Source organism: Photinus pyralis, unplaced genomic scaffold (genome assembly GCF_008802855.1).
Source record: "Photinus pyralis isolate 1611_PpyrPB1 unplaced genomic scaffold, Ppyr1.3 Ppyr1.4_LG9, whole genome shotgun sequence".
NCBI lineage: Eukaryota > Metazoa > Arthropoda > Insecta > Coleoptera > Lampyridae > Photinus > Photinus pyralis.
The window spans coordinates 13,228,497-13,299,116 of NW_022170878.1; the positions used below are offsets into that span (position 1 = coordinate 13,228,497).

General features: G+C 38.5%; 6 protein-coding genes across 7 annotated transcripts; 2 read left to right on the top strand and 4 right to left on the bottom strand.

Moving 5' to 3' along the window:
* Positions 1–17,014: 17,014 nt before the first annotated feature.
* Positions 17,015–19,509, top strand: LOC116179991. Its single transcript, XM_031499813.1, has 11 exons — positions 17,015–17,087; positions 18,245–18,364; positions 18,412–18,507; positions 18,556–18,642; positions 18,688–18,723; positions 18,772–18,837; positions 18,882–18,926; positions 18,975–19,016; positions 19,070–19,099; positions 19,149–19,184; positions 19,231–19,509. The coding sequence occupies exons 1-11, from the start codon at positions 17,015–17,017 to the stop codon at positions 19,401–19,403; spliced, it is 804 nt and encodes a 267-aa protein (XP_031355673.1). The 3' UTR covers positions 19,404–19,509.
* Positions 19,510–23,940: 4,431 nt separating this feature from the next.
* Positions 23,941–24,584, bottom strand: LOC116181036. Of its 2 annotated transcripts, none has more exons than XM_031501261.1 (5): positions 24,471–24,584; positions 24,360–24,422; positions 24,246–24,311; positions 24,123–24,194; positions 23,941–24,073 (listed from the first exon to the last, which is right to left on the bottom strand). In XM_031501261.1, exons 1-5 carry the CDS (start codon positions 24,523–24,525, stop codon positions 24,009–24,011), a joined length of 321 nt encoding a protein of 106 aa, XP_031357121.1. In that variant the 5' UTR covers positions 24,526–24,584; the 3' UTR covers positions 23,941–24,008. The 2 variants fall into 2 exon arrangements, with proteins under 2 accessions (XP_031357121.1, XP_031357122.1); XM_031501262.1 differs by having other exon boundaries at positions 24,360–24,419; positions 24,471–24,579.
* A 6,942-nt stretch (positions 24,585–31,526) lies between these two features.
* LOC116181402 (retinol-binding protein pinta-like) lies at positions 31,527–32,958 on the top strand. Its single transcript, XM_031501763.1, has 4 exons — positions 31,527–31,711; positions 31,767–31,926; positions 31,979–32,442; positions 32,497–32,958. The coding sequence occupies exons 1-4, from the start codon at positions 31,567–31,569 to the stop codon at positions 32,628–32,630; spliced, it is 903 nt and encodes a 300-aa protein (XP_031357623.1). The 5' UTR covers positions 31,527–31,566; the 3' UTR covers positions 32,631–32,958.
* Positions 32,959–34,526: 1,568 nt separating this feature from the next.
* Positions 34,527–35,606, bottom strand: LOC116180939. Its single transcript, XM_031501127.1, has one exon. The coding sequence runs from the start codon at positions 35,571–35,573 to the stop codon at positions 34,533–34,535; it is 1,041 nt and encodes a 346-aa protein (XP_031356987.1). The 5' UTR covers positions 35,574–35,606; the 3' UTR covers positions 34,527–34,532.
* LOC116180940 (m7GpppX diphosphatase) lies at positions 35,520–36,722 on the bottom strand. Its single transcript, XM_031501128.1, has 4 exons — positions 36,353–36,722; positions 36,162–36,307; positions 35,895–36,116; positions 35,520–35,848 (listed from the first exon to the last, which is right to left on the bottom strand). The coding sequence occupies exons 1-4, from the start codon at positions 36,699–36,701 to the stop codon at positions 35,552–35,554; spliced, it is 1,014 nt and encodes a 337-aa protein (XP_031356988.1). The 5' UTR covers positions 36,702–36,722; the 3' UTR covers positions 35,520–35,551.
* A 396-nt stretch (positions 36,723–37,118) lies between these two features.
* On the bottom strand, positions 37,119–40,176 carry LOC116181128 (peroxisomal biogenesis factor 3). The gene is made up of 4 exons (XM_031501405.1): positions 39,634–40,176; positions 39,381–39,587; positions 39,153–39,329; positions 37,119–37,463 (listed from the first exon to the last, which is right to left on the bottom strand). Exons 1-4 carry the CDS (start codon positions 39,964–39,966, stop codon positions 37,152–37,154), a joined length of 1,029 nt encoding a protein of 342 aa, XP_031357265.1. The 5' UTR covers positions 39,967–40,176; the 3' UTR covers positions 37,119–37,151.
* Between the last annotated feature and the right edge of the window lie 30,444 nt (positions 40,177–70,620).

Here is a 70,620-nt window from a genome sequence, read left to right on the forward strand (position 1 = left end):
TCAAATTTCTATTTCTCAATTACAGGTTTAAAAACTTCTAACGAACGGGGTACTACTCGGTTTACGGGGGCGTGTGTAATGTTCAAAAAAATTTATTGCTCCATATTTAATGGGCTTTATAGAGACAGATATTTTACAGTAGTTTTTGAATTGTCTTAAATTTGGATCCCCAAGTACAGTAGAAAAAGGTTGCATAATTTAAAATCTTTGATTTGTTTTCGTTTTGGTGATAGTTTCAGTTGAATTTTTGTGCCAATTTCCAAAAAATTGGCGCTTTTGGAGACGTAGTTCTCAAATGATACATGTTTGTCCTGGTCTTCCCTACCACACGTCGCTCATGAAAAGGCTTCATTCCAAAAACCCAAAGTATTTTTGACTGGCAAGCTCTAATTCTTCTCATCCAGAAAAAACCCGCAATTCTTTAGCGCATTTTCCATAAGTTGATCAGTACTACTAGTGACCTAGTTACAAGCGACAAAAGACGTACTGGGGGGGGCTTCGTTCACTTAGCCCCCCCCCCCATGTTTTTTTTCGAATTTCTAAAAAACGATAATGGCGCAAGAGTTATTATCGGTGGCGCATATGAGCGCATAACGAGCGCATTCATTTCAAAATAATACGACTATGAAATCTGGGGGGGGGGGGGGGCAAGTTAACGGACCCAGAAAACCAAAGAATTCCAATTACTTCCGAAGATAGGCCAGAAAAACCGTTTTCGTTTGTATTTTTGTCTGATATTATTTAAACAGATACAAAAAAATAAATAACACTTCCTCATTGCAACTTTTTGAGCTCCACAAGACCGCGTTAAGAGATATTCAATACAACGTTTCGTTTCGGAGAAATCATCATCAACTTTCGTTTTTTATATGGCCCGCAAAAAAATTACATACTGTATTAAGTAGCATTTTTTTATTACGAACAACGATGTCCCACAAAAAAACAAAAGTTTGCAACCCTGTTGCTTTCAACGGGATATTTTCCAAATCTTACTCCATGCTTCTCTAGAATTCCTTGTTCCCTTCGATTCCATTGTTTTCTATTTCCCTAAGATTCCCTCCCTATATTGCCAGAAGTTCCTCCGAAAGTAAAGTTTCCGCATATATGCTGAGAATTCTTTAATTCCGGCTGCATATCTTATTGCCCCTTTCTTGCTTTAAGTTTTCCTATATTTTACAAGATAATTAATTGTATTTCATTAGAACTTGTTTCTTAAATTACTATTTTTCTAAAATTTCCCCTATTTCTTAGAAATTTTGTGTTAGCTCCACAACATTCCTCGTTCTCCAAAGTTTCATCCCCCAAAATGTCTCCGATATCTTCGTACGGGAAATTGCTCTCTAATTTCTGCAGTATTACAGGGTGTTCGATGAATTTTGCCGAGAAGTCCGCTCACAAACAGTTGCTTAAAATTAAACGGGATAGTTTAAGACAATAAAATTTAATTAAGATACAAGAAATTACAATGATATGTCAATTTTGATTAATAACATAAACGGTGGGCACAGCGACAGTCGATGGAACGGTACTAAAGCCCCACCTGCAGATTCGGAACGGGCGGTCGCGATTTCCCAAAGCGGGAACGGAAGCACAAATTAATTATCGGTATCTAGCGGGAAACAAAACAAAGACTTTTATAATTATCGGGATGAAAACCTTGAAATTAACGGGAATACGCAAAACGGAAAAAGATCCCAAAGTACGGAAAGGGAACAACGGAATTTCCAGTCCGCCGGCGTACTCGCGTGATAACGTCCAAAAATTAAAAATCTGGGACCAGCCTTGAAATTCATGCCAATTAAGCGCGCATCATTTGACACTAGCACATAATCAGACGAGGTTTTCCGCAACATAATTTATTAACGACGGTTAATTATACTTGACCAAATGCCCTGGCTGACATTCCGAAATTCGGTATGTCAATTAACCCGGACTCCTGAGATCAAGCGACAGGTCACAGGGACCTTGCCGGTTGCTATCCTAGTTTTAAACTAACACACGAAACTACGAAGGGAAGATCATAATATAATCTAATTAAAATTTCCATGCATTCCTCAAAAACGTTTTTGTCCTGCAAGGTTGATTTCAATTTCCCTAAAGCTTTTTACTTTATCTTAAAATTTGAAAATACCACCCCCTTAAAAGTTGAGTATCTTGTTTGTAAAATTTCCGCCCTATTTTGTAAAAATTTCCTCGTGTATAGAGTTTTCTAAAAAAAGGTTTGAGCACGACCTAACATATCATGCTTATGTCTGGTTTAGATTTATGAATATGTCCAATAAAACGGGGGAAACTGACATGTAAATTCAAGAATCTTTGTCGCAAATTAAACCCTTAGACTTTCGGGTAACGGTTTTAATACATCACTCTATAGTGCGACAATAAAACTGTACTAGAATCTCGTACTTTCCTAAAATCACCTCAATTCAAACTAATGAGTAATAAAATTAACCACGCGCGTATATTTCCCCGTCTTGATGTAGGTCGTAAATGTTAAGATTGTAAAACGGGCGGCTTAAGGGATGTGCTGTGTCTAAATAACGGAAAATACAAATATTTTATTATTCGCATTCTTTCACCATCTTTGTCAAAATAAACACCGGCGGACATTACTTTGGCCCTCATCTCCTTTAAAATTCACCCCAGCATTTATCCCCTGTCAAGATCGAAAATCTTCAACTTGAGACGCGAATTTTACTTCCATTACGCGAACAAATAAAAGCGCAACGGAATACCTATTTAATTACACGCGAAATGAAGACAAATTAGATTTTGACAATGTTTTACGAAAAAGGGAAAGACGACACTACACACAACTTAATTAATTTAAATTTAATTTAAAGTTATCCTAGAAAATTTTATGAGAAATGAACATATTTAACTTGGGAGAAGAGGGATCCATTAGGGATTCTCTCAAGTTTCTGGTTATCTGGAACTCGGTACTCAGACTAAGGTTTGTAATTTGACCTGAATTCTTCCGCGCCATAAAACCGAAATACCATTTCAGTCGATACAGTACATTTCACAAATTGCGAAAACTGTTCCAATTCATTCTAACGCCCTCTGGTATCAAAACGCTCGTATTTATCGCTAAATAATACAGAGAGATAATTGAACTTGGAAAGTTTGAAAATAAAATAGATAAATCATCCCTAAACAGATGGGCGGACGTAAGTTAACGAATGCATAATTCGCCTGCAGGGAGGCGGTATATGGAACTAAGGCCTTCTTTTTGTTGTGAACATTTTCTGTTTCGAACCACTTATTAGTAGATAGCGTGTGGGAGGATCAATCCCATTGTTAATGGAGATGTCTACTTAATATTCATATATTTTATTTTTTTTCTCTACCAAACTTCGTTTAAAATGTAATTATGTTAATATTTTTTTACGTTGTCAAATGAAGCCGTTTAATTAATCACGTTTGAACGTTTCTTTGCCACGTATTTTACGCTCTGATGTAAACTAAAAAAAACACAAAAGAATCAATAATTTAACATTAATTAGTAACGCAGCAACGACTCTGCCTCAAAAAGCCACATTTTTAAGTCATACTAATAAAAAAGGGATATACAATTTGTAATTCATCGCTATTCCGAGTGTTGACGCTGGCGCCATAAGCGAGGTGACCAAGGAATAACTGTTTTTCAGTTTGATGTTTCAGAAAGAATGGAATTGTCAGAATTGTAAAATAAAAACGATTGTGTGCATGTGAAATATTTCATTGGTCCTTCGAAGCCGAATTTAAATTAATTTGTTAAAAAAAGGGGTCAACACGTAGTCGGAGAAATATTCATCCAAAGAGGCTTCCGCAAAAACAACGGGGCTATAATCGTTAAGTAAATCTGTAACAATTACAATTTGATGGTATCAAAAACTAATATGTGATCACCCGTTAAATAAATACCAAAATTTACCTTTGGAACTACAGGTCGCAACGGCCTTGTTGAGCTCAATAAGGGAGCGTATACTGCACATGTGTAAACAGACAAAAACCCAACAAACAAGAGGGGTAATGATCGCACTGCACAAAATATCGCGAATAGCAATGTAACGTCTGACATTGAGGCAAATCGTATACTGAGAACTGCAATTAATACTTGAAATGACTCAATAACTCGATGACTAACGTATCATAAGTACATACCGAAAAAATGGCCTTAAAACTAGTAAGATAAATCCGCAAATAGCGTCAGCGCCAGTATATCCCAAAAATGGTCGACGATTAATTAAATTGTCAAATGACGCCATTTTGTTTTCTTGTAACGAGGTACCCGTTTTGATGCCGAGATATGTAACAAATTTTAGTGACCACTCTGTAGAAGGCCACCGGGTATTGTGGCGGTTGAAATTATTTATTTTGTGTAGGATTTAAGGTAATTTAATTTAAGAGAATTTATAGAATGGTGTTTCAGCCAACAAAAGCAGTAATTAAGTCACCATTTGAAACTGGTCGCGGCAAGATATAACTTTATTCTATTCTTTACAGCATCCGAAAGCAGATGAAGGCGAATTGATATTTTGAGATTTCAGCGCCGTTAATTAATTATTTATTAGTCCAGGCGAATTAACCATTTTTTAGGCAAAAAAAGAAAATTGTTAATGGAGCTTTGTGAAGTGGATATGTTAAAATGGTCTATCACAAATACAAAAAAAATAATTACGGGAGCAGGGAAGTGGGAGTAAGTTTTTGGGGAGGGTGAAAAGGGGTCAAAACCGTATGACGGTAATTTCCGGCAAAAGTTGAGATCAAAGACAACAGTCTACAATGGAAAAGTTGTAGATCGTGAGAAACTCTACAACTTTCTTTCCAGTCACTTTCTCGCAAATAACCGAAAAAATCCCGGAAAACCGTGTTTTTTGTTTTTTATTGTTCAGTTCTGCAGAAACGATTTTTTTTAAAGAGACTTGGTTGAAATATACTTTTTTATAGTTCAGTAACTCCAAAATTTCAATATGAAAAATTAAGAGGTTTCCGAAATAATCGTTTTTTCGGAAAAAAACTTTTTTTTTAAATGAAAATTGTTTCAGAGATTTATCGTAGTTTCTATTGAATGTCATTTTCCTCGTGTTTATGTATACGTTTTGATGAAATAAAAAAATATGGTCCCTACTGAAAGAGAGGCTCAAAAAACGAAAAAATTCCAAAACGACTCCAGCATTCGATTCTTTGGGAAAAATTGCAAAGAACCTATTATTTCATTGTTTGAACACTTACTTTCTTTATAGTATTATTATAAATATTTAGGTCTCAAAATAGAGCTTCATATGACTGTGAAAAATAAGAATCTTTTCCAATTTTTTGTGCATTTTTGCAAATTTATTTGTAAAGAGGTAGCTTTTAATCTCACTTTGGCCGGCGGGCTGGCTGGCTGACAGTAAATGCGCGGCCGTAGAGAAACGCTTGTAGAAAGACGAGGAGTGTACGTGTATCTACGGGGGCCGGGTGGAGAATAAAACTGGCAAATAGAATGCTGATTTGTCACACAAAAATGCCCTTTGATCATAATTCATTTCATAATTGTTGGTAGATGTATGAACAATTTATATCAAATTAGGCAAGTACGTAAAACCCAATTTGTTTCTATTTTATGATCTATTATTTCATTTGAATATTTCTAGTAATTCTATCAAGGAACAAAGTCTCTGTTTAAACAATGAAATATAGTTCCTTTTGTATTTTTTCGGTAGAATCGAATGCTGAAATCAGTTTTTGACCCATTTCCAAAATTTAAACGAATTATCAACATGTACTAGAAAATTCAATGTTACTGAAGTCGTTTTTGAAGATTTTTCGTTTTTTGAGCTTCTTTAAATAGGAACCTCGACAGGAACTATAATTTTTTTAATTTCATGAGAAAGTATAGACAAAAACGAAGAAAATGACACCAAATAGAACTACTCACGATAAATCTCTGAAGGACAATTTTCATTTGAAGAAAAAAGTGTTTTTCACAAAAAAACGAATATTTCGGAAACCTCTTAATTTATTAAACTGTAAAATTTGTAGGTATTTGAACCATAAAAAAGTATATTTCAACTAAGTCTCGTTAAAAGAAAATGGTTTTTGCACAAATGAACAATAAAAAAAAACAAAAAGCACTGTTTTCCGCGATTTTTTCGGTTATTTTGAGGTTATGTGAGGAAGTGACTGAAAAGAAAGTTATAGAGTTTTTCAAGATCTACAACTTTTCCATTGTAGACTTTTGTCTCTGATCTCAACTTTTGCCAAAAATTGCCGTCATACCATTATCACCCCTTTTTACCCTCCCCAAAAACTTAGTCCCACTCCCCGGTTCCCGTATTTATTTTTTTGGTGTTTTTTTTTCCTAAAAAATGGTTAATTCGCCTGGATTAATAATTAATTAACGACGCTGAAATCTCAAAATATTAATTCGCCTTCATCGGCTTTCGGAGGCTGCAATAATAATGTTAATGTCTAAAAATTTCTACATGTTTCGGCATCAAAGCGGGTGCTTCGTTACAAGAAAACAAAATGGTTTAAGGATCATAAATCTATAGAAGTTGGTAATATTGTCGTCATCACGGAATCAAGTAAGCCAAGAAACGTGTGGCCGAAAAAACAAATTGTCACAATTGCAATTCATCCTGGGAAAGATGGAAAGGTCAGAGTCGTTGATGTGAAGACAGCTCAAGGAACTGTCAGACGTCCTGTGGTCAAGTGTTGTGTACTGGATGTGACCGGAAATTCATTGAAGGGAAGTAATGTTGGCAACGCCGCCATACCTGTACATTCGAGAACTAATATCAAGATTTTTCAAACTTTATATCTAAATTTGATTTTCTGATCCGAATTCTTTATAGAAAACTGTACAATTGTGATGACCCCCCCCCCCTCCAACATTTAAAATTTTAACTGCCTAAACATGCAGGTAGAGCCACACATCTTTGGGGCACACGTCATCGATTTATTTTTAAAAATTGGGAATATTTATGTGCAAAACTTCATCTAAAACCGTACTTATACACGGTGTCCATTTTTCGAGTGCCACTATGGGGATCTCACTTATCTTAAGAGATAGAAATTTGGTTAAATTGGGGCAAAGTTGCAAATTTCCGTGCTGAATAAAAATCTGAAAAGAAATTTGAAATATCTTCAATAGTTTAAAAGATATCGCAAAAAAACGAAAATTTCTGATTTCCGTTTTTAATTTTTTTTTGGTAAACTAATCGTAGTAGACATTTCTAATTGACACATTATTCGGACACTTTTTAATGGAGATTTCACATATGGCATCTTGTTTTTAATTACTTTCAAGATGACGGTGAAACACGTGGCAACTTTAGTTTTTCTTATGGGCGCCATATTGAATTTTTACATTTTGGGATTACGTCTTTTTTTCTCTTTACAACGATATATCACACGGTAGTACAGTATCACATTTTTTTTTTAAATACAATTTTTATTTTTTTGAGAAGAGTGCTTTGGAAAAACAAAACGTTCTTTTGTTGTAAACAAAGGTTTGACAGTTTGATCCATCTGTCTGGTTGCAGCATTGTCAGAGAAGCACTCTTCTCAAAAAATTAAAAATTGTATTTTTAGGAAAAATAGGATACTGAACCACCATGTGTGTGATATATCGTTGTAACGAGAAAAAAAAGACGTAATCTCATAATGTGAAAATTCAAAATGGCGCCCATAAGAAAAACTAACGTTGCCACGTGTTTCTCCGATATATTGAAAGTTATTAAAAATAGGATGCCATATTTGAAATCTCCATTAAAAAGTGTCTGTCTAATGTGTTAATTAGAAATGTCTACTACGATTAGTTTATCATAAAAAAATTAAAAACGAAAATCAGAAATTGTTTTTTTGCGATATCTTCAAAACTATTGAAGATATTTCAAATTTCTTTTCAGATTCTCATTCAGCACGAAAATTGGCAACTTTGCCCCCATTTAACCAACTTTCTATCTCTTAATATAAGTGAGATCCCCATAGTGGCGCTCGAAAAATGGACACCGTGTATACAGTTCTGCTGATTTGAACACCGAAAAACACAAATTTTAAATTTGAACCCCCTTCGTACTCTCTACCCACCCCAATCTTTTGAAATTCATTGAGACTTTCAGATCGAAATAATCGAATACAGGAAAAAAGGTCTGGGAATGTATTTTTTCTAAGGTTACCCTAAAATGCATTAAATTGCATTCTGTTTAAAGAGCGCAAACTTCTCGTCTCAGAAAATAGAAAAGAATTTCGTAAAACTGCCAATAAACTTCCATACGTATTAGGTTTGACAAGTTGCAGTAGTCAATAAACCCTCGACGATCGACACATTGCATAAAAGAAACATCTCGAGTTGTTTTCCAAATTATTTATTCAAATAAGTCCGTATTTTTCGAGTAGATTTCTCGCGCAATCGAGAAGAGCAGCGCCATATACGCGCTTAGAATTTAATTTGGAATTAATTTAATCGAGCAGTGAAAAGCACATAATTTGGAGATGTTCGTGCAAGAAGGCCTTATTAAATTAAAAGGAATCATAATAAAGTTGCTACGATACCCGGACAATAGCCGTTTTAATTATGGATATTTGAACTGGGAAAATGCACTTTGATTTTAGGAAGAAGAGACAAACTAGTCTGAACTAATTAAATTATTTCGCTCGAGTCAGGAGCGCGACGCGTTCAGTTTGTCTAAATTAGTCGTAATTATTTAAATTTTGCCTTAATTCGTTGAGAAATATAAGCGTAACGTGAAGGCGAAAAAGTAAGTGGCTCAATTCGAGTATATCTTCGAGGAGCTGCACGCCTTCAAAGAACAATACCGCAATGAAAACTTTCACAATTTGTCTGTTAAAAGTTTGAAGAAGAAAAATAAAAGTTTCCCTACACTACTTCTTGAATTTTGGATTTTTTTGCGGTTTGCTTTATGTTGGTTAAACTGGAACGACGGAGGGTTTAAAGATAAATTCCGCGGCGCAGTTTAAACAATGGCCGATAAAATTTCTCTTTGTGTCGCTAGTTTGAATAGTTAATGTGAATAAACCGAATAATTTTCTACAATACGTACGTTACGAATTTATAAATAGTTCGCAATTGAGAACAATAGAAATGTTCGAAAACATTTTTGAGATTTTGATGTAACCTGTCAATTCCGCATGTGTGCAGATGAAAACTCTCATATATAGACTGCCCTTTACAATAATAAAATTTCCATATTTCATTTTAATTAGTTTCGTTTCACGCATTTAGAATCGCACATTTTAATCTGAGGCACTCGAATATAATGGATATATCTGAGGGCCGATGTATTTTTGTGGGGGTTGAAAAAAAATGTCGATAACGCCGTGAAAAATGTTTGCGAAGTTTGTGCTACATTTCTTATACATGTTTTCGACGCATAAATTTTTCCAAACGTACGTGATTCGCAGATGTAACGTTATGTAATAAATAATTACCTACCACTTTTAGGTTTATTCCAGTACTCGTCCATTTCGCGTAATACTTCGTGCTACATATAGATATAAATTCTTAATCTTTCTTGTGTACGATCTACCTTATCCTTTATTTTTGGTATTGAATATGTCGAATCCATAAATTTACTCGTATGCTATATATAATGTGTCCGGCCGTCCGTCCGAATTTGGTAACAGACAGCTAAGGACTAGAGCTCGGACGAACTCAAACAAACAAATTCTTACAATCTTTTAAAAATGCAAAGATCTAATTCCTAATTAAGCTCAAAAATCATATCCCTGCTGGCCAGATAATTAAACCTATCTTAGGAAACCATATGATAAGTAATTCTACGCGAAATAGTAAATATCTTACAATCCAATGCCGATTACATTTATGTCTTATTTATTTAGGTTATTACCTTTAATGGTTTATCGTTACTTTAACACTGTACTACTTTTATGTAGGTACTGTTCACAATTCCGAATTCAAAATATGGTTGGACTCCTTTTGTACTTGTTTTACAACCGGTCTTCACGCATGAAACGTTTTCGCCCTGTATTGTACTGTTCCGATTTAAGTTTCATCTTATGTCACATTCTGAGATAAAAATAAATGTGGATACTTCGACCACATGGTAAATTACCACGTTAACGATACAATACGAATTTTTTTTCATATACACAAATTTTCCACCAAACCAGGAGTAAAAAGCAATTACTTTAATAAGAAAATTTTTTTTCCCGGTCGATCTGAGGCAATTTTTTTTTCGGGGCTCAAAATAAGGCAGTGTATAACCTTCCTTTTTTACCAAAAATCGACTACACCAAAATTTCTCGAGAAAACACTTTTTCTTTTCAATTTTGAGGCGTAGAATCCAAAACAATTCGTACTTTTTCGATTAGACTTCTCAATCAAAAGTTATAGACTAGAAACCAATTTCGAAAGAAAATTCAAAGGGCTGTAACTTTTGAACTAGTAGCCCAATCTTCGAACTGTTAGAAATTATGGATTCTACAGGGCACATTCTATAAGAAAATTTTTTTTCACGGTTGATCTGAGACAATTTTTTTTCGAGGCTTAAAAAAATGCCGTCCTTTTTTACCAAAAATCGACTACACCAAAATTTCTCGGGAAAACACTTTTTCTTTTTAATTTTGGGGCGTAGAATCCAAAACAATTCGTACTTTTTCGATTACACTTCTAACACCAGATTCCGCGAAAGCACAATTCCAGGTGTACAAGTGTACAAGGTGTAAAGTTAGAAATACCAAACAACCCTACTTTGGGTTTATTCCTTCCCACTATACGTTCTTTTAAAAAAACGGTGAAATTTGAAAATTGTTTCTAAAAAATTAAAGGCAATGTTATTATTGAAATTAAAGGGATGGTATACGTAAATTTGATGTGTGTCCAAACACCTTTAAATAGATTTTATTGCAAACTAGCAGGTGCTCTAGTATGGGTTTGATTTTCTTTTATTTGTAGGGTTGAGAGCTGAATTTCGTTAGGGTTGCTCAGTAGTAAGTAGGGTGATCTCTTTAGGGAGCTGGTATTCCAAGATTTGATTGTTTTAAATTTCAATAAAGTCAATTCGCGGGTCCAATTAAAAATGAGACCTCTAGCGGCAATAAAAAGAACGAGAAAAAGTCTGAACAAATTCCTGAAACGCTTAGATAGAGTTAGATAAAGTTTTTTGATATTACCGCACAATTAATGTAAAGAATACTTAGTTGTATCAACCGCCAGAGGAATCACACCTTCCCCAAATAAAACAAAGGTAAAGCAGAGGGGTAAGGCTAAGAGGGCAAACGAGTTTGGTGAATTTGTGAACTAAATATCTTGTAGGAGTAGTTAAGCTTAAGGTTTCTTTCTAGAGCTGAGGGTTGTAGTCGATTTCCAGGGTTAGGCAAGCATAAAAGGTTCTAGATCTTCTAGATCTAAATGCTTCTAGAAAGAAACTAAAGCTTTGTAAAGAGTAAGGAGTCTACAAAATCTATCTGTGACCTAAAAAAACCGTTAGACAAGACCTGGGAGGGAGATCGAATGCTCTAGAATAGTGCTGTAGAAATTCTTCAAAGCGCAGGTGAAGAGACAGACCTAGATGACTCTTACTCTTACACCAAATGCATTCTAAACCTTCGTTAGAAGTGTGTTTTAAGCTGTTTCTTAAAACCTCCTACAACCATTGCAGCATCACCTTTAAAAAATTATCAAAGTCCTCGTGTGAGATCGAAGGGACTTGAGCGCATTTTTGTGTGGAAGATCAGTATTCTATTAGCCACTTTTGACTCAACCATGAATAAAAGATCTTGTCGAAGGCTACCACATTCCCTTTGACGGTACCCACTTCCGACGTCCCGTTCACCCGCAATTCGCGTTTGAAGATTTGACTCCACCATCAGTTCGATCTTGTCGGTGCATATTTATATTACACCCACATTTTGGTGGATTTCGCTAAAAACTTTCCACAAGATAGTACTTAATTTTTGGGGGGGGGCACTTCTCATTGCTCGAGCTTCTATTGGCGACACGAGAAAGAGAGACAGCGATTCGAGATTTACGAAACGTTAAAACGCGTGACAGAATTCGCAACGGAAGGTAAAAGGTGCCCGAAGTTGACTACCTCTCGAAGACACGCGCGCGCGCGCCTTGCAAAAGGTCGTTAATTTCGCCCCTAGGACAAAAAACAAAATTCCGCCACGCAGGAGTTGTGCGCGTTTACAACATCTTTCCGACGACACCAATTTGAAAAGAATCGGACCAAAACTGTAGTAGAAGATAGGAAAAAACTGAAAAACCTTCACGTTAGTATACTACGCTCGAGGATGACGCCCAGATGTCGCCAACCCCACATCATGTAGCCCTGTCCCTAAGGTTGACAAATTACACGGCTTGTAGATACACGTACACCCGTTGCCTTTCTACAAGAGTTCTTCTACGCGCCCACATTTGCTGCCAGCCAGCCAGCCAGCCAGCCAAAGTGAGATTAAAAGCTACTTTTTACAAATAAATTTGCAAAAATGCGCTAAAAAAGATGTAGAAGTCTTCATGCCGGATCGAGAGCCTCTAAAAAAAAACCTTAGATAATTCTATAAGTATTAAATGGGTTTTTCAAGAATTTTGCCAGCATACGAAATTTGATTGCCAATTCCTCAAAAGCTAACATGAGGTTGTTAGGAGTAACAGAGAAAGAATATCGAGTCCTCTCGTGCTGGAGGGGGTATACATACTCCCCAGAACCCTTGTTATACATTCGTTCCTCAAAAAATGGCTGGGTCTGTCCGTTTCTAAAATATCTATTAAAGGGAATCTGATGTTCCTTCATGGAGAAAAAAGTAATGCCGGGGGGGGGCTGGAGGTATAGAAAACTCCCCAGCCAGCATAGGAACATTTTTTTTCTCAAAAGTTAACATGAGGTTGTTCGGGGTAATAGAGAAAGAAGTATCATGTCCTCATTTGCTAAGGGTACTGCTTGGGAGGGGGGGGGGGATTATAATATACTTCCCAGACCCCTCCCCCTCAGTTATACGTACTTCCTCAAAGACATTGGTATTTGTATATTCATACATAGGGAAAAATGGCTCGTTTGACATTTTTTAAAAAGTATAAGAGTCTGACTGCTGTTGGGGGCAAAAGCAATACCGGGGGTCTGGGGGGTCTGGAATATTCCCTAACTAGCATACAAATATTTGATGACTTTCTCAAATGCTAACATGATTGTTAGAGGTAATAGAGAAAGAATTATCGAGTCCTCTTATACTAAGCGCTTTTGCGGAAAATCGTAGTACAGGAGGGTCTGGGGAGGTATGAACATACGAAGTGTCCTCCTTTACTGTAAAGTAGTAGTAGCTGGGACGTAGGGTGGAAAGTAAGACACCTAAATCGACGTGTTTTTGCAATTTTGGTTTTAGCGCATTTTTTCAAATTTCTTGTTAAAAGGTAGCTTTTAATCTCACTTTGGCTGGACCAAATGTGCGTCCGTAGAAGAACGCTTGTAGAAAGACGAGGAGTGTACATGTACCTGTTGGAGCAGTGCAATTAAGAACTTTAGGGACGGAGATATACAGGGTGTTTTTTTTAAATGGGCCATACGACAATGTAAAGGCGTTGAGTTATTTAAAATGGGCCATAGGGAAATTTACATTGCGCAAATTGTTCTCAAATCTTGGCCTTGCGCTTAGTTATTTCTTGGAAAAAAAGCTGTTAATTTTGCAAAAGTGTAAGGCACTAGCGGGTTCAAACAGGGAGGAATGAATTAATCGGTCTTGAACCGTCGTAAAGATCACGTCAAAGTAACAACGATTTTTTAGGTTCGTGTGGAAGATTGGTGAAGTTAGGTCAGGAAATCCGTATTGGAAATTAACAAAAAAAAATCGTTTGTCAATCAAAGGAGAATCGAGTTTTGAGTTCACAAAAGAAACGGCGCAAATTTAAGTAAAGTTCGTAATGGTGATGTAAGAAGGAACCATATCGAAGAAAAAATACGCGAAATTTCATTTGAGATTATGGACTAACATGAAGGAAAGTTCACGTAGTGCATCGTAAAAAAACAATGCAATAGAAATTCGTTCAGTAAAGAAAATTGGGTTAGAGTGGCAGTAACAATTACTTAACAAAACGTTACGTTTCCAAAAGTCCAAAATTGGAAGTAGCGACGACTAAATAATTTGTATGGAAAGTGCTTACGTGTATTGCTACTGTACAAACTCAAAATCGATGGACCAAATGTAAAGCACATTTTCAATTTAACCCCGCATTATTTTAGTTTTAGTATGACTACCTAGTCACCGATTTTTATTCTTGAACTAGAAACTAGAATGAAAAGGGGTAATCCCTGGATAGTATTTTGGAATTAATTTATACAATACATGGGATAAACATAAATTTTTTCGACATCGATAAATGATCTCTTTTTAGGGAAACTAATATTCTATATTTCCTCTTAAAAATTCGAGGCGTTGTTTTCCAGTGAATAAATCATTCTTTATTAAAATCGCTTTTTGCCATAATTTTATGTAAGCCCGCTTGCTACACTCTTTTATACCTTTTATAACTGAACTATTAAATTATTCTGGGATTTGCGTTTCGGTATTTTCCCATATTTTTAACTTAACCCGGCCTGTGTGCATTTTTATACGAATTTCGTTATTTTATTTGCGCGTTTTGCGCGAAACTAGCAATAATCGAATGAGAATTTTGATGATTTCATGCATTCGACTACAAGTAATCCCTAACGTTAAGAGCTTCATCCCTGAAAAAAACAATAGCGACCTTAGCCAAGAAGAAGAATGAAACTATCCGACCCATTGGTTTTTATTTCTATTCATGAATTGAATCCAAACTTTATTGTCTCCGAGATTAGCTTCGTCTTTGGCTCCAAGTTAAACCGTATTGTCTATACGCTTATTGCCTATTTACTAAGATTGGTGCTTATATATTTGCGGATCGATTCACCGTCTACGCGAACTTTACATTTTTAAACTTTTTTCTTTAAAAGCTTTTTTCTGTCAAGGGGGCGACACCGCACCTACAATAAATATCGTGTAAACGTAAGAAAGAACAGGTGCTTACGCTTTTAATATTTCACACCAGACCTTTTTTTCTAACGTATGGTAAAAGTCGAAATTTTCAATTAATAGAAGCGCTCTTAATACAGAAATTGGGCCAAAAGAATCAACGGAAGAATTTATCCAAAAAGTCGCCGTTTGATGTTAAACAAGCAAACCGAATCGCATTAGCCCTCATCCCTGCGACTCTTTTTTAAGGATGCCTAAACAGAACGGGATAAATTGGTATGGTAACATCAAAAGTGTCTCGTAACAGGATTACTTTGTTCTTTTCATAAAACGAAATTTAAGAAAAAAAATAACAAAGGCCGTCCTTTATAAATACTACGTACTCGTTTTAAATTGAAACGGTCGGTCACGTTTATAAAATTTAAGAAACTGCCCCAGCGGAGGCGCTATCATTATAATAATACAGAGGGCCGAAGCCAGGCGGCGGCGGTGTTTTTGCATAATTTTCGAATTCCTTTTCCGAAAGCTCTCTTTTACACTTGTGACGTGTAATCAGTTTTGTCTACGAAGATAAAAGCAAAACAAACGATGTTGTAAATATTCTTATTACAAGCTAAGTTATGGACGAGCTTTATTTATAAAGAGAGAAGCAGAAGGTGCTTGATTTTTCTAAACGGGCAATCGACGCTCGAGTTTGAAATTTAAATAAAAATTCCCGGAGCAACTGCATCCATTCCAGCAGGGAGAGGTAATTGATTTTTCCTGCCCATAAAATAGAGCGGCGAATGTTGTTTTTTTTTTATTTATGGCAGATTTAAGACAACAGTACATGATCCCTCCTCGGCCGGCGTCGCAGCTGAGACACTTTAAAAGCCATAAAAAATATACGCACATGTGCAGAATGCACGTACATAAATGCCGAATGACTTCATTTGAACTAGAGAATGTCGTTCCAGTTTTATGCACGTTGTTGCATGACAGTAATTCAATCTCGGAGTTAAACTACGTGCTCCATCTCATCCAATTTTCTAAGAGAAACATAATTAAATGATTAATTTACTGAATAACGTTGGCGTTTGATAACTTTATGTCTTCGGGGAGAAGGTCTCTTCAGATTTGCTCATCGAATCCCGTCTGTCAGAGGGAAATTGACAAGAACATCTTGAATCCATTAGAAAATGAAAGTTAATATGATACAATATAACACAGGACCATTGAAAACTATGAACGGTTGTTAATTTATCCACCCCACAGCCGCATTGTAATTTTTCTCGAAGAGCATAATGGGCCGATTGCCCAAACTACCCTTAAATGAGTAAGTACACAAAAATTCGAACGTGGAATAAGCACAAGATTACTCATCGTCGCATTTACTAACTGAAAAATTGTTTTCTACGAAGTCCTGGGTCGCATGTTTTTTTTTAATTTTGTGGCAAGATTTCGATACAACGTCGAAATTTTACTTTAAAACTTTCGTACCATTCTCTGGTGTTTTTGGGGATGAGGATAGGGCTTCAACTCGTCCACATGATTCCTTTTGCATTTGTGGGTGCTTTCCTCGGACGAACCGTTTTCGAGATATTCGCTCCTAAAGTTTTGACATCACCCGACGTCCCAATCGCCCTTTGTGAGCATCTTCCTCCGACAATTTGTTCTTATTCCTTTCATTGAGACCTTTCTTCACAGTACCATAAAGGATAAAAGCCTGATAGAACTTCATGTCACAACGACCAGATGTGTCTTACTTAAAGCATCCTAAAATCGAAAACAATTGGCTGCCTAAAAAAATATGCATATAAAGAAACTCACTTCGTACTATGAGAAAAATTTTCTCAGGGAAAATTTGAGCCCGAGGAAACCTTGAGAAAATTTTCCCGATGTAGTCGTAATCAGAAATCTCACATTATAGGAAATTACAAGAACTCATTTAAAAAGAATATGCCCATACCAATAAGAAAGCCCGCTCTACGTACTTTGAGAAAATTCTTTCGTGGAAAATTAAATAAATAAACAGTCGGTGGGATGATACGGTAACTCGAGCGCCACCAGAAGATTCGGAACCCTGCATCTGGTCATGGTCGGCGGTTTCGAAACTGTGTCGGAGACAAAGGAAACGGCAAATCCAGGGAACGGGCAGCCAGGCACTGGTGAACAACTAAACGGTCGTTATTTTTCAAAGTGGGAACGGAAGAACAACCCCCTGTATAATTAACGGAATAAAAATGTCAAGGGCTTAACTTCAACTTAAACGACACTGTAATATGGAAAAACCCTGGCTGTAACTTTTGATCTAGTAGCCCAATCTTGGAACTGTTCGAAATTATGGATTCTACAGGCCACATTCTATGAGAAAATTTTTTTTCCGAGTCGATCTGAGACAATTTTTTTTTCGGGGCCCAAAAAAAAGCAGTGTATAACCTTCCTTTTTTACCAAAAATCGACTACACCAAAATTTCTCGGGAAAACACTTTTTCTTATTAATTTTGGTGCGTAGAATCCAAAACAATTCGTACTTTTTCGATTAGATTTCTCAATCAAAAGTTATAGACTAGAAACCAATTTCGAAAAAAAATTCAAAGGGCTGTAACTTTTGATCTAGTAGTCCAATCTTGGAACTGTTTGAAATTATGGAATCTACAGGTCATATTCTATAAGAAAATGTTTTTTTCCGGTCGATTTGAGACAATTTTCTCTTGGGGCCTCAAAAAAGGCAGTGTATAACCTTCCTTTTTTACCAAAAATCGACTACACCAAAATTTCTCGGGAAAACACTTTTTCTTATTATTTTTGGTGCGTAGAATCCAAAACAATTCGTACTTTTTCGATTAGACTTCTCAATCAAAAGTTATAGACTAGAAACCAATTTCGAAAGAACATTCAAAGGGCTGTAACTTTTGAACTAGTAGCCCAATCTTGGAACTGTTTGAAATTATGGATTCTACAGGCCACATTCTATAAGAAAATTTTTTTTCCGGGTCGATCTGAGACAATTTTCTCTTCGGGGTTCAAAAAAAGGCAGTGTATAACCTTCCATTTTTACCAAAAATCGACTGCACCAAAATTTCTCGGGAAAACACTTTTTGATATTAATTTTGGTGCGTAGAATCCAAATCAATTCGTACTTTTTCCAAATGTTATAGACTAGTGTTACATACAACTTTTTCGGTTTTTTTGACGGTCACTGAGTGACATGAATTCCAAATGAAAACACTGTGGTGCAAATAGCTGATGAAGATAAGGGCCATAAGGAAAATAAAAAAGAATTGAAGGTACTGGTGTAAATAACACTCCCTCCTCATTTCAGACTCAACCACTACCACCAAAACGGAAGAGTACGTTGAAGACTTGTATGAGGACTACGAGTTTGATGACAACCCAAACCAAGGGGAGGAGGTGACCGCTAAAGATAAATCATATGCAAATGGTGAGCATTTCTTTCTATTTCTTCCCATTACGCCCCTTTTCTTGCAGCCGCCAACTTCATGTACACCGTCGACAAAAATCCAAGTGACGAAAACGTCTTTTTTGATCACCACGAGCCGAACATGCTCTTCAATCGCTTTGGAGGTAATCATCTGACCTGTATCACCCCCCTCTTTCATTTGTAAGCCGCAGGGGAACCCATAGGACGCATTCCCATCGGTTTGAATGACATCTACGCCGACTATATGGATAATCGAGATTCCATCCCGAAGGAGCAAGGTAAGCCGTCATACTGGAAGATCTTAGACTAATCGAAACCTTTAGAAACAGTGATAGTGACCGAACCCCCCTTGGAGATAGGTAAGTTTATATAAAAAAACGGGGACGAGTGTAATTTCACATTGTCAGAATCTAAGACCTCGCGCAAGGACTGGGTCGCCATTAACCTGAATGATCTTAGGAGGCCCTCCCATGGTGAGTAACCCACTTTCCCACTAGTAACTAAATGTTGCTTTTAGAAAAAGACAAAGAGATTTCCACCAAACCACCTGAACATGCCACGAGTGAGTATCCAATTAACACCAATTTGTTTTGAATCGGCTTCGTTGCAGAATCCGCTACGCCTACCGAAGCTACCACTGTGCAATCTATGGGTAAGTGCCCCCTGTAGCGTTACCATTTTCTGTCAATTCGGTCATTTTTTTAGAGTCGACTGTCGATAAAATAAACCGGGAAGGTAAGTTTCCAAGAGTTTACGCCGCACTTGTTATTACCTCCTCTTTCAGTGCACGATATGATGCTATTTAAGTACATTGTGTATGGTAAGCGACGCATTTTCTTAAGCTTTGGAAGTCAAAGGTCTTTTAGCGCTGCTCCTAATCCTCGTGATACTCCTGCTCGCGTTCATTATCAGAATATGGCACTTGCTGGAGTACAAACCTTCGAATGATTTCCCACCGCCAGCGACACAGTATGTTAAGCTGCCCCAGCCTGTGACTCTTCCAACAGTAGAAGATGGTACAGAGTCGCTACTGCCCTAGTTGCCTTTTTTCGCTGAGTGCAGAGGAGCAGGTGAACCGGAGAGTGTCACTGTTGAATATGCAAAGCCGCGTTATAAATTATTTTAATAAATAAACTTCCATTTTTGATAGTCCTTGGTTTCCAGAGCCTGTCGAAACGAAAACGAAGCAAAAATCACCGTGTTTCACTCACAAGAAGCCATTTTGTGGGCGGTAGTCAATGAAGTAGGATGGTAGGGATCCTGACAGGGAGATTTTTAGGATGCATTCGGTCTTGGGCAACGATATAGTCAATGCGTTGTATCGGTTATTGGTTTTTTACTTCGAGCACTAATGCCAGATTAGTTCGGGTTTTGGATTACCAGAACAAACAGTGTGTAATAAAAAAAACTCGTAAAGTAATGAACGGTTAACGTCGAGTAAATCGTATTTCGTAGGGAGATTAAAACAGCCGTGCGCGGTCGAGGAGAAACTAATTAAGCGCGCCATTTTTCAGAGCTTTTCAGACACTCTGCTCTGCTCTGGAGATGGACTGAGAAGACTTCGAACGCTTTGGAAAGTATTTATTAGTAGAAATAGGCTTAACGTTTCTACCACTCTCTAGAAATTTTTGTTTCTTCATAGCCTTTGCAGAAGATTCCTTGGGCGTTTCTACTTTGCACAGTTTTCGGGAGTTACTTGAACCGAGCAAAGTGTAGATAGACCCGAAAGCACTGCGAAGACGCGCCTAGAACGATTGTGAAACTCTCAAGGGCGCTCTGTAAAGTTCCTGAAACTTAAAAAAAGATTTAGAACGCAATGAAAATTTAATATTACAATCGTTAGAAAGCTTCCCGTGTAAGAATAAGTCTTTTCCCGGTCGATTTAAGCAAATTCATTTTTTCGACCCAATTTGTAGGCAAGACTATAACCTTTGCTTTTCGCCAGAAATCGACTACTCCATTCAAACGTGACTTAGCCTTAGCCAGAAATATCCAGAAAGCTGTCTAGAGCTCTAAATTGTGCCTCAAGTCCATGCCTCCAAGTCTTGGCCCCACCGAAGGTTGCTAGTCTCCCGCAAGGTCCATCCTTTTCAAACGTTTATGGACCCTTTACAGGGGTCCGTTAACTTGGCCCCCCCACTGAGAGATTTCATAGTCGTATTATTTTGAAATGGATGCGCTCGTTATGCGCTCATATGCGCCACCGATAATAACTCTTGCGCCATTATCGTTTTTTAGAAATCCGAAAAAACATTTGGGGGGGGGCCAAGTGAACGTAGCCCCCCCCCCCCAGTACGTATTTTGTCCCTTGTAACTAGGTCACCTGATACATTTGGTTATGCGCTCAATTGCGCCACTTGAATTAAAGCTAGCGCCATTACGGTTAAGCCGTGACAAATTTTCAAAAAGTGGGGGGGGGGGCCAACTTAACGTTTTTAAAAGTTACTTTTTTTTAACATCTTTTCATACGAAATTGTACTCTCAGGTATGCGCTGAAATGCGCCGTAAAAAGATATCTTTGCGCCATTATTGTTTTTTGGTTATCCTTAAATATATTTGGGGGGGGGCCAAGTGAACGGAATCCCCCATAACGCATTTTGCTACCGGTATTTGTGCCACTTGATACATCTGGTTATGAGCTCAATTGCGCCACTTGAATTAAAGCTAGCGCCATTACGGTTAAGCCATAAAAAATTTTTAAAAAGTGGAGGGTCTAACTTAGCGTTTTCAAAAGTTATTTCCGGAAGTGCGTCCATTTTGAAAATATTTTACATCGATTCGGCCTTCGGAGTAACTCCTAAATACAAATTTTTAAAAACCTACCTATTTTACTTTCTCAGAATCGTTTAACTAAAGCTCCCAAAAAAACACCCTGTATAGTGTTTCTGAAACACTATAATGGCGCCAAGATTTTTGTTTACGGCGCATTTTAGCGCATGATGAAAGGTACGATGTAGTAGAAAAAACATGTTAAAAAACGTAACTTTTGAAAACGTTAAGTTAGCCCCCCTCCCTTTTTAAAATTTTTTTATGGCTTAACCGTAATGGCGCTAGCTTTAATTCAAGTAGCGCAATTGAGCTCATAACCAGATGTATCAAGTGGCACAAATACCGGTAGCAAAATGCGTTATGGGGGATTCCGTTCACTTGGCCCCCCCCAAATATATTTAAGGATAACCAAAAAACAATAATGGCGCAAAGATATCTTTTTACGGCGCATTTCAGCGCATACCTGAGAGTACAATTTCGTATGAAAAGATGTTAAAAAAAAGTAACTTTTAAAAACGTTAAGTTGGCCCCCCCACTTTTTGAAAATTTGTCACGGCTTAACCGTAATGGCGCTAGCTTTAATTCAAGTGGCGCAATTGAGCGCATAACCAAATGTATCAGGTGACCTAGTTACAAGGGACAAAATACGTACTGGGGGGGGGGGCTACGTTCACTTGGCCCCCCCAAATGTTTTTTCGGATTTCTAAAAAACGATAATGGCGCAAGAGTTATTATCGGTGGCGCATATGAGCGCATAACGAGCGCATTCATTTCAAAATAATACGACTATGAAATCTCTCAGTGGGGGGGGAGCCAAGTTAACAGCTCCAGAGGTTCGCTAGCTTTAAGAAAGGCTCACAATTCTTTGGAAAAGTTCCTAAAGTCTACCCAACGGACTTAGCCTTAGACACTTTAAACTCTGCTCAAGCTTTAGAAGTGCTTCCTGGAGCATGGAGTAATTTATAACAGTTTTAAGCTGTTCCAGAGCTTCGTAGGTTCTTCTCTTCTTTGTGGTGGTAGAGCGTTGGGTTATAAATCCGGAGGTCGGGAGTTCGAATCTGGTTTGAGGTGAATTTTTCATCTGTGACAGAGATGGGAATTACCCAAGGAATTACCTCACACTACAGCTGTGACTGTATTAGGCGTCAGGCGAAAACTTATAATCCGCCATATTGGAGCTAAAAAATTGTTTGATTGTATGATCAATATACATTGTCATGTCAAATTATGATAAATGTCAGTTTTATTTAAAGATTCTCGTTCAAAACTAACGGCGCAGAGATGATAGTTTAAAACTTTGACATTTCAGTGTGTTCTGTCACTTCTTCTACCTCGTCGCGTGTTTCGAGGGAGCCTGTCTTGGGGTACAGAACAAAATCACACCTATAATATACTTTTACATGAATGCAAAAATAAATACTTAATAAAATAATATACAGGCATACCCACAAACATGATTCAATAACGGTACTCAAACAGAAACTTGGAGCACGCCAAAACGTAAATAATAAGAAATTGTGCATGAAATTCAAACATTAACGGTTAGTACGAGACGGAATAAAATGACCACCTTTTCAAACAGAGCAAATAAAATAAACATTGAGAAAAATCCGCCATTACTCGAGACCTCGGATCGGGATCCAGTTACCAGTTGCTTTCTGGCGAGATTCGTCGTGAAAAATCCCCATGTTCGGCAGCTGCGCAGAACGATTGTTGTATATACAGAGTGTTTCGCATCTTTCCCATCGTACCAATTGTTTCTGATGTAGTATATCTCAGGTGAAGTCAGTCAGTTTGTAAAATTCCTATTAGGGTGCACTGTTGCAAACAGGGCCATAAAGCCACTAGATATAGAAAGTACCGCAATCATCCGCCATTTTTGGGCAAATTTGCTGCCAACTTAAAAAAATTGACAAATAAATTCTGAATAGCTGTAATTTTTTATAACCTAACTTCATAGTACTGTCATGTTGTATACAGATATCTCCAAACAGGTGGCACAATCCTTAACATTAAAGTTACTAGAATCTGGTAACTTCCGCCATTTTTGGGAAAAATCATGCGTTCTCTCTCTAACACACGAGCCGAATGTGACTTTACACGGCCACTGTTTTTCCAAAGTTCGTTTCGTACGTACTGCTACAGTAGGGAAATTTTTTTATTTAACGGCATCGAAAGGGCAATCCTATTCCAATATTTCCAAAAATTACGTTCTTTCTGCATTCTGCCACACGAGACTACAGAAATTTGTCGAATCTATTCGTCGTAACCACCTGGGTTTATCAAACCATGTTATTGATAGTAACTTCGATACGGAAACTAATTTCCTCCATGACTCAGAAATGACTTTTCTTGACAATGAGCTTTGGTCGCATTGTGATAAAGATCTCCTAGTAACAATTTTAATTAAAAAATAAGCAGTACCATACAAAAACCATTTTGATTAATCATTTTTTGGATATGGATTTCTCATTCTTAATCCTACTTCTGATGATTAAACTTTTAAATTGAGTACACCAAAAACCTTCCCTTGAAAAATACGACCACACCCTTTATACATTTTTATTGATAGGAATCGAGATAAAGCCTTTTGATACAGTTGTGAACCAAAATGAAAAGCAGAAAACCACGAATACGGAAATAGCGAAAACCGCAATCTATTCCCACGTGGTACATTACTATTATTATTATCACTAAACCGCACTATTGGCGTTCCCCTGGAATTACAAAACCTTTTGTGCAATACAAATACCAAACCTTTTAAGAATCTAGTTTCTTTAACATTACCATGGATATATTGAAAAACATTAGAACAGAATCATATATTAATTATTAAAGAATTCCGCTACACTAACTTCTACAGTCGATAACGCACTCAAGCAAAATGTTTCACCAAGAAGGTGACGAGCAAGTTACAGGTGACCAAGATGAAAAAGTTGCCTGAAAGAGAAATATGAGTCTGGGTCTCACAGGGCACCGAAAGACTCACTTAGGCTTGAGGATGACGCGCCGCCTTCTGTCACTGGATCATGGGGTATCGGCTCACCCCCAGATGGCTCACCTATAGAACACGACTTGGATTTCTGTTTAGCTTAAGAACGTTGAAGCTTACCTGAGTCGGCACCAGCGCCATTGTATCTAGGAGCTAAAGGTGGGGGCGAAGTCTCCGCTTTTTGGCCTTAAAATGAAATCCGTCTGTGATCAATTGGCGAAAGTACGGACTTACCGGCTTCCGCTGGAGCATGTTCCTCGACATGTGTAGCATTGGGATGTTCGGTTGGCTCATCTGCTGCAAATTAGATCTAATTATTCACTTATACAATCATAATACGCATACCGAATGCCAGGACAAACGCAAAAATGCTCAAAAGTATGAAGGATCGTAGGGACATTTTCGCTTGTACGCGCCGTGCAGCCTATGGTACAATTAACTTGCTTCTGCGATTAATAGAACTAATTAAGTTGCACAAATAAAGTCGTTATCGAACGACTTCCGTTACAGATTTTGAGATACTATACATTAAATGGAGATTGTGGTTTTTTAACACATTGCCCGATTAATGGGTTTTAAGGTCAAAATTTTTCTGTATCCCAATGGATTTTTTTATACAAATTAAGTCCAAGTAACACTCAAAAAATGAAATACTTTCCAAGCAAATTGGAAGAAAGTTTGGACAAACTCTGGCAAGCTATCGAGCACCATCCCAGGTCACTAAGATCTTTGCAAATATGTTTCCAGCATTGAAGCTACCCTTCAGAGATATTTCGGTGTCTTCAAACCCTTTTGGTAACGTTCCATGTCCGTTCTAGATCTATCAAAGTCCTCTCCAGGGAGATTTACCTCTCATAAAACCCTGAGATCTTTCGCATGTCCGGAACGATCTACAATACTCCCAAAAGCTCTGCACGGGGCTTATAGGGAATACTAAAAACTCAATGGAAAACGCTAGGAAACCCTGAAAAGCTGTCGAGCACCATCACAAGTCACTTGAGATCTTTGAAAAGATGTCTCTAGCATTGAAGCTACCTTTCAGAGATATTTTGGCCCCTCCAAACCCTTGTGGGAGTGTTCCATGTCCGTTCCTAGATCTATCAAAGTCCTCTCCAGGAAGTTTTACCTCTCATAAAACCCTGAGAACTTTCGCATGTCCGGAACGATCTACAATACTCCCAAAGCTCTGAACGGGGCTTATAGGGAATACTAAAAAGTCAATGGAAGACGCTAGGAAACCCTGAAAAGCTGTCGAGCACCATCACAAGTCACTTGAGATCTTTGAAAAGATGTCTCTAGCATTGAAGCTACCTTTCAGAGATATTTTGGTCCCTCCAAACCCTTATGGGAGTGTTCCATGTCCGTTCTAGTTCTATCAAAGTCCTCTCCAGGATGTTTTACGTCTCATAAAACCCTGAGAACTTTCGCATGTCTGGAACGATCTACAATACTCCCAAAAGCTCTGAACGGGGCTTATAGGGAATACTAAAAACTCAATGGAAAACGCTAGGAAACCCTGAAAAGCTGTCGAGCACCATCACAAGTCACTTGAGATCTTTGAAAAGATGTCTCTAGCATTGAAGCTACCTTTCAGAGATATTTTGGTCCCTCCAAACCCTTGTGGGAGTGTTCCATGTCCGTTCTAGTTCTATCAAAGTCCTCTCCAGATGTTTTACGTCTCATAAAACCCTGAGAACTTTCGCATGTCTGGAACGATCTACAATACTCCCAAAAGCTCTGAACGGGGCTTATAGGGAATACTAAAAAGTCAATGGAAGACGCTAGGAAACCCAGAAAAGCTGTCGAGCACCATCCCAAGCCACTTGAGATCTTTGAAAAGATGTCTCTAGCATTGAAGCTACCTTTCAGAGATATTTTGGTCCCTCCATACCCTTGTGGGAGTGTTCTATGTCCGTTCTAGATCTATAAAAGTCCTCTCCAGGAAGTTTTACCTCTCATAAAACCCTGAGAACTTTCGCATGTCTGGAACGATCTACAATACTCCCAAAAGCTCTGAACGGGGCCTATAGGGAATACTAAAAAGTCAATGGAAGACGCTAGGAAACTCTGAAAAGCTGTCGAGCACCATCCCAAGTCACTTGAAATCTTTGAAAAGATGTCTCTAGCATTGAAGCTACCTTTCAGAGATATTTTGGTCCCGCCAAACCCTTGTGGGAGTGTTCCATGTCCGTTCCAGATCTATCAAAGTCCTTTCCAGGAAGTTTTACCTCTCATAAAACCCTGAGAACTTTCGCATGTCTGGAACGATCTACAATACTCCCAAAAGCTCTGAACGGGGCTTATAGGGAATACTAAAAAAGTCAATGGAAGACGCTAGGAAACCCTGAAAAGCTGTCGAGCACCATCTCAAGTCACTTGAGATCTTTGAAAGATGTCTCTAGCATTGAAGCTACCTTTCAGAGATATTTTGGTCCCTCCAAACCCTTGTGGGAGTGTTCCATGTCCGTTCCAGATCTATCAAAGTCCTTTCCAGGAAGTTTTACCTCTCATAAAACCCTGAGAACTTTCGCATGTCTGGAACGATCTACAATACTCCCAAAAGCTCTGAACGGGGCTTATAGGGAATACTAAAAACTCAATGGAAGACGCTAGGAAACTCTGAAAAGCTGTCGAGCACCATCACAAGTCACTTGAGATCTTTGAAAAGATGTCTCTAGCATTGAAGCTACCTTTCAGAGATATTTTGGTCCCTCCAAACCCTTATGGGAGTGTTCCATGTCCGTTCTAGTTCTATCAAAGTCCTCTCCAGGATGTTTTACGTCTCATAAAACCCTGAGAACTTTCGCATGTCTGGAACGATCTACAATACTCCCAAAAGCTCTGAACGGGGCTTATAGGGAATACTAAAAACTCAATGGAAAACGCTAGGAAACCCTGAAAAGCTGTCGAGCACCACCTCAAGTCACTTGAGATCTTTGAAAGATGTCTCTAGCATTGAAGCTACCTTTCAGAGATATTTTGGTCCCTCCAAACCCTTGTGGGAGTGTTCCATGTCCGTTCTAGATCTATCAAAGTCTTCTCCAGGAAGTTTTACCTCTCATAAAACCCTGAGAACTTTCGCATGTCTGGAACGATCTACAGTACTCCCAAAAGCTCTGAACGGGGCCTATAGGGAATACTAAAAAGTCAATGGAAGACGCTAGGAAACTCTGAAAAGCTGTCGAGCACCATCCCAAGCCACTTGAGATCTTTGAAAAGATGTCTCTAGCATTGAAGCTACTTTCAGAGATATTTTGGTCCCTCCAAACCCTTGTGGGAGTGTTCCATGTCCGTTCTAGATCTATCAAAGTCTTCTCCAGGAAGTTTTACCTCTCATAAAACCCTGAGAACTTTCGCATGTCTGGAACGATCTACAATACTCCCAAAAGCTCTGAACGGGGCTTATAGGGAATACTAAAAAAGTCAATGGAAGACGCTAGGAAACCCTGAAAAGCTGTCGAGCACCATCTCAAGTCACTTGAGATCTTTGAAAGATGTCTCTAGCATTGAAGCTACCTTTCAGAGATATTTTGGTCCCTCCAAACCCTTGTGGGAGTGTTCCATGTCCGTTCCAGATCTATCAAAGTCCTTTCCAGGAAGTTTTACCTCTCATAAAACCCTGAGAACTTTCGCATGTCTGGAACGATCTACAATACTCCCAAAAGCTCTGAACGGGGCTTATAGGGAATACTAAAAACTCAATGGAAGACGCTAGGAAACTCTGAAAAGCTGTCGAGCACCATCACAAGTCACTTGAGATCTTTGAAAAGATGTCTCTAGCATTGAAGCTACCTTTCAGAGATATTTTGGTCCCTCCAAACCCTTATGGGAGTGTTCCATGTCCGTTCTAGTTCTATCAAAGTCCTCTCCAGGAAGTTTTACCTCTCATAAAACCCTGAGAACTTTCGCATGTCTGGAACGATCTACAATACTCCCAAAAGCTCTGAACGGGGCTTATAGGGAATACTAAAAAGTCAATGGAAGACGCTAGGAAACTCTGAAAAGCTGTCGAGCACCATCCCAAGTCACTTGAAATCTTTGAAAAGATGTCTCTAGCATTGAAGCTACCTTTCAGAGATATTTTGGTCCCGCCAAACCCTTGTGGGAGTGTTCCATGTCCGTTCCAGATCTATCAAAGTCCTTTCCAGGAAGTTTTACCTCTCATAAAACCCTGAGAACTTTCGCATGTCTGGAACGATCTACAATACTCCCAAAAGCTCTGAACGGGGCTTATAGGGAATACTAAAAACTCAATGGAAAACGCTAGGAAACCCTGAAAAGCTGTCGAGCACCACCTCAAGTCACTTGAGATCTTTGAAAGATGTCTCTAGCATTGAAGCTACCTTTCAGAGATATTTTGGTCCCTCCAAACCCTTGTGGGAGTGTTCCATGTCCGTTCTAGATCTATCAAAGTCTTCTCCAGGAAGTTTTACCTCTCATAAAACCCTGAGAACTTTCGCATGTCTGGAACGATCTACAATACTCCCAAAAGCTCTGAACGGGGCTTATAGGGAATACTAAAAAGTCAATGGAAGACGCTAGGAAACCCAGAAAAGCTGTCGAGCACCATCCCAAGCCACTTGAGATCTTTGAAAAGATGTCTCTAGCATTGAAGCTACCTTTCAGAGATATTTTGGTCCCTCCATACCCTTGTGGGAGTGTTCTATGTCCGTTCTAGATCTATAAAAGTCCTCTCCAGGAAGTTTTACCTCTCATAAAACCCTGAGAACTTTCGCATGTCTGGAACGATCTACAATACTCCCAAAAGCTCTGAACGGGGCCTATAGGGAATACTAAAAAGTCAATGGAAGACGCTAGGAAACTCTGAAAAGCTGTCGAGCACCATCCCAAGTCACTTGAAATCTTTGAAAAGATGTCTCTAGCATTGAAGCTACCTTTCAGAGATATTTTGGTCTCTCCAAACCCTTGTGGGAGTGTTCCATGTCCGTTCTAGATCTATCAAAGTCCTCTCCAGGAAGTTTTACCTCTCATAAAACCCTGAGAACTTTCGCATGTCTGGAACGATCTACAATACTCCCAAAAGCTCTGAACGGGGCTTATAGGGAATACTAAAAAGTCAATGGAAGAAGCTAGGAAACTCTGAGAAGCTGTCGAGCACCATCCCAACTCACTTGAGATCTCTGAAAAGATGTCTCTAGCACTGAAGCTACCTTTCAGAGATATTTTGGTCCCTCCAAACCCTTGTGGGAGTGTTCCATGTCCGTTCCAGATCTATCAAAGTCCTTTCCAGGAAGTTTTACCTCTCATAAAACCCTGAGAACTTTCGCATGTCCGGAACGATCTACAATACTCCCAAAAGCTCTGAACGGGGCTTATAGGGAATACTAAAAACTCAATGGAAAACGCTAGGAAACCCTGAAAAGCTGTCGAGCACCATCCCAAGTCACTTGAGATTTTTGTCTCCAGCATCGAAGCTACCTATGAACCTGGCACAACATGTAATATTTAAAAAAATGGAGCATTTAATTCGGGGATAGGGCACTTAATTAGCACCTAATTAGCACCTAATTATGCAATATGTTTGATTGTGTGAGAATCGAATCCGGGCCGCCCGCCTGGCAGGCGAGCATTTACCACTGAACCACCGATGCTTATTTAACGTTTACAATGCACTCGATAAAATGGAAAAATGGCGATATCAAACTCAATTAACCGGTTTAATTAATTAATATGTAATAAGCGTTCTCAATTAACTATTTGATTGCAAATTAGGCCATGGTAAAAAGACGATTTTAACCTCGCGAGGCAAAAGGACAGTTAAATTAAAAGGACCTTTGCCACGCCGATCCTTGAAAGCGCTTGTGCAATCAGTTTGGTATGGGTAACAGCTATCATGAAAAAAGAAAAACCCCCACCCAGTACAAAATAGGGACTGTTTTTCGGGATCACGCCGATGGGATTCCGTATCACCTCCAAAGTTTGGCGTGATCCAGATAACAAATTTCTCGGATTCTTTGCAAAATAAGTGGAACGTGATAAGATACATAATTACGTAGTTTTTATATGAAAACATGTGACGTGGGTGCTGTTTTTATCGGTTTTATAAACAAATTTACGCTTAGAGATAAATGGGCCCAGCTTGTATTTAGGATTTTTGGATAAACAGTGGATGTGCATGTCTAACCAAATTGTGGGCACTTTTCAAAAATTCAAAAATCTCGTCCAAAATATTTTCTAAACGTTCTAAGAATCTACGGAAATTCCAAAAAGTCTGCAAACGAAATGATAAATCTCTACGCTACCTATACCAAAAACGACACTGTTTTTGGTTATACAGGGTGGACATTTTGTCTAAAACACCTCAGTGTATCTTCAAAACAACTTTTTTTAAATAAGCATTCTATAGTGTCCAAAATTATAAAAAGTTTGCCACCAATTCACATATTTTAACACTGTGGTCGGCGGCGTACGTCTGCAGAGTCAAGGGAGGTACCTATATATATATTTTGTACCACTATTTTTTGTTACATTTCTTTAAAGTGAACGCATCTTATGATGCTATATCCAAAAAAGTGTACTCTTCAATAATATGTGTTGAAAAATAGTAGTTTCCCCCCAGCAAACTATAATTAGTTTACACATTTTTTACAATCGTCACTTCCATCATGAAATACTCATTCGAATGAAACCCTCATGTGATATACTGGGGAGTATTCCATACCCCTCCCAGCCTTCCCTCCGGTGCTACGTTTTTACGTCACACCCTAAGCCCTGGGGAAGATTCGTGATAAAAAACCATCCTACTTTTTTGTCTGGACGAGTGTTATGCTCCACACGATCGTGATGCACAAACAAACTCATGGGAGTGCTAACGCTAAATATTTTTGGATGATAACTTAGTATCGGGGAGGGGGGGGTCTGGAGCGTATAGGACCCTCCCCCCCTCATATATATATATATATATATATATATATATATATATATATATAGGAATTTTCCCACTGGCCAACCATTTCAAGCAAAGAGAGACAATTGGAGGGGGAGAGGGGGAGACAGTCGGTCAATCCACTCAATATCTACCGTATTGTCTTAATTTTGCCATTTTGAAGTCACGAATATCACAAATTCACAGGAAAGCTTGCACCTCTAAAGGTAAGTGTGACAACGTACCAACTATTGGCAAGCAGAAACTATATGAACAAATACATTCTTTCCATCTGCACAATGTTAGTAATTCTGTACAGTCTCTGCAGACAAAAAAATCTCAACGAAAGATAAATAAATTTCGTCTGGCGTTTCTGAGTAATCAAATTAATGATTGAGGTAATCCGTTTTAAAAGACAAAACATCTGTTGATAAACGTCACATGCTGGTCTAAAGGTTATCATCAAGTTCCTATATACATATAAATCGCACTGGATTCCTCTTATTCATATTTGAAAAGGTTTTCGAAGCATACAGACGCTGCCACAAGCACAATATGTACTACAACGATCGTCATCTAACAAAAGAGTTTGAGGAGAAGGCCAAGGCCGAGCTGAACGAACTAGATGGCAACAGAGAGGAGTGCTGGAATGAAATTGAACGTTGGGCGTTGGACAAGTACCAGCTAAAGTTTCGAATTGGTAAGACACCTGCTTCGTTGAAGGTTTGCGAAATAATCCTCATCGGCCATTCCAGGCGATCTTTGGTTGCTGAACACACTACGTTCCTGTAAGTTTAACGCCAACAGCGCCAAGAAGAAGCTGGAAGCGTATCTCAATCTGAAGTGTGTGGCGCCAGAAATGTTCGGAAATCGTGATCCTGCGTTGGCGCACATTCAGGAGCTGCTGAATAAAAGGTGGGTAAGGCTTTGGGAAGGTTCCATCAGTTAGTGAGTATTTTGCTTGCAGCGCGCTGATTTCCTTCGGTACTCCCGATCAGGATTGCATTTTGATAAGGTGGGGGGTTCTTGAGCCCCACGTAACGAAAATATCTGATGTGCTTAAACTCAGCTCCATGCTTCTCGATGTCTACTTAAACGAAAGTGAGACCTGTATGCTGGTCGGGCAGCACGTGATCATTGACCTGGAGGGATTCACGGGTTTCATGAAGCAACTCACGCCGAGGTTTCTCAAGAACGTCTTCTGCGACTTCTTCAACGCTTACCCGTGTAGAATCAAAGGTCTGTACATGATCAACACCACGAAGCTGCTCGAAAAAACGTTGAAGTTCGCGAAGCTGTTCATGAGTGAAAATATGGCATCTACGACCCACGCCTTTGGAATGAACTACAACGAACTTTTCTCGATCATCCCTCAAGAGTATTTCCCGAGGGAATACGGCGGAAGTTGCACATCAGTGGACGAGCTTGCAGGTAACACGCGTATAACTATATAAAGCGTCCTCCTACAAATCACTATCGTTTCAGACGTACTGAAAGAAAATCTAGGAAGAAATCGCAAGTGGTTTCTCGATAACCCACTCCATACTACACATAGTGGCGATAACCTCAAGCGGCGCAGAAGTCAGACAATGTTGCATAATTTTTATAATTTATTTTAAAAAAATGAGAAAGAACCGTAATCGAACTGCTTGATCAGTAAAATCAGACCAAGTCAAAACGTCACTCACGATCTTGACCCTAGACAATTACGCAATGCTTAGACGATTAATTGCAGTGTTTATATTAAATATGGCAAAACAGCATTAAGTATTAGAAGAGGTTGGAACCGGTTACCGGACTGGAACTGGAACCGGTTGAATTTACAAGCGCCTCACTTGGAATCGGTGTAGTTATTCAAGAAGTTACCGTTACTATTAGTGCCAAAGAACCGGTTTTTTTGTTCTAAAAGAAGTTTTAATAAAAGCTGTTATTTTTTGTTACAATTAATAATAATTTATATTTTTTATTAATAATTTTACTTATTTATGTTGCAATCTTTAAAAACCGGAACCGAAATTTATTGAGGTCACAGACGGAACTGTGCCGGAACCCTCAATATTAATCCACAATTGCGGGGGCTGTAATTTTTGTAGTACATCAAATATTTGTATATCGTTATTCGATTATGTATACATGACCCGTAAGCAACCCTTAAATTGCTCTTTAAGGTTAAGGTTCCCTTTGGGTTTAAAATTACGAATTTTATTAAAAAATTCAGTCTCATATGAAAAGTAATCCTCGATTGCGGGGGTTGTAATTTTTGTAGTACATCAAATATTTGTATTTCATTATTAGATTATGTATACATGACCCGTAAGCAACCCTTAAATTGCTCTCTAAGGTTAAAATTTATTAGAAAATTCAGTCTCATATGAAAAGTAATCCTCGATTGCGGGGGTGTAATTTTTGTAGTACATCAAATATTTGTATTTCATTATTCGATTATGTATACATGACCCATAAGCAACCCTTAAATTGCTCTCTAAGGTTAAAGTTCCCTTTGGGTTTAAAATTACGAATTTTATTAAAAAATTCAGTCTCATATGAAAAGTAATCCTCGATTGCGGGGGTTGTAATTTTTGTAGTACATCAAATATTTGTATTTCATTATTAGATTATGTATACATGACCCGTAAGCAACCCTTAAATTGCTCTCTAAGGTTAAAGTTCCCTTTGGGTTTAAAATTACGAATTTTATTAGAAAATTCAGTCTCATATGTAAAGTAATCCTCGATTGCGGGGGTGTAATTTTTGTAGTGCATTAAATATTTGTATTTCATTATTCGATTATGTATACATGACCCATAAGCAACCCTTAAATTGCTCTCTAAGGTTAAAGTTCCCTTTGGGTTTAAAATTACGAATTTTATTAGAAAATTCAGTCTCATATGTAAAGTAATCCTCGATTGCGGGGGTTGTAAGGGCTGTAACTTTTGAATTAGTAGCCCAATCTTGGAACTGTTTGAAATTATGGATTCTACAGGCAACATTCTATAAGAAAATTTTTTTTCCGGATCGATCTGAAACAATTTTTTCTTCGGGCCCAAAAAAAGGCAGTGTAATACCTTCCTTTTTTACCAAAAATCTACTACACCAAAATTTCTCTGGAAAACACTTTTTCTTATTAATTTGGGTACGTAGAATCCAAATCACTTCGAACTTTTTCGATCAGATTTCTCAATCAAAAGTTATAGACTAGAAAAAAATTCAAAGGGCTGTAACTTTTGAACTAGTAGCCCATTATGGCGATTTAACTCTTGTATTGGGAACAGATACTTTATTAAAATCGTCAAAAATCTAGGTATAGGTATACCAAAGAGGTATATGGACGGCCCTCCGTTTACCTGCCCTGCCCTTTGGCATTCCAAAAACGCTATGACGCAAAGGAATAGGCTATAATACAGGAGCGAAATGAAGGACCCGCGCCTTAATTACATGTTCCCCAGATCCCCATTTGTTTTAAGGTTATGTTGGTTGCATAAAATTAGGCGCCCTTTGCCAGACACTACACGTAATCTCGTTTACTGAACTATTTTATTACACAAAATGTAAGAAACATTGAAGTCATTTGAAACATTGAAATCTTTAGGAATGTAACGACCCATGTCGTATAAATGCTCACTTAATTTGGATAACATCGGTTTCGATACGTCATACACAATCACGTTTACATTGGAGAACCACTCCGATGCCAGGTCCGATGTTTTGTTTTCCACTCGAAACAAGACTTTGGCCACGATAGACTTAACGTCATCAATGTCCAAAGTCAAGTTCCTCTCCATAATCCAAAGCAAAATGACATCGGCCGGATTCCTAGGATCGTGACACTGTAGCACCACTCGGACGGGACTAAAAGGCGCATGGCAGCACAGCTTAAGCATCGCAATCACGTCGATTAACGCGCCGTTCTCGACTCCGGCGCCGAAATTCGCAGTGTTGAACCAAACCTTGCAGGCGCCCTTCTCTCGAGTTCCAATCCACGACGAACACTGGGGGCAGTACAACGTCGAGTCGTCGGTAACGAGTTGGAGTACGGTCGAGTCGAGATACGCGAAGTAATCGCCGTACAAGACTTGCGTGCGCTTCGGTTGCAGATCGGCGAGAGCCACGTGCGAGTGGCAAAACCAATCGGACTTATCGCCGTTTTCTGGCACGGGTAGCGCACTGTCGAAACGGATCGGAGGCGCCAACGCCCCGGAACACTCCGCGCACGAAATGCCGTACGTTTCGCCTTGCCGCAAGAACGGTTTTCTCGGCGGAATTCGATCGGTAGTAGTCGTCGGCAGTAATTCGCACTTTAGCGTCCCCAAATCGCCACGACGGTTTTCGGTGCCGAACCGAAATGTCAGTTGATCGCCGGCGCAAACGAGTCCGCTTAAACTATCGGGTACAATGCGAAAATCGGCACAGCGCACCTTTCGGTTGAGGGTGGCGGATCTCAGCTCGAAATGATCGGTATTTAGACGTACAGTGACCGAGTCGGCTTTGGCGAGTATGACGTAAACGTTCACCGATTGCAATCGGGGACGAACCTCCATCACTAAGGACTTGACGAGCGACATGCTCCCCGCGTTAGCACGCCCTTCTTTTCGAACTTGGCGACTAAGTTCTCGCCCTCGCGCACGATGAACGGTAACGTCGCCCTTTGGTAGTAATCGGGCACGAGCTCGATGTTGCTGATGACGTTCGAAAGCAGGTGGGACTTTTCCGTTTTCGTTCCGGGCGCGTCGTGATTTAAATTCGTGAAGTGAACGTGAAGGTGGTAGAAGGAGGGCTGGTAGTGTAGGTAGATGCGTAGTTGCGCTGCCGTTAAGCCGTATTTCTCGCAAATCGCCTTCTGTAAAAAACCACGGGGTGATTCCGTTCACTAAAACTAATCTCACCGTTCCGCTCTCCTTGAGATTCCTCAGCAGCGGCAGATGGGCCGCGGTGAGATCGCGCAACGATTTCAGTCCGTGCACACGAACTAAACCGAGCAAGTACAAGCTCTCCAACTTTCCGTCCCACTTCAGATCGGGTATTAAAATGAAGCCGTCCGTGTCGTCGGGGTCCTCGAAAACGATACGATCGGCTTCGCTCTTGTGGTCGAGAATGTTGTAAACCCACTACAACGAAAACTGTAACCGTCGTCGGGGAAACTCGACTCGTACCTGCAAGTCGAATTGTTCCTCTGTGATATGGGGCAGGGTAACTTCTTCGTAAAGTGCCGGCGTCTCGTCGACTAAGTACACGTTTTGGATCGAATATTTCTTAATGTGCTTCTCGGTGGCCGGATGAATGATCGTTGCACCGATTGCTGAAAGATGCCACTTAAGCCTTAAGCCTGAAACGAGTAGCTTACAGTTTAGCTCCAGCTTCGGTAGGAACTCGTAGTTGCCGTATATGTCGTTGTGGAAAATCTGCTTCAGGGATGATTTTTCTGTGAAAAATTCACTGTCACCGTTAAAGTTGGTCTCGGTAAAGCCGGTTTTTTCGAGTAAAACTAGAGCGGGTTCCTTGGAGTTGTGGAACACGCCTTGCAAACAGATAGACTTGCGATTAGTGTTATTGTAGAGGATTTTTTCCAGTTTGAATTCGGTTAAGTTGTTCAACGACTCGTGAATGCTAATTTGCTTGTTATCCTCTAATTTTCGCTTTTTAGAGGCCGGTGAATCGCAATTATTTACATCGTTTGCAGCAGGCGACTCCATTTTGAATTGTGAGGTTGTGTCTCCTGTCACGTAGTTCACTTTGCACCGTTGAAATTAGGGAGCGTATACAGTTAAAGAAAAGTGTACACTTAAGAAAACTGCAGTTTAGAGGGAGGGTACGTTTTGGCCCCCCTCCGTTTTTTTTATTTTTCTCAGAGCCCTAATGTACACATTTTTGTCAAATTATTTCATGTGAGCGGGTCAACTTCCCATGGGTAAAAATATCCAACAAACGATAATAAACGACCTGAAATTGGGTTCTTCAAGTGGAATTAGATGCCAAAGATAATAAATTTGTTTATACATAAAACATTATAATATAAGAGGACCATAAACAAGAAGCTGTACGTATACATATAGGAAAATAAATATCGTCTAGATCCCAAGAAGGTACAAAAATAGGAAAACTACCCAAACTAATAAACAATAACAATCTCTTATTTGTCAGTGCTAAACAAAATTATTGTTACTAAAACTAAATGCCTCGTACACATTCGCACCTAACACTTTCAATTTTTCGTTCGCTATCAGCTGCTGAATCAGGCTATTGATTAACGCGTTCTTCGAGAACAGGCCGTTGATGATCGGAATGAGCTTGGCCATCGCGACCTTAACGTCGGACGTGTGCACGAACTCGTCCTTCATGTTCGGGCCGTAAAACTCGGAGATCTGGTCGCATAGGGTGACGAAACTTCGATCGATGCACGATGTCATCAGGAGTTTCGTATCTTCGCTCTCCAGCAGGTCTAGCGTGTCTTGAACCTGCAAGTGAGAAATAGGTGTGTGATTTTGTCTTGCTGGGGATGTTTCATTTATTTTTCTTTCAAAAAAAGCAATGCATAAGAGACATATTATACACCCCTGTGAGGCTTGATAAGGGAGGGAATTGAAGAACTTGAGAGAAGAGTTTTAATAATGTTATATTTTTGAAAAGAGAATTTTATGTTATATTTTTAAATTAAAATATACAGGGTGGCCAAATAAGAATGCGAGGTACTGTATCTGGGAACCTGTCCATCGTAGAGGCTTGCAGTAAAAAAATTTATTACTGAAACGGCCACGAGAAAAACCTGGAAAATATTTTTAAGTTTCTGAAATGGCCGCTAGGGGGCGTAACTGCAATCTAAAATTTAAAAAAGTGATTTTTCTGTTAATTCCCCTATATTAACCTAACAAAAAAATGTCCGGTCTTTGAAGACGACGTTAATCTGAACCATTTTTGTTTGACAATTTTTCCTGTATCTCTAAAAATGAAGTGGTGGGGGGTATTTAAAGGTTTCCGTAAAGAACACCCTGTATCTTCGAAACGACTGAGCCGATTTTAACAAACTCGGGTTAATTGAAAAGTTATTCTTCGGCTACAAATATTACAATATTTGAAGTTTTGTTAGTTTCACATATCGCCGCTTGAGGGCTTTTTTCGACATTCCGACAGAAATGGTTAATTTTCTCGAAAAAATTAAATGCGTTGGAATGATTTTTTTTCATGAAAAAGTAGCTAAATGATGCCTAAACAAGTTCGCGAAAACCCCATGTCGATATCTTGTTCCTAACCTAAAATTTAGGCCAAAGAAAATTTTATACCCTCAAAATTTCATTTTTTTAAGCTAATTTTTCCGGAATTATTTTTATTATATAATTTGTGGTCCTAAGGTGGATCGATTTAAAAAAGGAAGCTTTTAATGCCGCCGTAAATGCTCGAAATGCTGGCCATCACGATATAAAAAAAATATACATATATATATCTCAAGATATCGAGATGCTGTTTTCGCGAGATTGTTTAGGCATCATTTAGGTACTCTTTCATGAAAAAAAAAATCGAACCAATGGATTTAATTTTTTTGAGAAAATGAACCATTTCTGTCGGAATGTCGAAAAAACCCCTCAAGCGGCGATATGTGAAACTAACAAAACTTCAAATAGTATAATATTCGTAGCTGAAGAATAGCTCTTTTGAACTAACCCGAGTTTGTTTAAATCGGCTCAGGCGTTTCGAAGATACAGGGTGTTCTTAACGGAAACCTTTGAAAACCCCCCACCACTTCATTTTTAGAGATACAGGAAAAATTGTCAAACAAAAATTGTTCAGATTATCGTCAACTTCAAAGACCGGACAATTTTTTGTTAAGTTAATATAGCGGAATTCACAGAAACATCACTTTTTTAGATTCCAGACTGCAGTTACGCCCCCTAGCGGTCGTTTCAGAAACTTAAAAATATTTTCCAGGTTTTGCTCGTGGCCGTTTTAGTGATAAATTCTTTTACTGCAAGGCTCTACGATGGATAGATTCTCAGATACAGTACCTCGCATTCTTAGTTGGCCACCCTGTACAGTGCTCCATTTAAAAAATGAGGTCCGATAACTCCTCCTCGGGACAAGTGTCAACCTAAATCTCTTTACTTACAAACATGAAACAGACGTGTCAATTGATGCAATGTTGCCATACTTACCACGGATTTGTAAACCGCGTCGTCGATGCCGTTTTCCGTAAAAACGTACTGCCTTAACTTGTTGACAGGATCCTCGCGTGACTCCCTCGCCGACACCTGAATCGCCCAGAAGATCTTCTCGAGCTCGTCGATTTTTAGATTGCGATTTAGCGGAATCGCCTCCAAGACGTTCTTGCTCTGCAAAGTGGACCGAGTTAATTTCGAACGCTCGCCGTACGACATGCATACTTTTTCGCCGAAGAAGGCGACTAACCTATCCAGTCCCGAATTGAGCAGGTCCTTGCAGTTGGACAGGTAGTTCTCTTGTAGGTCGGCCGATATCGAAGCGGGATCCCTGTAGAGGTAGCCGCCGACCATGTTGATCTGTACCCTTAGCATTACCGTCAGTATACTGCAGACGTAAACCAGGCACGTTACCTTCGTAAACACCAACACCTGGAAAGTAAACTGTTAGCGTCTGCTCCGATTTAGAGGGTATCACCTTCAGTCTCTCCCACAGCTCGAGTTTGTTCGCGGGATTCACGCGTAGCTCCGCTAAAATCTCGTCTATATCCGCAGTTGCCTTCATTAGCGATTCACTTAGGGGATTAATGAGGTTTAAAATCGTCTGATTGCACGTACGTTCCGTACTTTCGTAGTGCTGCTGCTTACGGGTCCGTTCGAAGAACTCCTTCGCCTCGTTTTGCTGCCATTCTTGCAGTCGGTGCTGCGCGTATCGCGTTAATAAGATCGAGCCTGAAACCAGGACGCCGCCGACGAAAAATTTATTGCGGTGACGGTTCAAGAACGCACCCAATTTGGAAAAGACACCCATTTTAATTAGTTTTTGAAGTGTGTGTGTCTGTGACTACATAACCTTACAATTTACGTTATAGCTTATTTTTAAAAGCACTAAAGATAATGTTAACTGTTGCAATAAAGTTTTTATAGCCTAAAGCACTGCATAATTAGCATAATTAAAAATCATTTACATTCTAAAAATCTAAAGACAGTAAATTCAAAGAAGTCATTAACACCAGTACTACCAATCCCACCAGGCAAAAGTAACTAACAAAATTACTAAATGCGTTTTTGATATACAGAGTGACTCACATTTTCATTTCATTCTACGCGTGTATACTTTGTTTGAAAATGACGTCATAAACAGTAAATAATTTGGGATAATCAACTTCGGTTTAGAGCTGATGTGAGCAAAATGGTTCAAAATGCGTTCTTGTTTTAAAAATGTATACATAATATTAGACACACTCTTAATAATAATTTAAAAAAGAAGATATGAATTTATCGGGTTATTCTGGTTACCTTTAAATATGACGAACTGATACGCGGAAGCTCGGCAAGTCCTTTCAAAGAGAAATTTCTCCCATAAAATTATAGTCTTTGGAATGCCACGCAGCCCCTTTTACCAAGAAATAAGACAGAGAGCAGAGCACCGGGGGGTCTGCTGTACTTACAAGTAGTTACAAATGCAACAATAATAAACCCGTTTCCATACCACCCAGGAGGTAGAGCGCCTTTTTTAATGTGGTCTCCCCGGTAAGCCTAATCCACAGAATATTTACACCTTAAAATTAAATTAAATAAAAACCAGACTTTTTAAGCATAGGGTTGTATATTGTACGCCTGATCTAAACGACGACGCTTTGTGTACACGACACGATACCTTTTCTTCTCCGGCTTGGAAGTAACCTCAACGGTACACGTACGAGCTATAGGGAAGTCCGTTTCTATATACGTCTCTGGGGCATTATTCAACACAGCGTGTTTAATAGTGTCAAAGCTAACTATACGCACCTGTTCTTATAGGTACCTCTCCAAAATCCCCCCTTCTGCTTCGAATAAAATCGAAACACGCACCGAAATTGTTTGCCGGAAAAATTATTTACCGAATCTTGTAACTGTCAAACCGCAATTTCGGTCGCTTTGTCTCATCGCGTGCCCTATTACGCATATAAAGCGATTCTGACGTTCTCTGTCGATTTCCTCTTCGACATGCGAAAGGAAAACAAACACACAAAAATCTCGACTGCTAAAGGAATTGGGAACATATACATTTGCTTGACGGTTTTTGAATTGCGATTTACATAAACGTTTTCTTTAAAAACGAGATCCCCCGTCGCAGTTTCATATCGGCTGATAGAAATATGTATCAAAATGTAAATTCGTAGATCTGAAAAATATACGACTGGTAAAACACGTCAACGTTCCGAAACTATAAAAAGAATTATTGTAATGCCCTTAACGTTCAAATTTACGAGCTTACGTCGGCGAAATGGCGTTTAATGTAATTTACTGTCAATTTACCTTTAACAAGTTTGTTTAATATTGAAGCGTTTCGGTATCTAATAATATTTCAATAAGTACATTGTTGTAACGGTGAATGGATTCCCGAACAAAGCGTTATGACAGCATTAATCATTTCAAATAATTTATTGCTCGGATACTTCTCCATATTGTGCTCCTTATTTCCGAAAACAATTTATTAAAGTTATACGAGAGCTACTCGATGAATGCCTTATATTAAAATTTTATTTATCTTTCGAGTTGAGGAGAATGCGGACAGAAGCAGCTCTTGTAAATTTTTTATCGTCGTAAACATAAATCACAATTGCTGGCGAACGTTCTCAACGAGAGGTTCTTTTATTACTATTTAATGGCTCTGGTGTAGTCGAGCAGTTTATACGCATTGAAACAAATATGATATTGTCAATAACGAAAAAGTCTTTCTAAGAGAGATCAAATAAAAAAAACGCTCGCTAAAATAAAAGAAGGGTAAGGCTATGTATGTGAAAAACCAAATTTTAAACCTGATGTTAGTTTTGCTTTTATTTAAAGTGTAGGTACATGACGTATGAAATTTCATTTAATTGCTTACATAAATAAGTAAGTTGGCACTGCGCATGCGCAAAACCAAATTTTGAAACTGGTGTTAAATTTACTTTTATTCCAAGTGGCTATGCATCAAATTTCATTTAAATACCTTCATAAATAAGGTTTGTAAATGGCCGAGACGCGAAAAGGGCACTGTGAATGTTGATCGATTAGGCTCAATTTTTGGAATTGCGTTTTACATGGCTAAAGCTATTCGCATATTGAATTTCATGCAATTCGGTTCATAACTCATGGAGATGTCAAAAGGGCCTTCCTTATTTTTTGGGCTACATTGCCAATTCACGAACTCCGATCTACAAATTTGATAAAGAATCCACCTACAAAATTTCATCCTAATCGGTCCATTCGTTTATGAGTTATCGTGCTAACAGACGGACAGACGGACAGACATCGCAAAATTATAAACTCGCTAGGAGCTCGTTAACAATGCCAAGGTTGTCTAAAGTTGACTAAAGACATATTGCGCTAGAATCTCTAAGCATTTTGCAAAAAGCAATTTTTCCTAGCACCACCATTTTGTCCTTTCGTGTAAAATTTTGACGTTTTGTGTTCTGCTGACCTAGCGCCACTAATTTAGAGGTAGCCCCTCCCCTCTCCCCAATAGTGTGTGTGTGTGTGTGGGGGGGGGGGGGAATTTCCCTAGCAGCACCATCATGTCCTTTCTTTTCGGGTAAAATTTTGATGTTTTCTGGTCGGCAGACCTAGCGCTTGAATTCACCTGGCGCAGTTATGGATTTTGCAAAAAAAAATCCATTTTCGAGGTGGTATGTTAACGCTAGCTCCAGACCCCGGGTTTCGAGGGGGCGGCCAGATGTGCTAAATTACATTTTTTTGCATTATTCGCGATTCTGCTACTCTGTGCGGTTCTTGGTGAATTTTGTTTCTGAATCAATACAGATAAAAAACGGTATGACACTTAATCATTATGTACGCAATTTTACAATTATAAACATTAGTTACGGGGGTGCCGAGCTAAATATAGTCCAGGGCGCTAAAAACATAGCCCGGGACCTGGCTAGCACCACCATTGTGTTCAATTACTTCCAAAAGCAAGCTAGGGCCACAAACTCCAACAGTGTGGGGGGTTCTTTTCCATATTACCACCTAATACCTAATTTTCCCAGGAAAAAAATGCGCAAGGGTAAAACCAAGTGTGTAACCCAGCAAACACAAACGGATTTAAAGAAATTATATATATATTCAGTCTTCAAGCCTTCAATCCCTTAAGCATTCAAACTTTCAAGCCTTCGAACCTTCAGCTTTAAACCCCTCAAGCCGCCAGTTCAAAGGGCTGTAACTTTTGATCTAGCAGCCCAATCTTGGAACTGTTTGAAATTATGGATTCTACAGGCCACATTCTATTAGAAAATTTTTTTTCCGGATCGATCTGAGACAATTTCTTTTCCGGGGCTCAAAAAAATACAGTGTATTGCCTTCCTTTTTTACCAAAAATCGACTGCACCAAAATTTCTCGGGAAAACACTTTTTCTTATTAATTTTGGTGCGTAGAATCCAAAACAATTCGTACTTTTTCGATCAGACTCCTCAATCAAAAGTTATAGACTAGAAACCAATTTCGAAAGAAAAGTCAAAGGGCTGTAACTTTTGAACTAGTAGCCCAATCTTGGAACTGTTTGAAATTATGAATTCTACAGGCCACATTATATAAGAAAACTTTTTTCCTGGTCGATCTGAGACAATTTTTTCTTCGGGGCCCAAAGAAAGGCAGTGTATTACCTTCCTTTTTTACCAAAAATCTACTACACCAAAATTTCTCGGGAAAACACTTTTTCTTAATAATTTGGGTGCGTAGAATCCAAATCAATTTGTACTTTTTCGATCAGACTTCTCAATCAAAAGTTATAGACTAGAAACCAATTTCGAAAGAAAATTCAAAGGCCTGTAACTTTTGAACTAGTAGCCCAATCTTGGAACTGTTTGAAATTATGGATTCTACAGGCCACATTCTATAAGAAAATTTTTTCCGGGTCGATCTGAGACAATTTTTTTTTCGGGGCTCAAAAAAAGGCAGTGTATAACCTTCCTTTTTTACCAAAAATCGACTACACCAAAATTTCTCGGGAAAACACTTTTTCTTATTAATTTTGGTGCGTAGAATCCAAAACAATTCGTACTTTTTCGATCAGACTTCTCAATCAAAAGTTATAGACTAGAAACCAATTTCGAAAAAAAAATTCAAAGGGCTGTAACTTTTGAACTAGTAGCCCAATCTTGGAACTGTTTGAAATTATGGATTCTACAGGCCACATTCTATTAGAAAATTTTTTTTCCGGATCGATCTGAGACAATTTTTTTTTCGGGGCTCAAAAAAAGGCAGTGTATTACCTTCCTTTTTTACCAAAAATCGACCACCAAAATTTCTCGGGAAAACACTTTTTCTTATTAATTTTGGTGCGTAGAATCCAAAACAATTCGTACTTTTTGGATCAGACTTCTCAATCAAAAGTTATAGACTAGAAACCAATTTCGAAAGAAAATTCAAAGGGCTGTAACTTTTGAACTAGAAGCCCAATCTTGGAACTGTTTGAAATTATGGATTCTACAGGCCACGTTCTATAAGAAAAATTTTTTTCCGGGTCGATCTGAGACAATTTTGTCTTCGAGGCTCAAAAAAAGGCAGTGATTAACCTTCCTTTTTTACCAAAAATCTACTGCTCCAAAATTTCTCGGGAAAGCACTTTTTCTTATTAATTTTGGTGCGTAGAATCCAAAACAATTCGTACTTTTTTGATTAGACTTCTCAATCAAAAGTTATAGACTAGAAACCAATTTCGAAAAAAAATTCAAAGGGCTGTAATTTTTGAACTAGTAGCCCAATCTTGGAACTGTTTGAAATTATGGATTCTACGGGCCAAACTCTCTAAGAAAATGTTTTTTCCCGGTCGATCTCAGACAATTTTTTTTCCGGCCTCAAAATCAAAAGTTATGAACTAAACAAAAATTTCGACAATTATTGGCTCCCCAAATTATTTTAGAGCAAAAATGTACTATAGTCTATAGATAATTATAGTTTTCTTGGTCCTTAGTTAGTTCCCGCCGTCACTGTGCGGCGGCGCCACTTGATATTTGAAATAGTTTAAATTTTCACCGCAGCGATAAGAAAAGTTGATAAACCATCGAACACAATCAGCGAGTTTCATTCATTTAGAGGCATAGATTGATTACATTGCTTTCGTCACACATAATTGAGATTGTGACTATAATTACTCCTCGGGTTATCACTTATTGAATCTTGTTATTGTTTGCGGTTGGAAGATTTGTGGTATTTGTGCCAATTAGACGCTGTGAAGGAATTCGAGTGAAAGAGTACAGCAGACGTAGAGATCATCGTCATGGCCGAGTAGTTTTGGATTCAAAGAACACGAAAGCCTATAATTGAGGGATTCCTGCACAAAGAGGCGAAGAAATCAAAACGTACGGTTACAAAATTTCAGATGGATACACGGGGGAAAAAGAACATTGCAGTTGATCCTCTTTTGGAAGAATTTTAAAGTTCTAATTAAACCTCCAATGGGGTTTTGGGTAAAATCTCCCTCTTCCTGCTCTCCACAGTTTTCTCCATTCTTGAATCGTGCTATCTCTCCCTCATCTATCTCATTTCCTCCCATTCTCGCTCTTTGATCGCGGTCCTGAGTTTTTCTGTTCTGGGGATCTTCAATCTCACATCTTCTAAGTAATTCGAATAATGTTTCCTCATTTCCTTTTCATGTCTCCGCCCAGGAAGCATTGCAAATGTAAAATTTGCTGGTGGCTCCATCTACTAATTTTCTCCATTCAAAGATAGGTGTAGTATTATCTTGGAGGAATTTTACAAAGCGTTGTGGAAAAATTGAGCATCATTAGAAAATTCTTTAAGGGATATCCTTGTTTATTGTATGAGGAAGTGGCCCAAGCCAAAAAATGAAAGTTGCCTTTCAAGATTCATATCCAATTTAGTGGATGCCTCTTTGGCTCATCGCAACCACCAACATTTGCCTCAAGATGCTTTGTAAATAATCTCGAGCTAGGGGGTTCCATTACAACCGAAATGGCACTATTTTCGAGTTTAAAAATCGAATCCTATTTTCACGGTTATAAAACAGACAGCAATTTATTCTGTGTTTCATTATCTGAGTTAAGATTTATGGCACGTTGAAAATGTTGGAACCTCCCGAAATTTATGTTTTGCAAATTTTACGTAACCCTCGAAGGACATGGGGGGTTGGGGGGGGCGCGCGCGTCTTATACGCCACTCGTAAGTTAAATTCGGGAATTCGGAAGTTTGGGTGTTTATGTGGTATGTTTAAAATTTCGCCAGGCACCTGTTATACTTCAGGCTTTTTGGGGCGCATGCGACGTTTTGAACAGGCGCGAGCTGCAGGTGAAACACGGCGTCGCTTCCATGCCGATACCGCCGCCGCTATCGATAGCAGTTGCTGGTGGCAGTCCGCTGCGAGTGCTTCCTGTTATCATCGCCGTCGCCGCCGTCAAGCGTCGCCGTAAAAGCGAAATTCGAACACGAACATAAACCAAATTTGCGAATTCGAGACCGTTTTCTAAACATAAACGTTAGATCACCGGGGTTTATAGAGATCGTTGCTATTTTTAACTAAACTTTAACCGAAACTTTAAAATAGAACCGCGAGACTTGCAAAACTTTCAAACTGGAGACTTAAGAATCAAAATGAGTACGTGATCGTTTGTTAAATAAATCCACGTGTGGAAATTGTGCGAAAAAGCGGACCGATTTTAATATTGTGCAAAGATGTGGAGAAAAAACTGCCCCTCCGTTGTGCCGCGAAGGTTTTTTGCTGTCGTTTGCTTCCTTTTATTGGCAATCTGCTGTACAAATACTGGTGAGTCGAAATGTCCAATTTTTTGCACGTATGCAAGTTCAATCCATAAAATCGGGCGCATTCCTACTTTAGTAGGCCTCGGCGCCGGAGAAGATCTTGGATATACTCCAAGTATAAATTTTCCGGGTATGATAATTAGAAACTTTTATTCACTTTGTCAGTGTACGTCGAACGAGGGGCAGAATATACAGCCGATGGGTCGAGTTCGCACCCTCGCCGTTTACGCGCGAATTATTGTTAATAGTTCAATATGTAAATCCGAACAGAGGAGCGCAATAAATTTGGACGTTGAGGTCTGGTCAAAAATTCGCCGTCGAGTTTTATTGTTATTCTTGCACGCTCTTGCGGCACGGTTAATTACGACGTAATTTGCATTCGAAAGTTTGTTACTTAGCGGTTGGGGTCGCTATTTACTGTTGTTGCTTGTTAGCCCTCCAAATGAGTCGCGATTAAGAGCTCTGTTTATGGCGAAATTTACTTTTATTATTCGAATTTCCCTCCACGTTTTCCGCGGCACACGCGGCGTACCCCTCGGTAATTTTAATTACGTAATTTCGTTGCCCGGATATCGTTTACAACATTTCCTCACAATTTTTAAATCATTGCGATTAGCGTTTACCAGTATCAAATACTCGAAATTAACCGCACTGAAATTGTTATGTGATTAGGACGATGCGTTTATTCGTCCTGTTTGTGCCGATTTGTGCACCAACATCCACGTGTCTGTTTTTCAATATTAACGAAGATGCAAAATCCACACGAGTTTCCCTTTTTTTTGTTGATTTGCGCCCATAATTCCATGTTAGAGTTGCATTTTTCATAGTTTCCTTTCTTTCCATGTTTAGAGTATGTCAAAATTAACCGCGATACATCTTCTTTAGTTTAAAGAAACAATTTAAGGTGAACAAAATAGATCGGGTCATCGCTATCAAAATTCGCATTCGAATTGTGCTCATTTTGTGCCGATTTGTGCGTCAGCTTCTCCGTTTTTGCGTTTCAATATTAAGGGACACACGAAATCATTGATCTAGGGTTACAACTTAATGCCTTTGTGTCATTTCCAATGTTTTTCAATTTTATTATGGTATTTGTGCTCGTTTTCTGCTGATTTATGCGCTAAGTTTCATGTTTTGTGCGCCAACATTAACGGAGATACGGAATTTTTGATATAGGGCCACAATTTGGTGCCTATGTGTCAACACTTCCAATAGAATTCAGTTGTTCATGATGATTTGTGCGCAATATTGAGGGGAATATATAATTTGTGCTCATTTTCTGTTGATTTATGCGCTAAGTTTCATGTTTTTTGCGCCAACATTAACGGAGATACGGAATTTTTGATGTAGAGCCACAATTTGGTGCCTATGTGTCAACGCTTCCAATAGAATTCAGTTGTTCATGATGATTTGTGCGCAATATTGAGGGGAATATGGAATTTGTGCTCATTTTCTGTTGATTTATGCGCTAAGTTTCATGTTTTGTCCTCCAACATTAACGGAGATACGGAATTTTTGATATGGGGCCACAATTTGGTGCCTATGTGTCAACACTTCCAATAGAATTCAATTGTTCATGATGATTTGTGCGCGATATTTATGCGTCATTTATGTTTTGTGAATCTACATTGAGTGTACTCTAGTGTTGCCGCGAGACGAGACGAGACGAGACTTTCGAAAGTCTCGTCTCGTCTCGTTACCTCGAGACGAGACCAAGTCTGAGTCTCGTCTCGTCCTGGTTCAGTCTCGTCTCGTCTCGTCTCGTCTCGTCTAGTCTCGTTTGGTCTCGCCTGGTCTCGAGACACTATCCAAATATAGTGTATGTAGGTAGAGCAATGAGCATATAGCATATAAAAGACCACGAACTACGAAGGCATGACAAGTAAATAATAGGAGTAATATAGTAGGTACGAGAGCCGGACGCATGGAACCAGTAGTGATAAGCTAACAAGATGAAATCTTTGTTACTGGATTCCTTGCAACTTGAATAACACAAAATGAGTTTTCTGCCAGCCTTTTTCTGGCCGGAATGTTATTAAAAATAGGCACTTCCGGTGAATTTTTTTCCGCAAATTAAACCAAAAACCAAACCACCTGAAATTGATAACCGTAGGTTGAGGGCGATGGGTTTTAAGGAAAAATTCTTTTCTACCGAGTTTTGTCCAGCCGGAAATAGCGGCAGAAGCGGATTAATTGAACTGTTTTTTTGTGAATTGCTATACTCATAACACAACAACTGGAGGCCTCAAGATGGCCTCCGTGTCCGTGGGCACAATTAAACAAGATATGTACGAAGAATCGCATACGATTTTCAGGGAATTTTTTGACAGCTCGTAATCGGAAACACGACTTCTAATCCGCAGTGATCCTTGAACTCGTAGAAATCGATTCGCAAAAGTTTATTTTTTTTTGTTCTCGATTTAGACTATTCCGCTAAAACAGTACAAATAAATACAAACAAATTCGAGACCAAACGAGAGTCTCGGCGAGACTCTCGACGAGACTCATGCTTAGTCTCATCTCGTCGAGACGAGACGAGACGAGACTGAACCTCGGTCTCGTCTCGAAAATTCGAGACGAGACGAGACGAGACGAGACTGAGTCTCGTCTCGGCGGCATCACTAGTGTACTCCATAAGGTTCAATGTTCATTTGAATCATAAGATCTTCATATACTGGGGTGCTTAACGTTCTCTTTCAAAACACAGTCCTAAGGATTTTCCAAAAATAATAAGTGAGAAGAACCGTAAACGATTTAGGAAAGAATTTAGCCCAGCACATTGCGATGGTCTTATGATTAAGTCTTTCACTGCTGAGGGATTTTCCATAGGATTCAAAGTTCATTTTTTTTCAACTATCATAAGATCTTCATATATTAGGGGTATTCCCTTCCCTCACTTCACTTTTTTTCAAAACTTCTTCGTTCATACACCTGTTTTTCACATTTACCTCCTTCAGGCGTCCTTCAAGAGTTGACTGCGACTCAATTTACTGGTTTACTTAGCACGCTCACACCTTTATTTTTCTCTTTTTTCTTTTACACATCTCTTGAGATCCTTCAGGTCCTTCAGAAGAACAGTTCACCGAAGTATCTGAAGTGATTGTCGGCTGGTTGTTCACATTTCATTTAAGCTTACCTGATGAGTTTCCTCCTACATGCACAGTTGCACATATTGGTCACCATGGAAACCAACCGCTAGGTAAACTTAACGGTAACTTTTAAGATAAAACTTGAAACTTTCAATTTAAGAAGGCACGAATAAAAATAATGGAATGTCGTGGGTGATATTAACATCGTGACACATTTAATCCGCGGCGGGATCATAAAAGCAACCATCGCTTCCTCCAGGAAGTGCATGTGCGCTCCGAGCGGAAGCTTTTCCGCATTATTGAATTATCTTCAACCTGCAACAATTTTATCTCTGGATTTCTTTATTATCTTCGCCTGTCTTCTATACCGGCGGTAATTCTTCAAGAATTAATTTGGGCGTTAATTGAATCAGTGTCATTCCTGTTTTGTGCTGATTTCAATCCTTAAATTGTTGAGTTGTCGAGTTCAGCCACTTCTCCCTGTCCGGGAGATGGACTTTATAACTCTTTGGCCTTATTAAAGGACGGTTCTACAGTTACACCTTTACGCAGAGTGAGAAACCTTTGGAATAACTGCCATAGGAACATGTATCTCGAGGAAGGGAACGGAATATGTGAATCTTGAAGAACCTCGGGGACTCGTTTTAAGCCTTCAGTTCCTCTGATGGCATTTAAGTGCTCTTAAAGATCTTTAAGCGGCCTTAGGACTACCAAGAGCCACCAAAGGATCCGAAGGTCTAAAAGAAGCTTCTAAGCAATGTTAGAATCTATCTTTTAATATTATTTAGTAATGTTGGAGACCTTTTAAGAACCTCCAAAGAGTTTCAAAAGGTCAAAAATACTCCAGGTATTGTAGGGCATTTTAGAATATCACGTAAGGGAGCAAACAGTTTCCAAAGACTTCTAAGACCTTATTTCTGAATGTTGAGTGAATGCGTTGTCGCGTAGTTTATAATTTTGCGTAGTAGTTCTTTTACCTAATTGCTGTTTAAGCCAGTTAATAACTGAAACACGAAGATCGGCTACATAGTTAATGATGTCTTCTAACCGAAAGCAAGCAAGCCCTTAATGTTTCAAGACACATGGGCCATTTGAATGTCTCCGGAGCGTTATTGAGCCCCAAAGGCATCTTACCTGACAAAACATTGAAAAATTCATACGCTGTAAATGAAATAGTAAATTTGGCAATAATGCGTTAGAAGGAGAAAAAATTAAAACTATAAAGTTGGTAAATGACACCAGAACGAGATTCTACCAAATCAAATGGGCACATAATTCATAGAAAATTGGTTATATTCGAAATCGATACGAAATTGGCCGTTATCCCTTTTGCTTTAATGCACCGTGTCATAAAAATGAGCTTTAAGAGTCGGGAAATGGACTGATATAACGAAAAAAGTTATTTACACAAACAGATTTGCTTTAATAAAAGCGTGCACAATTGATACAGATTCGTTTATCGATTTTCAAACAAAATTAGTTCTTCTTCAGCTTTTAAGGTGTACATGTTTGGAAAATTGCACCCTCCTGGCAAATAAACACCCCCACACTTTGGTTCTTAGCAAACGTAATTTAATAGGTAATTGAAGCATCTGAGTAAATTAGCGAAGCGAAGCGGCAACAGGGACGTAACTAGGTACCCGCAGCTACAGCGACTGCGGGGGGGCCTCAGAGTGCTGGGGCCCCCAACTAATCTCCTTATTTGAGTATTCTCAACTTCTGCTAGATGCGACAGGGAAAATATATTGTGTTTCGTTTAAGTAGGTACATAATTATTAGGATTGACGGAAAAAGTAATAGCCTATAAATTTAAGTAAATTGACCTTTACAAACGGTGATGTCTACTTCCAGTTATAATCTAGAGATATGCACCCCTGGTAAGATGAACTTTATTTATATTTATAGTAATTAGTATAAATATTGGTTCAACTGTTAGGCACTGCCTTTTTGTTTAGGGACTTGGGGAGAGGGCCAATAAAAATTTTTGCGGGGGGGCCTCAAAATTATAGTTACGTCGCTGAGCGGCAACGAATTGTTTCAATCCCGAAACTCCCTGACCCGAAAAATTCCAGAAGTCCCGATCCCACCTTAACGACTAATTAAGTTCGGCGCGTCTTGATCGCTTTCAATTTCGGGCCGATCCGGAGGACCAGTAAAAAATTTTACGGCCGCCTTGTGTCTCCTCGCGTGTTTGCAGTGGAGATGTTTCGTCATCGTAATTTATGGGGGAGAGTTGAGCCCGTAATGAAATCGAGCGGGCCAGGAACACGATCCCTGTTTAAGTGGCACGAAAATGCGCGCGCGAAATGAATTCCCGCAAATGCCGGACGATTTGAATAAGGGCGATAAAAACAGAAATCAAAGATAAGTTATACGAATCCCATATGAATATTATGAGTGTGTGTGCTAAAAATCGCAAATATAGCCCATCATCTACACTGCCATTTTAAACATCATCACGCATCGAGCTGCTTTTATCACTTTTTCATTGTAATGTCTTTTTTATTTCTATCTGTAAGTATGGCCGGAGACGTTTCAGGCAATCGTCTCCTAAGACTCGTATTGATTGTGGCTTGACTTTATTGCGAAGTTGAAAAGATTTTCAATAAATTTGGATAACAATGAATGAGATGGTGTTTAAGCCAATTAAACGGAAGGGCTGTTGCTGAACATCAATTTCATTAGAAAATAGCGGAGGATTAAGGAGCAACATTTGGACTCCTCTGGATTAAAGGAAGTGGACATAACTGAGCCTCAGTCGAAGTGCGTCATGGCTGCACTGATTGATCCGATTCCCTCGGCTGGAAGGGTTCCTCTGGAATCTACAGGGTTCTATTGTGAGGACCAGTAGGCATGTGACTACCTCTCGTGCAAGTTTTCAGTTTTCACTTCTTAGTTTTTCTTATTCTTCCGCTAGAGGTCATCCTAACGTACCTTTTTGTAAAGTCACTAAATATAGAAAGTACCGCAATCCATTGGGCTCGTGTGTTACAGAGGGAACGCATGATTTTTGCCCAAAAATGGCGGAAGTTACCAGATTCTAGTAACTTTAATGTTAGGGATTGTTCCACCTGTTTGGAGATATCTGTATATATTTTTATAAAACACGACAGTACTATGAAGTTAGGTTATAAAAATTAACAGCTATTCAGATTTTATTTGTCACTTTTTTAAGTTGGCAGAAAATTTACCCAAAAATGGCGGATGATTGCGGTACTTTCTATATTTAGTGACTTTACCTTTTTGTAACTACACTATTTATATTTTTTTACTTTACTCACACGAAATAGCAGGAAAGATTTCTATAAATATTTTCCGTACGGCGTACAGACTAATAATAGATATAGAAAGTACCGTAATCATCCGCCATTTTTGGGAAATTTGCTGCCAACTTAAAAAAATTGACAAATAAAATCTGAATAGCTGTAATTTTTTATAACCTAACTTCATAGTACTGTCATGTTTTATAAAAATATATGCAGATATCTCCAAACAGGTAGAACAATCCCTAACATTAAAGTTACTAGATTCTGGTAACTTCCGCCATTTTTGGGCAAAAATCATGCATTCTGTCTCTAACACACGAGCCCAATGGATTGGGGTACTTTCTATATTTAGTGGCTTTACCTTTTTGGTACCTTTCTGTACTGCTATTTTGAGTTTTGTTTTATTTACAGAAGATTGCAAGTACTACCATTTTGAAGAATATTAATTTTGTGAACTGAAGATTTAATGTTCATCATAAAGTTTTTGTAATGTGCTGGGGGTATTCCATACCGACCCCCGTGGTTCTGCATTATTACCAAAACGTTTACGGTTCCTCGCACTTATAACATCAATTTTAAAAAGTCCTTAGAAATGAATGTTGAAGACCCGATTTACTCTGTGCTACTATCTCAGCTCTTGGATGTTCCAAGTAAACAAAGATCTGTGTTATGGGGGTGAGGGTGGTTCTCGTTACACAGTTTTTGTGCCATGTGACATATTTTTCTATCTCCTCTTTTGATTTATAATGCAATTTATTGGTGTGTAGATATTACAGAACCTAAACTAAACAGCATTGACTCGTAAAATGTTGCTATAAGTGTTAATAATTAACGCATCTGTACTCGCGTAGTAAATCTGCTGTGTTGACAAAATAAAGAATGAAAACTAATCCTGCATATCCATTTTTTACGCAAACCTCAAACAGAGCCAGCGCGAATAATCAAAAATTTAGTTTAGCGTTCGGGTCAGTACAACTGCAGCGCCCTTTCAACCCGAACGCATCAATAAAAACGAAAGACATAACATATCCGTATGGATTAGTAAAGTCTACCGCATACGTTGACCGAAGCCGAACTAAATTTCTGGAATTGTCTACCCTTTGAAATAAACTTTGGCCTGAAACTGACGGTTGATTTCATGCACCCCGACAAAAAAAAACTTTTCCCTTTTTGTCGTTAAACGTCAATTTTATCGAACTAAAGATTGCTTTACACATTTCCAGCGTGGATTTATGATTTTTCGACGTTTTATCGAAATTTACATTTAGAGATTCTTGTAAAGCGTTTTAAAAAAGGGAGGATTTTTAGAGCGTTTGCGGTTTTGTGTAATTTACTTTGAAAAGTAGAAATTTTTGCTTTGTGGGTGCTTTATGGCCAAATACTTTCGGCGGGTATACGTTTTATTTGATTCCGTTTTTATATTAATTCCCTTTAAAGTTACGAGTCTTTTATTTGTAATTTAAAATGTGTAACATACAATACACAATACTGCAACAAGCGTACTCACCGTTGACAGGTTATTAATAATATTAAAGAAATTATATTTGCATTTGTTTATTGGATATGTATCGCAGTATTTTTCTGCACAAACTAGAAAGTGATAACTACCCGCGTTTTGCCGTATTCTTTTTATAAACACTTTGGGGGTGGATTTCTTTGTGACGCAAGGGGTTGCAAGAAATTATTTTTGCATTTGTTTATTGGATATGTATCGCAGTATTTTTCTGCACAAACTAGAAAGTGATAACTACCCGCGTTTTGCCGTATTCCATTTATAAACAAATTGGGGGTGGATTTCTATGTGACGCAAGGTCAGGTTAGTCCATAACTTTTGATTGGAAGGTCTGATCGAAAAAGTACGAATCGTTTTGGATTCTACGCACCAAAATTAGTGAGAAAAAGTGTTTTCCCCAGAAATTTTGGAGCAGTCGATTTTTGGTAAAAAAGGAAGGTAAATAACTGCCTTTTTTTGAGGCCAAAAAAAAATTGTCTGAGATCGACCGGGAAAAAACATTTTCTTATAGAGTTTGGCCCGTAGAATCCATAATTTCAAACAGTTCCAAGATTGGACTACTAGATCAAAAGTTACAGCCCTTTGAACTTTATATATATATATATATATATATAATATATATATATATATATATATATATATATATAATATGGTTATATATATAGATATTTTTATAAGCTGTATTCTCACAACGTATTCTTTGTCTTTCCTGTAAGCCAAATCTTTGTTTATATTGGTAAATATTTTGCAGATCCTGTTGTTTTAGTGCCAGCTCGTTTAATTGTCGGTCCGTGTTGCGCAGGAGTAGACTGCCGTACTGCGGGTCATTGGTTCGAATCTAGCTAAAGGCACAACACAAAATAAAATTTTCTTGCCAACGTAATAGCACTAAAAAGAGTCTCAAATTTAAACCGGTGCATTGTACATATTTAAACGACAAGTATAAAAGGTTATGAAAAAGGGCGCAAACTTTCACTTTAATTAACTCAACCTCGCGCAAGTAAAAAGGAAAGGCTAAATACAAACGCCGTCATTTATGTTAATCGCAAATTAGGTTAATTTCGACACTCCGTGAACCTACACCTTTCACTCGGATCAGCTGTGCGCGTTTTTGCAGAAAAACGCAGCGGGGCGCGCGCTGAATTTTAAGGGGTTTAATTAATTTATAGAAACGGGTCCTAGTACACGCGCGCTTGAGGATATAATTCGTCGGGGGTAAAGTAAGTGAAAGTGGCATTGTTGTTCTCGTACCTTACGAGATCTTTGTAAGAGGATTTGGTAAAAAGCGTATTATGGATCTCTGCGTGCGGTTTCGATTCAAGGGCTTTATTTGCTAATCGAAAATGTTATAGTTTACGTTTACATAGCGACTTTGCTATCGTTTCCATTGGCTGAAACGCTGCCCATTCAAAAATAAAGGCAAATAAATTTTATAGAATTTTGCTACATTGGAGCCAGGGAGCCCCGGTAGGAAGACTCCATCATCAATAAGATCTTGTCGAAGCCTACCACATTCACTTTGTCAGTACCCGCTTCCCAATTTTCGAGTTTGAAATTTTGACTCCGCCATCAGTAAAATCTTGTCGAGGGCTACCATATTCCCTTTGTCAGTACCCGCAATTAGTTTGATGTTTTGACTTCACCATCTTGTAGCCCCGTCCCTAAAGTTGTTAATTACACGGCCCCGATACATGTACGCTCCTGGTCTTTTTACAAGCGTTCTTCTACGGGCTCACATTTACTGCCAGCCAGCCAGCCAAAGTAAGATTAAAAGCTACCTTTTTACAAACAAATTTGCAAAAATGCGCTAAAAAAGAAGCGAAATTGCAACATTAAGAGAAGAGACACATATCGGTGAGCAGATGCTTGTTAACTCTAGCGTTCACTTTGACAACGGAACTTCCGGTTCAGTGCGGGAAAATCGACCGATCCGTACTTTCAAATGTCACCCCCTCGAGAATATAACGACCACAAATCCGAAGGCGAAGAAATTGGCAAATTAGTAGCGCCGCAACCACCATAATAAAGTTCTGACTCACTGCGCGCCAACAAGTTGGACGAGTGACTCAGTTTTCGCGACATATCAAGTGCAATATTATTAGAGGAACCTCACCTGAGACTCGTGCGCCCACCTTAAAATGTAAATTTGGACGAACGACCGTTGTCGTAGTCCTTCACTCCAACATAAATAAACTTCCCGTATAAATATTATTGGTAGCGCGGTAAATTGGGGTTGCACACTATCTATAGGCAATTTTAATTAAGTTATTTAAATTACATTAGCCCACCGTTATTATTTTAGAATTACGAAGTTTGTTGTGTACGTATAATTCCGGACGGTCGGTAGGGCATTAGACCGAGATTGATATTGTAATTTGAAACGGGCAATAATTAAATTTACATTTGTATAAATTGCATGCGAAACGAAAGGATTTATTTGGCGGTGGCGTTAGGATGAAGTTCTAAAATTATTTTTTAGGTCTTTGCGAAAAGACAACACAAAGTTTTAATATTATTATTAGAATGATGAGAACGTTTTTCCGGGAAACGTTACGTGGGGATTCCTGTCTCATTCACTTGCACAAATTAAATAAAACCATCACTTTTGGCAGTGAACCAAGTATCCGACTAATTGCTATATAGAATACCCACAATGAATTAAACAAAACAGTTTCAGTTTTCAGTGTAACTTTTGAACTAGTAGCCCAATCTTGGAACTGTTTGAAATTATGGATTCTACAGGCTAGGTTCTATAAGAAAAATTTTTTTCCGGGTCGATCTCAGACAATTTTTCTTTCGGGGCAAAAAAAGGCAGTGTATAACCTTCCTTTTTTTACCAAAAATCGACTGCACCAAAATTTCTCGGGAAAACACTTTTTTTTATTAATTTTGGTGCGTAGAATCCAAAACAATTCGTACTTTTTCGATCAGACTTCTCAATCAAAAGTTATAGACTAGAAACCAATTTCGAAAGAAAATTCAGAGGGCTGTAACTTTTGAACTAGTAGCCCAATCTTGGAACTGTTTGAAATTATGGATTCTACAGGCCACATTCTATAAGAAAATTTTTTTTCCGGATCGATCTGAGACAATTTTTTTTTCGGGGCTCAAAAAAAGGCAGTGTTTAACCTTCCTTTTTTACCAAAAATCGACTGCACCAAAATTTCTCGGGAAAACACTTTTTCTTATTAATTTTGGTGAGTAGAATCCAAAACAATTCGTACTTTTTCGATTAGACTTCTCAATCAAAAGTTATAGACTAGAAACCAATTTCGAAAGAAAATTCAAAGGGCTGTAACTTTTGACCTAGTAGCCCAATCTTGGAACTGTTTGAAGTTATGGATTCTACAGGCCACATTCTATAAGAAAATTTTTTTTCCGGGTCGATCTGAGACAATTTTTTTCGGGGCTCAAAAAAAGGCAGTGTATAACCTTCCTTTTTTACCAAAAATCGACTACACCAAAATTTCTCGGGAAAACACTGTTTCTTATTAATTTGGGTGCGTAGAATCCAAATCAATTCGTACTTTTTCGATCAGACTTCTCAATCAAAAGTTATAGACTAGAAACCAATTTCGAAAAAAAATTCAAACGGCTGTAACTTTTGAACTAGTAGCCCAATCTTGGAACTGTTTGAAATTATGGATTCTACAGGCCACATTCTATAAGAAAAATTTTTTCCGGGTCGATCTGAGACAATTTTTTTTTCGGGGCTCAAAAAAAGGCAGTGTATAACCTTCCTTTTTTACCAAAAATCGACTGCGCCAAAATTTCTCGGGAAAACACTTTTTCTTATTAATTTTGGTGCGTAGAATCCAAAACAATTCGTACTTTTTCGATCAGACTTCTCAATCAAAAGTTATAGACTAAAAACCAATTTCGAAAGAAAATTCAAAGGGCTGTAACTTTTGAACTAGTAGCCCAATCTTGGAACTGTTTGAAATTATGGATTCTACAGGCCAGGTTCTATAAGAAAAATGTTTTTTCGGATTGATCTGAGAAAATTTTTTTTTCTGGGCAAAAAAAAGGCAGTGTATAACCTTCCTTTTTTCCAAAAATCGACTGCCCCAAAATTTCTCGGGAAAACACTTTTTCTTATTAATTTTGGTGCGTAGAATCCAAAACAATTCGTACTTTTTCGATCAGACTTCTCAATCAAAAAGTTATGGACTAGAAACCAATTTCGAAAAAAAAGAAGAACGAAGAAAGAAAGAAAAGGTAACCGAATCATCGATTTACTGGGGGGGGGGGGGGGGCGGCGCTACTGCCCCATACCTTGGTCGTTTTCTTATTCTATTTGCCCCGTGCTCATAGTGGTCCTTCGTTACTCTCCTATGCCATCCAGACACTTCCCTGTATCGCATCCACGGCCTCGTTCCTACCACCTGTCCTATTTAGGCGTTGTTGAAATACCACTCCCCTTCTATTTAGCTTACGATTTACCTCTTCCCCCCCAGAGTGTCCTTGGAAGTTAACTCCAGTATGTCAGAATCAGAGATCATCGCGCTAAAAGCGACTCGGCGGTTGCGTGGCAAACCTACCAGAAGTCACTCATCTTCGTCACTCTCACTGGAAGCCTAAGAGAGGTGTCGAAAGGTCAGTTGAACACAACATGTAACAGAATACGACGATAGACGTGGGGGCACCATAATAGATTAGTCATCGGCGATAAGAAACTAAAGCGGATGTGACGCATTCTTTCCGCGAAATATGACGTGTGTGTTCGCGAACATTCTAGAATATTCGGGAGCGTTCGAGAACTTTCGGGAAAGATGGCCGAAGTGACATATTAAGCATCCGCTCGTGTTATGATATAAATTATGGGGGATAAATTAATCCACTATAAGTTTATTGAAAAATTGTAATTAAATTTACGTTACAGTATGTTAATTTCGGACAAGTTTTCCAATTGCTTTAAATTGATATCATAAACAGTCCGAAATTATTTACTGGGATCCGACGGGGATGCAAGTAAAAAGTGATTATGTACGTTAACTTTCAACACCTAATTACTTACAATGCGAAACTTTTAAGCGATGGCAGAACTTTCGCCTTTCAATGGAATTTTCGGTAGTGGAATGCGCGAATTTTGGTTTCAGTTAATTGCAACAACAATTCTGTATCTGACAGCGTTAAAAATTTCACTTTCACCCCTGCGATGTATCAGAAACTTAACGTGCAGGTTATCTGTCAAAAAACGTTATTTAGTAACGTTTTACAGACGTTAAGTTTAACGTTAGTGATATATAACAGGGCTGGAAGTCCCTAAAAGCGGCGTTAATCAATTTGTTATGCTCTGTAGTAGAAGATGGCAGCGATGCAGCTATGACAATGGAGGGGGATGAAGGAAGTTAAAATGCAATATAGTAAGGGAGTAAAGTGGTGAAGGAATTGACCAGAGGGATGATGAGGTACAGTAAAGAAACTTAATGGGCAGACTAGAGAAGGGGTGAAGAAGAGAATCGGAGGTTGAATTGAAAATTGACAATAAACAAACTAATTCATTCAAAAAATTAAAGAACTCTTCCACGATTAATCGTTTGCTCCATTAAAATCTCCTGGACTACCTTTACGCTCTCACGATTTTCTTTTCTTTGATCTTAGCTATTTAGATTAAGGCAAACGGAACCAACGGAATTTCTGTGACCTGCCTCACCCTTAAACCAATGGTAGACCAGCGTCTTTTGTTTGCAGTGAATTTTTTGTCTCGACCAAAACAGAAGAACCGAAACAATAAAGTTTTCTACTGCATTGGTAGCAATCCATCCGTTTTAGGTGCGCAAGTTTATCGTTAATAACTTGACCGGAGCCCAATATTCGTTATACATGCAATTTTACTCATACATACACTTCAAAACGGGTCCCCCGCGGAAAAGTGATCAGAATAATGACTGTGGAGAAGGAGTGTGGTGGTGAAAAGACAGAAAAGTAGCAGGGAAGGAGTACAAAAGTTAGGAAAGATCAGTTGTGAAAGAGCAAAACGGATAATAGCACTAGTACAGCAGATAACAGAAGAGTAGCAGAGGAGTGGAAGAGACAGGTGAAGCAAATGGTTAACAAAGGAGAAGGATACACAGGGAACGTGAAAAATCAGAGATAGAGCTCTACGATAGTGACGTTCATTCTACATCTCGGAAAGCACACACTAACTTGGAAATAGACTAAGGCAGTAGTACTCTAATTCACAATAAAATGACCAGGTGCCTCGCATATGTTGCAGTGAGCGGTACCATTGTAGCTAAAAAAACGCACGGTATTAAAGAGAAATCAGATGCTGTTGTCTCGGCTGTTGTTGGGTCTACTCCTGGGAGTACATCCCGAACCCGGAAGTTTCTGTATCATGAAAGCGAGATGCCGAATGTCGTAGAATTATTAAAATTCCCTTACGATCGAAATAAAGTCGTAATAAAACTTGAAACGAGATTCATCCCCGACAATAAATCCAAGTCCCTACACTTGTATTATCATTATCTGGAACGCTTAATGAAATTTTACTCCGTAGGAAATGCATAATGTATTTCCGCCCCCTAATTGTATAAATTCTCGGTGGAGGCCCTACAAGGGACTCTGTATCATAAATTTAACTACCATCTTAGCCTGGGCGAGACGCGCGATAACGCGATAGGTCCGTGTTGACGCGACGCTTGAAAGGTGGAGGACGTTTTTATTACCCCAACCTTCGCACAATTTTGCGGCGAATCGGGGATGTATCGCGAACGTGTTTTCGATTTTCGGTGGACCCGTGCATATTTCATGCGAGAATCGTCCCGCGCGAAATCGATTTCGGACCCTCGTCCGAAGAGAAAGTAATCTTGTCGTTCGTCTAATGTAAAACGTATGTCGGTAAACAAAATGGAGGTCGTATTCGCACGCCGGTCCATTTATTAGTTCATCCCCGAAAAATAAAACACAATTTTCAAGGTATTTTTAGGCTTTCATTTATTTTCAAGTGGGTGCCTTGTCACGGAATTGATAAAATTTCAATTTGTACCACTTTATCGCATTTCGATGTTTTATTGGAAAAAGGGTGAACTTTAATTTAGATCCAAAAAGTAGGCCATTCCGTTGAGCATTGAACTTTTAATAGCAGGCACGAAGCGCGTTTTCGCGACTCTAGTTACCGATGGGAACGCTCTCGATTTTAAAGGAATGTGACTGGAAGTGAGAGGTATCTCAATAAACAAGATCGGTATTGAAAGAGTATTGGGGAGGATGAGTTTATTTCTCACAAAACTCTACCTTTTTAAAAACTCCAAAACACTTAAGATATATTTCCTGGTTTTTCCAGACCAGAGACTTGAATCCCTTTTCCATTTATTTTCCAGTTCCAGTTCTGGTTTCCAGTTTATAATTCATTTATTAAATTCTGACCCGACCCGATAACTTTATTAAGTTTTGGCCCCGTTGCCCATCTTACTTGCTTACTGTGGACACATTGACATTTTGGGTTTGTGCATTAGGTCGGTAGACCTGACTCAAACACTATTGCCATTGTCCTCCGTGAATGCTGGGAGATTCAACAGGTCCTTTATTTACTGTTGCGTTCTTTACCTCTTGATTTTCTATCTTGTGTTCCTTTTCCCATCTTTCATTTAATTTCTGTTCTGACAATAAAATCTTCCCTCAATATTAGCTCCTCCTCCCCCATTTCGTCTCTTATTTTCCATCTTATTTTTTCCCTGATCCCTTTTTACCCCATTTTGCTCTTTCCTCTTCCCAAATTGATTCTTCCATATATATACATTCGGAATCCTGTTTATTTTCTCCCAGTTTTTTTTGTTTTATCCATAATCCTACTATTCTCATGACATCATAACTATCTTCTTACAAACTCTCAAAATTGAGCATCTTTACCAGCTACTCCTCCTAGATTCCAGAATAACATTTTCACGTTTCGCTTTTCGATTTTTATTTGGTCTTTCTTTTTCTTTTGTTGTTTGCTCCTGCATCCCTTTGCCCCTCTCCCCCTCCATATATCTTACCTTTTTATGTTAGTTTCCCCCCCAAACCCTGCACTCTTCATCTTGTACCATTACTTTCCTATCCACCTTACTTTGTTGTGAGTCCGTTAGCTTGCCCCCCCCCCCCTCCCCACTGAGAGATTTGATAGCCGTATTATTTTAAAATGTATGCGCTCGTTATGCGCTCATATGCGCCATCGATAATAACTCTTGCGCCGTTATCGTTTTTTAGAAATCCGAAAAAACATTTAGGGGGGGCCAATGAACGGAGCCCCCTCCCCCCAGTACGTATTTTGTCGCTTGTAACTAGGTCACCTGATACACTTGGTTATGCGTTCAATTGCGCCACTTGAATTAAAGCTAGCGCCATTACGGTTAAGCCGTGACAAATTTTCATAAAGCGGGGGGGCCAACTTAACGTTTTTAAAAGTTACTTTTTTTTAACATCTTTTCTAACGAAATTGTACTCTCAGGTATGCGCTGAAATGCGCCGTAAAAAGATATCTTTGCGCCATTATTGTTTTTTGGTTATCCTTAAATATATTTGGGGGGGGCCAAGTGAACGGAATCCCCCGTAACGCATTTTGCTACCGGTATTTGTGCCACTTGATACATCTGGTTATGAGCTCAATTGCGCCACTTGAATTAAAGCTAGCGCCATTACGGTTAAGCCGTGACAAATTTTCAAAGAGTGGGGGGGCCAACTTAACGTTTTTAAAAAGTTACTTTTTTTTAACATCTTTTCATACGAAATTGTACTCTCAGGTATGCGCTGAAATGCGCCGTAAAAAGATATCTTTGCACCATTATTGTTTTTTGGTTATCCTTAAATATATTTGGGGGGGGGGCCAAGTGAACGGAATCCCCCATAACGCATTTTACTACCGGTATTTGTGCCACTTGATACATCTGGTTATGAGCTCAATTGCGCCACTTGAATTAAAGCTAGCGCCATTACGGTTAAGCCATAAAAAATTTTTAAAAAGGGGGGGGGGCTAACTTAACGTTTTCAAAAGTTACGTTTTTTAACATGTTTTTTCTACTACATCGTACCTTTCATCATGCGCTAAAATGCACCGTAAACATAAATGTTTGCGCCATTATAGTGTTTCAGAAACACTATACAGGGTGTTTTTTTGGGAGCTTTAGTTAAACGTTTCTGGGAAAGTAAAATAGGTAGGTTTTTAAAAATTTGTACTTAGGAGTTACTCCGAAGGTCGAATCGATGTACAATATTTTCAAAATGGGCGCACTTCCGGAAATACCGGAAGTGGCTAGTAACTTCGTTATTTTAAATGGCAACCCCTATTTTTTATTACATTTTTGGATTCTACGTGAAATTTCAGTTCTTTTGATATGTCGATTTCTACCATTTATGCTTTTTAAATTATTTTGACTTTAAGAAAAGAAATGGTGGATGCAGATGGTACTTTGATAATTGATTACTTGAAAACGGTTGTTATAGTGTTTCAGAAACACTATAATGGCGCAAACATTTATGTTTACGGTGCATTTTAGCGCATGATGAAAGGTACGATGTAGTAGAAAAAACATGTTAAAAAACGTAACTTTTGAAAACGTTAAGTTAGCCCCCCCCACTTTTTAAAAATTTTTTATGGCTTAACCGTAATGGCGCTAGCTTTAATTCAAGTGGCGCAATTGAGCTCATAACCAGATGTATCAAGTGGCACAAATACCGGTACCAAAATGCGTTATGGGAGATTCCGTTCACTTGGCCCCCCCCTCTCCCCCAAATATATTTAAGGATAACCAAAAAAACAATTAATGGCGCAAAGATATCTTTTTACGGCGCATTTCAGCGCATACTGAGAGTACAATTTCGTTAGAAACATGTTAAAAAACGTAACTTTGAAAACGTTAAGTTAGCCCCCCCCCCGCTTTTTAAAATTTTTTTGTCATAACCGTAATGGCGCTAGCTTTAATTCAAGTGGCGCAATTGAGCGCATAACCAAATGTATCAGGTGACCTAATTACAAGCGACAAAATACGTACTGGTGGGGGGGGGGGCTACGTTCACTTGGCCTCCCAAATGTTTGTTCGGATTTTTAAAAAACGATAATGGCGCAAGAGTTATTCTATAACTATCTTCTTACAAACTCTCAAAATTGAGCATCTTTACCAGCTAGTCCTCCTACATCCCAGAAAAACATTTTCACGTTTCGCTTTTCCATTTTTATTTGGTCTTTCTTTTTCTTTTGTTGTTTGCTCCTGCATCCCTCTGTCCCTTTCTCCCTCCATATATCTTTTTATGTTAGTTTCCCCTCCAAACCCTGTACTCTTTCTTCATCAAGTACCATTGGTTTCCTATCCACCTTCTCTTTCCGCAACCTCTCTACTTTCTCTCTGTACACTTCTTTCTTCATATGTCAACTCGTCATCTATGTATATCCCGCTCCGCCGTAACTTTCCTTTCCCCAGATCTCTCCCCCTCTCTCTTTCCATTTTTCCATCTGTACTTTCTTTATCGTTATGTTGCTCTTTATTTTTTCTTCTTCTCTTCTTTGATTTTCTTCTTGAGTTTTTCATTTCCATAACTTTTTTCATTGTTCCATTTCACTTCCCTTCTCTTCATTTCCTCCACTCTTTTTATTTCATCCTTTATTTCTTAATTTCTCCATTACTTTTTCTATGTATTTCCCTTGTTTTTCCCCTCAATTCCCTCCCTCCCCCTTTTTCTATTCCTCGCCCTCTCCTTGCCTGGTGTGTTGCCTATCCGCACCACGCGTCGGAATTGTCGAATAAATGGATTTTCACAGTATTTCTCTAACTTTTTCTCAATGCTGATGACTTTTATTTACTTTAGCAATGGACACATGACCTAGTTTTGATAGTAAAATCCTTTTTTATCTCTACTTATCACAACTATCCACAAACCACCCGATGAAATCCTCCATTAGCTAGGATTAGAACCCATCTTTTTTTACTTTAACCAAGACAAGAACCACACGAAGGTAGTACAACGAATCCATTTTATTTTAGCCAACGCAAAAACCACTCAGTTGCAACCGAAACTAGGCTAAGTATCCATTTTACTTTAGCCAAGACACAAACCAATTGCATAACTTCGAATGCGTTTAAGAAATCACGTTCCTCCGTAAAAAGGAATGCTATTTCCTGTTAGTCTTTAATTAATCATACGCAGACGCGTGCGTTAACAACAGATTGCATTTAATGGATAAAGGTATACTGAAGAGCGCCCTCTATTGACCAGCAGTAGGTATAAACATATACCTTCTAAAACTGTAAAATTACGCTTACGGTTTTATGCATTAGATGTCGCTGCAAAAAATTTAAAGCGAATGAGTACTTCCATTGTACAATTAAACAATGGTGTCCCAGCTCACCTCCTATCATATCACATCACTGTAATAATACCAATAATAAGGAATTCGAATTGTGCAAACTTTAACGCGTTAAATTTTTTTGCAGCGACATCTAATGCCTAAATTCATAAGTGTAATTTGACAGTTTGATCTGTTGTTTGTGTATATCTATGTACTATTATCAATGTACAAAGTACAGAACCTCTTTTGTTTTGTTTGAACGCTTTGATTTTGATCTTTGTAACATTGGAAATGCATAATTTGTCATTTTTTCAAAATAGCTACGTTTTCAATTAATTAACTGACCAAAATCAAATAAATAACTGAATCAATTCAATTAAATCCGCGAAACTGTGCAAATAGTCCATCAATCAGAGTGCGAGTCCATGAAAAAAAAAATTCTAATTCAACGCTAATCAAATTAAAAATTTTATTTAATTCGAACCTCAAAATTTCACAAGTTCTGAAGAAATGGTACAGGAATTATCATCCAATTTTTCATTAATTTTTAAATCTTTCTGTCTCCCTAACAGATACATTTTTATTATTATTTATTATTTATTATTTATTATTTATTATTTATTATTTATTATTTATTATTTATTATTTATTATTTATTATTTATTATTTATTATTTATTATTTATTATTTATTATTTATTATTTATTATTTATTATTTATTATTTATTATTTATTATTTATTATTTATTATAAACATCTCTGTAAAAACAAAGCGGATCGTTTGTCGTGGTTCTGCGAAATGGAAGAAGACTATTTGAAATGTGCAAGGACCTAAACCTAAATTTCCTGCACTTCTTCTGGAAAAGTGTTTAAAGGCTAACAGTATTTTGAAGAATTTCGAGCACTTTCCAGAGCCACTGAAATGGGTAGAGACAACTACAAGGGCTTGAAAAACTACAGGAGTCGAAAAAGTGTGCTTTTTAATCTGGAAGGACCATATTCAGCTGTGATAAGAACCATATAGCTGTAGAAAAGTTGTAGTAGGCTTATAAACCCCGGAGGTATCTACGATACTTTTAAAGTGAAAGGGCTCAAAAAGCTGAAAGGGATTCTAGTAAGCTTTGTAAGTGCACTACAACAGAGTTTAGACTGCAGGGTCTGATGCTGGATTTACGGACTGAAAGGTGTGGATTCGGAGTTTAAACTTCGAATTTGACCATTACACTCAGAGCGCAGAATAAAATCTGCATAACTTGCAGCTAATCGAATAGTCCTCGCACACAGATGGCGTTGATTTCCCTTATATAACTACCAGAATGTGACTAAATGCAAGTGCAAAGAAAAGCTTTAAATGCAAAGAATTTTAATTTAACTCGAATCACACCTTCTTCCGCTCTAAATTCCGCTGCACACGGAAATAAGAAAACGATTCGCGTGCTTAACGCCTTGAAGGGCTTAATAAAGTCGCCTCTAAAAGATTCTCCTTTCTCATTTAATTAACGTGCCAATGAGTACAATCGATTGCAACGGATCTCGAGCTGTTCTTTTTCCATCCTCATCTCCAAAACCAGAGCTGAAACAGTAATTGCGTTTTGATTTACTTTAAAGGCGGTTATTACAGCAATTGCACTCTTGCCGCAATCGCTTCTTGAAGTGAGACAATTGCGAAAATTGCCAATGCGATGGCAGAAATGAGGAGGAGGAGGTCGTATAATCACGCGGAAGGGTCAGGCATTGCAGTGGTAAAGGAAAATTATGGCAACAAAAATAAAGTTACTGACGGAAAACAGTCGTATAATCTTTATATGTTCCAATTAGACAAGTATGACACTCGTAAAAAGTTTGATGACGTAGATATTCTTATATTAAGCTGAGAGAATGGATGGGTATAACAGAAAATATCTTTTTTCTCTGTGGACTTTATAGATTTTTTATGTGCGCTTTGTCCCAAAAATACACATTACATAGAAATCACTTTTTAACCACAACTCGTGCACGCTTTTAAGCTAACGCGTTTTTATGAAGAGTGGACCTTGGAATTGCTGCCTGTGTTAAAAGCAATGAGGTACTAAATTTAGGGGCGAAATTCATTCGTGACGTACGGTACGGATTTTACCATCATAATTGAGGTTGTTGCATTTAAGAACTTTCTCTCCGAATTTTTCTATATTTTATAATAATTTTTGATGGTATCTTTAAGGGTATACTTTTTCATGTTCGCTTTTCGCCATACGTTTCTGGTTTTCGCTTGTTATCGATAGACATGCTTTCGTTCATGCTCGCTATGAAGCGGTACATGCAAAAATTTACTTATATTCATAAAATAAAATATCGAAAAAATGATTAGACATTCTAAGGCGGCCACCCGTTACACTTTCATGAGTAACAAGAGATTTCAATCGTCCCCACAGCGCTTTAGAAAGTCCTTTGAGACCTTTAATTATGTGTCCACTTTAAAAACGTTGACTGCCCTTAATAATCACAAATAGCAGCTTCAGTTTGAGTTCTGTAAGACTTGAAAAAGCTGCTATGGCCCTTTAAAGTACTTCAACAGTCTCGAAGAATCGGAAACAATTTCCAAATTGCCCTTTAACAGCCTACCTTTTCAGATTCTCTTAAGGAGCCGGTCTATTAGGTATTTATCAACCCCTGAATAAATTAAGAGTCGCGCTTTGTTAATGTATATGAACCTCCCCCCCCCCCCATAGAGGACTTTTACGGCATTTCTAAAGATTTAAAGCGTTTAAGAGCTCTAAGGCATTCATAACTGCTCCCCAATTTTACAAACAATCACTTTTTCGCAGTGTGAACGATTGCGGTGGGGTTTCGCATATTTGCGCCCCAAATACCTTCGTTTGCGCCCCAAATACCTTCGTTTGCGCCCCCTCCATTTTTCAGCTATTCCAAATGCAACATTCCATGCACCCTCCAGGCCCTCCGGTGCTACGTTCTTTGCAAAAATGTTTAGTTCTTTTCATGTAAATGCCAACACTAAACGTTTTTGAGAAGAAACGTAGTACCGAGTAGCCTGGGAGATATGGACTGCCCCCCCCCCCCCCTATATATTAATATCCGACCACCCTTCTTCTAACACTACCGTGCAGACGGCAGTTGTAATTGGGGAAAGAGTTGCTGGAAATCTCTCGGAATGAATGACGATAGTAAAGCCCTCAAATGCTTTTTAAGACCTAAAGCTCCTTGAATTTGAAAGCTCCTGGAAGCTTTCGTTTCAGACTATGAAGAACCGCCTTTAAAGGCACATAAATCCTTCCAAAGGCTTTCAAGAACTCAAAAGCTATTTAAAGATACGCTTCTTAAAGAGGGCGTTCAAAAAAATTTTAGAAACCCCAAAAACCGACTAATGACTTGCAAAGACTCGTGAGGTCTTGAGGCGTCTACAAAAGCTTTTGGAAACTCATAAAGGCTTCAAAAAAATTCTTCAAGGTTTTCAGAAGTTCTAAGACATGAACTCTTACTCTTGAAAGCATTCAGGGGTGTTGTTAGATGAACGAGGTTTGACAAATAGAATTTTCAAACATCTTTGATAGTTTTTATAGATTTTAAAGATTGACTCTTTAAGGCTTTTGAGGGCAATGATAGGCGTGGAGATACACTTAATGACTCGACTCTTAGAAAGAGAAGAGGAAACCTTTAGAGCTTTTAGAATTTTCTGTTTAGGATTAGGACCTTTAAAGGCCCATCAACACTTTTAAAGAATCTTAAAAGCTCGACAGCTCTTAAAAAAACATCTATTAAAATTCCTTACAGCAGGAGTCTAGGGACTGAAACACGAGGCACGTCCTCAATGCCTCAAGAAGCCTCTTAGGGACCTTGGAAATATTTTTTAGACCCTTAAAGATCATCTGCTCTTAGAGAGAGGAATGATAATCTTCTTGTATGGCACTTGGAGACATTCTTAAGCGCTCTTAAAAACCTTCAAGGCTCACACATTTTTTAAAGATTTATTTTTTAAATGACATTAAAGACAATCCGGGATCGGCTTTAAAAACGCTCTTGAAACCTCAAGAAACCTTCGGAAACTCTTGATATCGTTAAGAATGGGTTATTGAACATACTTGAAAGCTCTTTAAAAGCTTAAAGATTTATAAACGCCTTTTAACGTTCTTAAAGTTTTAAAAAATCCACCGATCCTCTTATTAAAATCGGCTCTTAGAGAGTCGAAACCGAGGATACCTCTTGAAAGCCCTTAGAACGTGTGTTTTGGTTTCTAACAGGAGACCTGTGTGAATTTGGCCCCCAATTTTAGGAAGTAAACATTGAAATGGATTGCGCCAGTTTCAAAATTACGATAGAATCACAGTAGGAGGGGGAGGATGGGGGCAAATGTATAACTGCCTCCCAAATGTAGAAATAATTATTTTGTTACAAAATTGTTTGCGGTTTCGAATATCTTAGTTTACCTTCAAGGCACAAAAGCGCAAACGATCACTAAAAAAGTACAAATTTTTAAAATTGGGGGGGGGGGCAGTGTGGGATTTTGTATTTGCGGGGCGCAAACGATCACTAGAACAAGCGTCAAAAATGAAAAATGGGGAGGGGTGGGGGCTAGTATAGAGTTTTGTATTTTAA

Excerpts from the sequence above, each read along its gene's own strand:
- LOC116180940 (XM_031501128.1), bottom strand. The coding sequence starts at position 36,701 with ATGGAGTCGCCTGCTGCAAACGATGTAAATAATTGCGATTCACCGGCC. Across the intron at positions 36,308-36,352 it reads ACCGAAGCTGGAGCTAAACT|CAATCGGTGCAACGATCATT; the intron begins GTAAGCTACTCG and ends GGCATCTTTCAG. Across the intron at positions 35,849-35,894 it reads ATCTCAAGGAGAGCGGAACG|AAGGCGATTTGCGAGAAATA; the intron begins GTGAGATTAGTT and ends GGTTTTTTACAG.
- LOC116181036 (XM_031501261.1), bottom strand. The coding sequence starts at position 24,525 with ATGTCCCTACGATCCTTCATACTTTTGAGCATTTTTGCGTTTGTCCTG. Across the intron at positions 24,423-24,470 it reads TGCGTTTGTCCTGGCATTCG|CAGATGAGCCAACCGAACAT; the intron begins GTATGCGTATTA and ends TCTAATTTGCAG. Across the intron at positions 24,195-24,245 it reads TGGCGCTGGTGCCGACTCAG|GTGAGCCATCTGGGGGTGAG; the intron begins GTAAGCTTCAAC and ends CGTGTTCTATAG.
- LOC116181128 (XM_031501405.1), bottom strand. The coding sequence starts at position 39,966 with ATGGGTGTCTTTTCCAAATTGGGTGCGTTCTTGAACCGTCACCGCAAT. Across the intron at positions 39,330-39,380 it reads TCGCCTTCTTCGGCGAAAAA|AGCAAGAACGTCTTGGAGGC; the intron begins GTATGCATGTCG and ends TCCACTTTGCAG. Across the intron at positions 37,464-39,152 it reads ACGCGGTTTACAAATCCGTG|GTTCAAGACACGCTAGACCT; the intron begins GTAAGTATGGCA and ends TCTCACTTGCAG.
- LOC116181402 (XM_031501763.1), top strand. The coding sequence starts at position 31,567 with ATGTACTACAACGATCGTCATCTAACAAAAGAGTTTGAGGAGAAGGCC. Across the intron at positions 31,712-31,766 it reads CCAGCTAAAGTTTCGAATTG|GCGATCTTTGGTTGCTGAAC; the intron begins GTAAGACACCTG and ends CGGCCATTCCAG. Across the intron at positions 32,443-32,496 it reads ATCAGTGGACGAGCTTGCAG|ACGTACTGAAAGAAAATCTA; the intron begins GTAACACGCGTA and ends CTATCGTTTCAG.
- LOC116179991 (XM_031499813.1), top strand. The coding sequence starts at position 17,015 with ATGGTCGGCGGTTTCGAAACTGTGTCGGAGACAAAGGAAACGGCAAAT. Across the intron at positions 17,088-18,244 it reads GAACGGGCAGCCAGGCACTG|ACTCAACCACTACCACCAAA; the intron begins GTGAACAACTAA and ends TCCTCATTTCAG. Across the intron at positions 18,508-18,555 it reads GCTCTTCAATCGCTTTGGAG|GGGAACCCATAGGACGCATT; the intron begins GTAATCATCTGA and ends TGTAAGCCGCAG.
- LOC116180939 (XM_031501127.1), bottom strand. The coding sequence starts at position 35,573 with ATGTCGCTCGTCAAGTCCTTAGTGATGGAGGTTCGTCCCCGATTGCAA.